This window comes from Passer domesticus, chromosome 1 (assembly GCF_036417665.1).
Source record: "Passer domesticus isolate bPasDom1 chromosome 1, bPasDom1.hap1, whole genome shotgun sequence".
Taxonomy (NCBI): Eukaryota; Metazoa; Chordata; class Aves; order Passeriformes; family Passeridae; genus Passer; species Passer domesticus.
The window spans coordinates 93,734,027-93,806,115 of record NC_087474.1 but is presented as its reverse complement, the minus strand read 5'-3'; the positions used below and the strand labels follow the sequence as shown (position 1 = coordinate 93,806,115).

Sequence of the window (72,089 nt, the reverse complement as noted above, 5' to 3'; positions counted from 1 at the left end):
TTACTCAGCCTTGACCATAAGAAGAGTATCAGCTTTCTGAGAATCAGATGTCAGGTACCAATTGGAGTACACCTTCCCTTCCTCAAACTGAACAGTCCCACCATCTACTTTTAACTCAGACCAATTCTACCAGCTGTAATTGATTGAATTTCTGTCCATTTCCCTGGACTCAGTACACACAACTTTTGAGATCTACAAGAACTTGACTCAATGAAGGAGATCTCTTGGAGTCAGGCATTGGGAAATGGCACGACTTATTTCTGCAGACTAGAACTTTAATCTTTGCAAAATTTCAAGTAAGATATACGAGAACATAAAATTTAGCTAAATACTAATATACAACCATTTTATTTGGACTTGAGCAGTACTATGCTAACGTGAAATACAGTACAAATTAATAAAATACCAAGGGAAGAATAAGGAATTATGCAGAGTGGGTGGGGATATGAACCAAATAACATGTTAGAAGTAGCTGAGGGGTGTCTAAGGGTCATAGGAATTAACATGTATGATTTTAAGAGAATGTTTGAATAACTGATAGGAATAGATGGTTACTGCTTGTTAGCAGAGACAGGAGGGAGAGGATGACACTGCAGAGGTGCTTTCAGGATGTGCATGTAGATGTTTTAGGGGCACCTTGAGATAGCTGGGGGAAGTCCAGTCATAAATATTTGAGGGTGACGACTTTGTCCTAGACGAGTAATATGTAGTGGAAATAATGGGAATGACGGGGGAATGCCTTAGTGTAAGGAAAAGATAAAATGTCCTTGGCAGGCTCCAGCAGTCCTTGTCAGGCTCCAGTACTATAGCTGGGAAAGAGTCAGAGCTGAGTGGACAGCTGGGGCAAATGTACCCTGTGGTCAGCAGAGGACACACGCAGGTAGGAGTGACCAGTGGAAGAAGCTGACCAGTTTACTGTGCAGAGAAGCCTGGGCTGATATGAAGCATTTCTCAACTTCTGTCCCATCTATATCTGCATACACCTTCCAGATGATTTTTGTCTGTCAAAATCAAAAGGGAAATAGCAAGATCTGAGCTCTCTGGCATTTTGGGGATGTCAGGAGTGAAAATGCAGGCCAGCAGCATGCCTGTCATTCCATGCTAAAAGTCATAAAGGCAGATCAGCCTGTATGTGTGAATATCCTGTGATGTGTCTGAGAACTGGAAATTTAGTTGTTTTCTTACTTCATAGCTTTGTAACTGCTACACTGTCAGTTTGAAGTGATTTTGAAAATGTCACTATTGTATTTAGGAAGTAAAATGGGTTTTTATTTAGTTTTGGTATTTCCTCGTTGTTCATGAAAACATATATCAAGCATCTCTAACTTGTTAATTTCAGAAACTTGTGATCTTTTGTATGCACATGGATGCAAGGAAAATATGGGGACATAAATGTTGCCTTTTTATTTTTTTAAGGGGAAAAAAATCTATTTAAGTATTAAATACCAGAATACTAGCACAGTATTAGGACTGAATCAGCTATATTATCAAACAATGGAAACTAGGATAACTTATAAAAAATGGAAAGGCTCCATGAGAAACTTGGTAGTATACTATTCCTAATGATAAAACTGAAAAGGTAAAGAAATCTTTGAAGAGCAAATAAAACCCCTCAAAACAAACCCCAATGTTTAGTAAAGCGTTATGCCTGTGTTTTCACAGAGGGCCCTTAGATATGTAGGCAGAGTATAAATGCTGGTCCTTCATTCCTTTAGGGGATGAAGAAGAACAAAGCTCCCAAGTCACCAGGGCCAACTATAGCTTGTGAGTCACAACCATGCAATGGAGTTGTCCATTACAAATTGATGATTATTCTCTTCTTAGCTTAATCAAATTATTAATAAATGATGCTGAACAAATGGCATTCTATAAGCTGAGAAGAGTATGATATCCAAGCCTTTGATGGGCTTCCAGGCAGATCGGAAGCCCATATATTTCTTCATATATTGCCTAGGTCTTGAAAGCACAAAGTTGTCAGGCTCAAATGATGAAATGTTTTTATCCAGCTCCACTGTCCTTCTCTGCTGTTAAATTGTTCATTAGCAACTTAGGAGCATGTAGCTTTGAAGTTGATATAAGGCAATATTTTTTAAAATCTTGATTTACTATCATGTCTGAACATGATAAGCCATTCATTTTTATAAAAGGGCAAGGATGTATCATCATAAATCTCTATATTTTTGTTCTGAAAATATAATTTGTCATATTTTTCAACACATATAAGTCAGTAAAGCTTTAAAATATTTTTTGTTCTGCCAGTGAGCATTAGCTGAAAATCTATTCCACTTTTAACTGGAATAAAATAAAATGCATGGAAAAAACCTGAGTTCTATACACTATATTGTCTGTTTGAAATGTCTGAGAAAATAAAATAATGAAACAATATGTTCTGGGCATTGAGAAACCACAGCTACTACACAACAGGGTAGTATCAGGTCCATTTTTATAACACTGGGTTGAATTTTTCAGCAGATATATACCAATGATATTAACCTCAAATGAAGTTGTGTTTGATTTCTCAAGCTTTTCAGTTTTTATAACTTTTTTGCAGCTAAACCAAATAGATGCTTTCGAGTACATCTTCTGTTTCTCTTTTACTTCCATATCTCTCAATCACCCAAACTATACATTATTTGGTGGTAGAAATATTAGTAGAATTTAGGTCATGAGTAATTCTGAGTAAATTAGTAAAAAGTCTATGAAAAGGCCAGATAATAGATTGTGTTTCTTGTCTTTATTTGCACACAGAGTTGAATATGTCTTTGCTGTGATTGTACATTTTTAGAATAAAAACAACAGAACTACCAGATGGAATAAAATACAACTGACTCAGCCAGCACCAAATAATAAGCATATTGATTTTCAAAGCTGCATGTTTTAAACAATCTAAGATTGTGGTGGTTTTTATGTTTGAGCTGATTTTTAAATATGAATCAATTAGAAAAAGCTAGATCTTTCCTACATTGAGGTATTTAAGTGAGAGGTAAGATTTCTGTGACTTAGGTTACTGCCTCTGTTACACCTATTCACCCTGAACTCTTTCCATGGTTGGTGACCATCAATCTCGTTAACAAAATACAAGTTATGAGTTGCCTTACCCCAAAGTAGACTTCTGAAACAGACCTGATGAGCCATTTATTAAACAAGGCTGTTTGTCTTGTGTGTCTCTAAGGAAAACACATCTTGAATAAATTAGTTGTAAACATTTACCTCAAGTGTTTAAATTAATCAGAGGTGCGGAGTATATGGTTCTGTCAGTGGGGTGACAAATGTCCTTATGTAGATACATGTTTCTTCTATCCCTAAACAGAGGCATTTTTGATAATCAGTTTTGTAAACCAGGTTAGGTACTGAAATTCTGCATGACTGAAGCTACAAAGATCCTTCTTCCATGCACTCACTTTTTGTAAAAAAAGCACACTATATGAAAAATGCAAACACTTTGCACCAAGGTGAATATCATGTCATTGTTACACAGTATTTTTTGCCCAAATTTTGTGAAAAGTATAACCACAGAACTATTTTTATCCCATTTTGGCAACCATGAGACCACAGCAAGTGGAAAGAACTTATTGAAAAGATGTTTCTAGATCTCTCTTCTTACCATTATTTCATGTTGTACTAATACCAGTTATTGCATGGAAAAAAAAAATTAAGGTTATAGTTGAAGTAGAGAGAATGATTCCCTTTGATTTCAATGAGCTTTGGGTCAGATATAGTTCTAATTTGTATGAAAATAAATGCAAATTTACAGATATTGTTTGCATATCTCTTAAAGAAGGAATTTCAACATCACTTCAGAAGTATTATTAAAATTAAATTATATTTTTATTGAAGACCCTCAAAGGGATCCTGATTAGATATCATTTACCCTATACAAATTAAAAGAAGCTCATTGAAGGTCCATCTGAAAAGTCAGTCTTCTGCAGAATTATCTTTTAAGTGAATGTTTAGTAAACACAATTAAATTGTATTGTGTTTCAGAATAGAAACTCAGAAATATTAATACGGTAGCACACCTTTAGGTTATGACTTCACTGATATTGTAAATCTCAAGTGACAGTATAGTTTTCAGCAGAGACTTTCATTAGAGTAAGAGGGATTTGGGATACCCTTGAAAAATGACACCACATGGAAATTGCTTATCAGGCTTAATTTAAATATTAGCTGGCAAGTCTGCAGTCTAAGAGATGCAATATATCAACCAAAAAAAGGAGTAGCTAAAGGGCTGAATTTCTGAACAGCATCCATGTAAACCATGCTTTTGCTTTCCAGATTGCACAGCAAGAAGGAAAAAAAAAAAAAAAAAAACAGCTAATGAGAAAAATACTGCTGGGAAAAAAAACCAAAACAAACAAACCAAAAAAACCCAACCAAAACCAAACCAAACCAAACCAAAAAACCAAACCGAAACAAAAAAAAAAAAAAACAACCCACAACCCACCCAAAAAACACAAGAAAACAAGAAAGGAGAAAAAAAAAAATCAACTTTTCTGAGCTTCCTAGATGTCTTTTAAAGATGGGGAGGGGCACGGAGCTAAGCAGGGACTCTTGATTTCAGGTAGAAAGTAAGTAATTATGGATTATACGTACTTTCATAGCCTCTTTTAAACTCCCCAGACACCTTTCTTCTTTTTTATTTTTTTAATCAAGTCACTCAGAATTCTGTATTGAACTTATTTATATATCACAGCAGAAATTTGTTTGAAGTTTTTTTGTAGGCTTTTCTTTTTATTGATGTTGTTGTTACCAAGAAAAACTTTATTTTGTTCAATTTTTAATGAAATGAGCACTCCCAAACCAACTTAAGCATTGTCTTTTTTTCTTTTCTAGTAACCTTCAAGGTTTTCCCTGTCTGCCTAGGCTTAATGTAACTTGCAAGCATCTTGCTTATGTCAGAAGTATATTTCGTCTTACTGTTATGCACAAGCATACAAAGCGACAGTTACCTAACTTGACCAGCACCTAATTCTGGCACTTGAATGATGTTGCATGTACCATTTTTTATTTTTCTGTTTATAAATCAAGGTTTCTTCAGTTTCCTGATGAAAAAAATCCCATTCTGTATGAATATTTAGCTTGATCAGAGTTTTTCCTCAATTCACATGTCATCTGTGGTTTTGAAAATTTAGACACAACTTTATCTTGCCTTAATTTTAGTAAATGTTTCTACTATTTACTTTGTTTTGTCATGCAAGAAGGTATGCATAAAGAAAGATTGTTTTGGCATTGTGATGACCTATAAGTGTATATATTAGCCTTGTTAGCTGAATTTTTTATGTACGTGGCCTGAGATGCTGTCCTTTTCATGGCTGTTGAAGAATAAAAACATTGGGCAGCAGGAAATCAGTAACCCTTAAAACTCCCCAGTTGTATGACCTGCAGCAGCTATTTTCAGTGTCACCAGTAACACTGCTTAGGATTGCAAAATATAATTTTGAAATGTAATGCTGAGAAACTCTGTGTCCCCTAAGCTGAACCTGCACAACTATGACAGATGTTCACCAGCTGGGGGACATGATTTTGACACGTGTGTGTTGAAAGAAATAAGAAAGTGAAGTTTTTCCTAGTGTGATATTAATGAACATGGAGAGCTGAAGCAGTTACACAGAAATACTAAAAAATCTGTGTCTTGTTTTGAGACTTTTTTCCAGTTTCAAGCTGATTAAATATGATCATTCAGACATTAATATTTTTCAGTACAATACATATACACTTAATATTTACCAGTTTGGAGAATTTGACAGTATTAAGAATAGTTTTTATTGATATTATATAGTGTTTAAGGAAATTAAGCAACATTTGACCCAGATTCTTAATACATTAATAACAATTTCCCATTGATTACTAGTGTAGAAAGGCTTTTCAGCACTTTTGTTTTTGTAAAGTGTCTCTTCTCTCTACAAGTCCTTTACATCAGACAGTCCTCTACAACTCTTGAAGAAAGCAGAGTAACTCACTTCCAAAGAGAAACCCCAAGACTTGAAAAGCAATTTCTTCCTGCAAGGAGTTTGATACTTCAGAAACAATTTGCATTGTTCAGTTTGTTGAATTTAACAGACCTTGTTCAGAGTTTGACCACTACTAAGAGATACTCCTCTCTCTCTCTCTTAATATTGAGTCTAACCTGTGCTATTCCATTTAGTTTATGAACTCAGTATATTTTTTAGCTGGCATTAATTTTCTCTAATTCAAATTCAGTATAATAACTTAAGAAGCCTGGAGCCAAATTCTGCTGCCCTTTGAGCCTCAGTATATGATAGATTATGGTTTAATTCATAATTTAAAGGGGCAACTCTTTTTAAGAAGCCACAGCTGGTCATATAAACACTATAAAATAGCAGTAAGATGATATGTGTCTGTAAATGTGTGAGATGGAGGGTTTAAATAAAACCTTTACTGATGAAGTTTAAGCTAGCATGCTTTATCTTGGCAAATGTATGCACAGATAGCTAAAGTGCCTTAAATTTTAAACAATTACTTATTATGCTGCTCTAGCTTGACTGCATTTCATCATCTGTTAATAACTTTCTTCATGCTGAAAGGCACAATGTCAACATTATTTATTACTGAAATGACTGTACTTGCCACAATCACTAATACGAAGAGGCCAAGCACCCCGTATTCTGCTCCAAATTCAGGAGAAATTCCATTTCATCAAGCTTTATCTTTTTATAATTCTTTGGGTTTTTTTCTTCACAGTGTTTTTCACAGTTTTCTTCACAGAATTTGGGAATCTATTGGTCACTTCGTTGAAAGGTAGATATTAATTTGTAGCTGGGCTTATCTATTAGCTTTGTGATAAGGAAAAGCTAAAAAGCACAACCTTTAGTGTACTGCCAGGATAAAGAGATTCAATGTGATTTTGTTTCATGCACAATATTTTGATCTCTTTTGCTATTTTATTCCCTTACAAACTTTTGTCTTTCATAAGCTAAAGGTACATATGAACTGTAATGACTGAAGAAGGTAAAATATATATACTTTGTACTCTTTGTACATATTGAATCTGCCATTTTTCAATAACCTGTCTTAATGAAAAAAAAAAACCAGAAAAAAGGTCAAAATGTTCTGTGAACACTAGGAAATGATGGCTGTTCTCAACACCAGGCATTTCAATGCCAGTTTATCTACCTCATTTGGATGGCTCTCTGGGATTCCAAATAACCAACAGGACTTTTTTTCTGTGCTAGGGTTTTATCTTCCAAAAGTGGACACAATCAAAATTTACTAAACTTACTTGCCCAAATGGTGTTTAAAAGAATTAATCACTTTAATCCCTAGAAATCTCTTTTCTATCAAGAATGGTTGTCAAATGCAAGGATTTCATTTTGCCCTGCTTGCTGCCTCAAAACATAAAATATAAAGCCTAGAAGGAATTGTGAAATGCAAATCTGATTTGCATTTTACTGTTCAGAGAATCATAGTACAAGTCACAGTAAATATTCATTTTGGCCAATATGCTGTCTCTGGTGGTGTCTACTAGCAGGTGTAGGTGTATCCCTGGTGCACAAACTTCCCTTGGGATACTTTTTAAGGTTTTGACAGGCAATGATTTATCTTGGAGATTCTCTGGGTTACTGTACTCAACACTCCCAGTGTATATGTCCTCTGGCATTTGATTGATGTATTTTGAATCTGTTTGTAAATTTAGTCCTCACTACTCCTGCAACAACTTCCTCTGTTAAAACATGTGCGCCATATAAGCACACAGCTGATATATTCCAGTGTTACCCTGAAAATGTTTATAACTGTGAACAGTTACTTCAGTAAATGTTTGTTACTTTGTTTTTTTGCCTTTCAACACTTTAGCATGATGAAGTCTACAGTCTTTTATAAAATTTATATAGCCACAGACAATTTCTACTTTCTGAGATCTTTTTCAAATATTTTCTTCTATTTTTTAACTAGTATGGATTTTTGAGGTGCACTTTTTTTTTTTTTACAGATGACCTATATATGTACAAGCTCTCTCTATATTTTTCTAGGCATTTAAAATTTAGTGGTGCTAAAGTGAACACAGGTAAAATGTTCTGAAGGATCAGTGGTTCACTGGCAGTGAAAAATAGAAGAGGGTAAAAAAATGCTTATGTTAACATATGCTTATGTTAACTCAGTCTTGAACATAAAGATAAGTATTTTATTGAATTTGCATGTAGTTCACTGTGCTGTTGAAAACCCTTTATTTCTAAAGAAATATCCTTTATAGAGCAAAAGTGTGGTATCTCTGAGAGAGATGAAGTAAAGAATGAAGGGAAGAGAAGAAAAGAGCCTTATTCTCAGTCTTATCAGCCAGCTCTTCAGAAGTGACTAATGATTTGAAGGAACCTTGGTGATTTTTAGGAGGTCTGTTGCTCAGTATTACTAGAAACTATACATTCTTGGACATGTACATGACCAAACTGCAGCAACTTAACAAAGCTTGTCCTTTAAGTATTCCCTACAGAATAGGTGTAGACTAGGTTTGAGGAACAGGAAAGATCTTCAACACACAATTGAATATGGAAGTTTTCCAAACTGCCCATCCTATGATCATGCAGCAGGTCTGTGGACTTATGTGAAGCTGGGCAGCCACACAGTTTCAGACAAGGCAGAGGACTAAGTGTGCATTACTGCACAGCACTCACCAGGTGTGAAGAGTGCCTCACCCCTACTAGGGAAATGCCCCTTCCTTTAAGAAACAGCCTGCTTAGCCTCAAGGGCACAGGAGTACAGTCCAAGGATAAAGACAAGCTTTCTTGAGTGCTGTGCCTCCAATTAGTTTTGAAAGACTTCTAACAGTTTAACTGAAATATGACATGAAATGTCTTAGAAATGAAGCCACAATACGCAAAGTTTCAGTGACCTCTCAGCTGGGACTTGCTGATGGGGTAAATACTATACCATCCAGTGTGGCACATGCTTTGCACTTAGATGCACTAGATGAAGTGTTGAAGCCCACCACATCCCTTTTGGTGGGACTATGATTATGTTTGGCCCTGTTCACCCTCATCAGCAGACCCACAGTTTTCGCATATGAGGTAAAAAATAAAACTTTTCACTTTTAAGTACAAACTAGTTTCTCTAATAAGAAAATTTCAAACTGGGGAGTCTGATTTTTTCCCTCATTACTCCAATCTCACTCTGGGGTAGACTCTTTGAGTTCTGAAGAGCTATTATTGATTCACATACTGGCATACATGAAGAAAAGCTAGGCCCAGAGATTGTTCTTTGCCAATGTCAGATAACATTTGAGCGCTGTCACCAACTAATAATATGTGCTCACAAAAAGGTTCAGGCTGCTGGAATAATAGATAATTACAGCCACAATTGTACAAGCAAAGAAATATCCAAATCTCCTGTAGAAAACCATTAATACATTGGGACCTATGAGTACAAAATTAAATGCCTGGCTTCAATAAATATGGAAAGAAAACTTCTTAAAAGTTTAGAATGTCATTAGTGTGGGATCTTTTGAAGGATTTTTTTCCTTCTACTTTCTCCAAAGCACATCTATTTAAGGCTCAGAACAATCCAGGGGACTACTGCTGCAGTGTGTGGGTAGAGTTCAAAATGCAAAAGCTCTCTTAATTTCACAATGAAAGTGGAAAATAGAATTTCTGACGATTTTTCAAACATAGTACATTCTTTAGGACAATGTCTAAAGGTGAAAATATTACTTCAGCAGCTTTCTATTTTTTAAAAACTTTTCAATTAACCATGAAAAAGAATAATAATGGCTTCTACTTTCAAGGTGAATTGCATATAATCTTTTTGTTTTGTACTATAGTTCAAATAGATCTGTTCATTATTTTAGTTTTTCCTCAGGGTTCCTGAAGTGATGCTTAATGTCATCAAAAGAATAGCAAAAAGAGGGACAAAAATGTAAAAAAAAAGAGGTATAGAATCATAGAATAGAGTCACAGAAGATTCTGTGTCAAAAGGGACCTACGAAGATCATCAAGTCCAACTCCTGACTTCACTAAGGGCAACCTAAAAGTTAAACCATGTGTCTTACACCATTGTCCAAATGCTTCATGAACAGCTTGAAGCCATTACCATTTCCCTGGAAAGCCCATTCTGGGGCAGGCTCCTGGAAGGAAACTTTGGAACCATGGAATGGGGAGCCCAAGCTAGAGCAGTTTTTCTGGCAGGGCTTGTGATCCTTGGGGTGACCCACATGGAAACAGGCTGTTTTTGAAAGACTGCATCCTGTGGAAAGGGATTAGAACAGCTCATGAAGAACTGAAGCCTATGGGAAGGACTCATGCTGAAAAAGTTCATGGAGAACTGTCTCCTGTCAGAGGGACCCAACACTGGAGAAGGGACCCAACACTGGAGAACACTTCTCTCCCTGAGCAGCAACATAAACAACCTGTGATGGACTGACCATAGACCCTATTCATGGCCCTGTGCTCCCCGTGGGAAGGACATAGACACCAAGGAGGGTGGGGGGAAGGTGTTTTTAATATTTGGTTCACTTCTCATTATCATGCTCTGATTTGATTGGTGATAAATTCAATTATTTTCCCCAAGTTCAGTGTGTTTTGCCCATGACAATCCTTTCCCCTTAATCAATGAAATATCTCTCCTTGTCTTAATTACAGCTCATGAATCTTTCATTATATTTTCTCTCCCCATCCAGTTGCAGGGGGAGTGATAGAGTAGTTGTGGTGGGTATCTGGCATCCAACCAGGGCCAACCCATCACACAGTTACTGCTCTACCATTTTCCCACTAGGACTATCTCCTCCTCAAAGCATGGCTCATGTTAGTCCCAGTCCAATTTGTCTTTGGTGAAGCTGTGTTGGCTAGTCACTGATGTCACCTTGTTCTTTGTGTGCTTCCAAGCCATCTTCTGGCAGATGAGAAAGGCAAGAGCTTATTCCTGGAAACCTGCCAGAAGTCTGCAGTTCAGGAGCTGCTTTTGATTCTTCCAACAAAATATGAGAAATCTTCCTTGGAATGGGGAAGAAATAGACCAATAAAGTGATGAGAAGCTTTGCTCTTCATAAGAACAAACAGAACAAGGGTGCATCTCAGACTGAACCACCACCATCTCCACAATCCAAAGCCATCTCTTCATGGCCTCCAACAAGGTCCTTGCAAAAGAATGCAACAGCCTCCCAAAGGATGTCAGACCCTCCCCTTCTGTCTGTGCAGAAGGAAAGGGCTCTTCTCCACATTCCAGGGACAGGAGACAGGGAAGAAAAGCCTTTGTAACATTTAACAATAGGCAGTTCCTTTATGGAGTGCAGGCAGAGACCTTGTGCAGGCTGACTGAGCCTCCTTTTCCTGCTTTGACCCCCATCAGCCAGTGCTGAGTGCCAGGTAAGAGGGAAGGATCACTTAGGACCCCAGCCCTCCTGGAACGTTGTTACTACCATCTTGTCTCGGGCACAGGATATGGAGAAGGCTAATGGGTTCGTGAAGGGAGGTGGAGCACGGTCCCTGTGCACAGGGGCAATGGGAGAAGTTCCTGGGAGAAGCACAAAGAAGAAAGACACTTCCCACAAAGAGAAAGTGGAATCAGAGGAGGTGGAACATCAGAGGAGGTGGACCACCACTCAGAATCGCATGATAATATTTGTGGCTTTTCATGGGACCAATGGTGTGCAGTAAATGGAAGCGGCTCTACTGGACAGCTGCATGGGGCCCAGATGTGTTGGTGTGCCAAAGGATTGATGGAGGAGAAGCACCATCCATGTGAATGATTGCCATGTGACTGATGGTGTGGAGTCCATAATATGGATCCACCAAGGAACAGTGAGGGGCTCTGGCGTGTCAAACCATCAGAGAGCTGCGTGAGGCCCATGCATATTACCCATCAAAGAATGGCAAGTCCATGAGTGCCAATCTGACACAAAAGGACATGGAGCCCACAGTGGGGGGACCCACCTTACGGTGAAGAACTGAGGGATGTGGGCCAACCTGTGACAGGGCTGATGTTCATGATCCTAGCACACCTGGGCTGCTATCCATAAGATCACATGAATGGCTGTCAGAGCAGTGCCCAGCCACTTCCCAGAGAGCAGAACAGCCTCTGCAACCAACATTAGCTGAGAGAGGAGAAATTGTTGACATCCCACAAGCTCACCCTCAAGATCTCTGAGCAGTAAACTGAAAATTTTATTAATTTCAAGGGTTGTGTGGATACTTCTTTCTCATCTCCATCACCCTCTGTGTGAAATTTGTTTACTTTTACTGCACTTAATGCACCTTAGGATTTGGTTGGCCACTTTGAACACCAGGTGATGTTGTTGATTCATACTGAGCTTAAAATCAATCACCTTTGTGTGAAGTTGCACTCCAGCTTCTTGTTCTCAGTCTATAAATATATCCAGCATTACACTGTCCCCCAAGCGCAGAATCTTGTTAATCTTGTTAAATTTCATATGGTTAGTGATTGTCCACTTTGGGTGGCTTTTCCCCTCCTTACCTAGAGACTCACAACCATCCCCAGCTGCATGTTTTATATAGTCTAGCCCCTCCTCTATGAACAACAGTTCCTTTCCACCTCATCTTTCCCGCCTATTTCTTCTCAAGAGCTTATAACCATCCACCATAGTACTGCAGCCACAGGATTTTTCCCATGAAATCTCCCTTAATGTGCACTTTTCCACCCTGCCCCCTTAAGCCTTAGTCAGACTCTGGTCCAGACCAAAACAGCAGCGTCCAGCTGCATGGCCTGACTCAAATGGCTGACTGACCTCTTGGTAAGCCCCAAAATAGAGTTAGCTGACCATGGGGGTCCTGTGGGACACATTAAAGAGCAGGCGTCACCCACGCTGTGGAGAAGCCTCAGTGGACCAGAGCAGATAAAAGAACAGTGACACCTCTAGAGTGGTGTGCTCATCTACCCTGGATTTAAAAGCGTCTGAGACCACGCTGGGTCCTAGGGTGGTGACTATATACCTTTTTGTCTTCTTTTCCTTTCTCTTTTTCTCTCTCCCAACTACTTCTTCACAAAATATGTTGTAAGCCAGAGTAAAAAACTTCCAGTCAATGCCTTAGTAAGGGCCTTGTATCTGAATAAGTTAAAGATTGCTGTGTTAAAATATGTGAAGTGCCTTACATTGTCTGGAAGTTGTTTTTAAATTTTCCAAGTAGCTTACACTACCTTAATGCTCTGAAGCTTGCGAGTAAAACTTTTTTGTTGGACCTCCTGAGAATTTTGTTCTTTCACAACACACTGCCCAGAATACATCGAATTACTGTCCCCTAAACCCACCAAGCAGGCCAGGGCATTACAGTAACTATAATGAAAAATCTCTTCAGGGGGATAAATGATCCTCTTTTTCTGAAAATATTTATGTCTTTATCAGGTATGTGTGAAATCTACTGTTTTTACATGTCTATTACTATTGTTACATGGTCCTGAGTCTGGTTTCTGATTTTCTGTTAAGAGATTGATACACTAACATCTTCAGATTTTTTCTGTGGCTATGGAAATATGTAGGGATGGAGGTTTAATACTTAAAATACCGTGCCTGTCCAGGGGTTGTCTAGAGTTCTGTGATTAATGTGTAATTTGAAACTGAACCAAAATCTTCTGACTTGGTAACATTGTTTCAGCTCAGTTCTAACTTGCTTATAAATCACTTTTGGAAGTGACAATCTAAGTGGTAAAGACTTATCTGAATTTTTTTTTAATGTAATTTTTCAAATATTTTCAAGTAAATTTTAAAGGAATATGTAAAACTATTACCAGAAAAAAAGTACTTCATTTCAAAGCAATCATTTTCTTAAAAGTTACTTAAATTAGTTATCAATATTTATTAAAGCTGAAAGAGATTTTTTGACATAGTAACATATTTCCTACAAGGAACACATATCAAAAGTAACTGACAGAAAGTAATTGAGTTAATGTAGAGATAAAGATTCATTTTCTGCAAAAATATATTGCAGAATTACATGCAGAAAAATAATGAGCCTAAAGTTACTTTCAAGTGCATGGCATTTCTACATTGGTTGGAGATTTGTTTGTTTGTTTATTTTGTGTTGGGTTGGGTTTTTTTGCACAATTTATTTTTATTGCTATGTAGAATGAAAAGATTATGCTAGATTGTTTTAGAGACAGCTATTCTTGCAATGACTGGTTGAAATTGTATGACATCACTCTGATATCTGCAGAATATCTTTGCTGAATGCTTGCTGGTGAGGAGGCAGGTGGATCCCTGAGTGGGAGCTGGTTGCACAGAGACTGTCAAGATTTTTTTCCATCTGAAGGTATTAGCTGTATGTATGTGCAGCTACAGATTTTATTGCTCTGTGATCTTCTGTAACTAGTTTATGTAAGAAAATAAAACTTCTTTACTATCTTGCCAGAATTGTTTTTAATTTTGAAATCAGGCTTTCAAGAAACATTAGAAAAAAAATTCTGTATTTGAAGGTGATTAGGAAATACGTAGTGTGGTTTATTAATTTCTTTTGTATATAACAAAAAATTAAGAATTCTACACTAGTTCAGAATGATTTTTCTCCTCCACAATTTTCATTAAAACAAAACACTTAGGAAATGCTCAGAGAATTTGAGCTGAGATCTTTCATTCAATGGTGCACAACACTGTTAGAATCAGGTAAATGGTTTATGGCTTTTGACAATGCCTTTGTTATTTATTTTAGATACCTTTGCTTGTTTAGATTCTGTTCTGAAAATTGATATTTCTAGATGAAGTGAACAGAGTTACTAAGAGGCTGATGCTCATTCTTTTAGGTTAAGAGAATTCATTTTCAGATGTCCATTTTTTCCATCATTTTTAGAGAAAATAGGCAGTCTTATACTTACTCCCAGTATGCTTTTGTCTTCTTACACAGCTGCCCATTGATCAAGTAGTGTATATACTCAGTTTCAGTAAATGAGATTTTCCATATGTTGACCTACTTTTACACTGCCATCTTTCTAGTTACATGCTGTGGCATGAGAAAAATTGAATAGGACACAGATGGAAGAACTGATATTAGCACTTGTAAAAATCGCTTCCCTTCAATTTTACCTTGTCAAATTTCGTTTTGAAGTTGTCTGAAAAAAAACCATTTCTCTTGAGCGTGTTCACTCAGACACCATTGCAATAAAATAGCAAACACCATTAGAATGGGCAATACAGATTTCACATGTGGCTCCCCCAACACTGACAGGAAAGCTGCCAAGGGAAGAGAAGGGTGTTCACAGGACTACACAAAGTAAATAGTACCAGTTTTCTTGTCCTTCCTGCTCCTGAGGAAGGTTTTTCCCAAAAGAAAGCCCCACAGGACATCCTGAAATGCATTCCCAGGTGTAAGGTATTGTTTGTGTTAAAGTATTTGAATTGCTGCAAAGCAGATATAATATTATGATTGATATTATGATATTATTGTTATTATGATTCAATTATGGTTTTGTAGCAGTTTGCACTCAGTTGTGAAGTAATAAATCGGAAAAAGATTAATTTTTCATTGGTGTAGACAAATTGGGGTGTTTTAAGTAATCTCAGCACAGAGATAACTTCTGTGTGTGTGTATGTGTCTACAAAGCCATATACACACATAGTAGTGATTGCTGCATGTCTATATTTCTGCCATTGCTACCTCTTTGTCTTCTGTCTTAAAAATTCAAAGGGAAGAAGTTGTTCTCTCGCTTTTGTAGAGAATGCTCCTCTCATTCTCCTTAAAGGTATGAAAGAATGACTGAGAAAAATATTATTAGTTCATAGAGGAAAAGATTTGATAAAGAAAACAGGAAACAAGTATCCAGCTCCAAGAGGATCACCATGAAAAAGGTGCAAAGGGCAGGCAGAAAAAGACTGAAGAGTCCTCCAGTGCACTCAAAGAAGATGACAAGAAAGAAGGGGTTTGGATTATTTCCTCCTGTCCCACCAAGTGTGTAATAAGTTGACCTTTTCCAGCCTTGTCAGGGCTGGAGGAGGGATTTGTTGTTTAGGCTCTTACATGACATATGTGTCAAAAGCCTGAAGCTTTTGGGAAAAAAACAACATCCTGAAAGTGCAAGGAAGAGGCTGACATCTGAAACTCTGTTCAAGGATGCCTGTGCCAGTTCTGACAGGAACGGCTTCGTAAGTTCAGGGTGGAAGAAAAGATGGATTCATTAAGTCAAGGAAGTAAGTTCAGCAACTTCCCCTGGGGTTCAGATTTGCCTTTTGCCTCTTTTTTCCCCTCATTTATTCAACAGTCAAGAGACTTGGATCTAATTCCTTCTCACCATGCTAGCATCTCTTGTTATAAAATAAAAAGTTCTTTGAAAAATAAGCTTAATTGATAAAAAATACAGAGAAAAGAGGAAGATATCTACCTGCCTTCCTTTCAAATCACTAATCTCAGGTCACAAACCACCAAGATCTACAAGAATGTCAAGTATGAAGCAGATACTTTGCAGATTCTTTGTGCAAGAAGGAGATTCCAAAAGAAGACATTTCTAATCATAAAACAGGAAAGGAATTTCTTGATTGGGAATAAGCTCAGTATTTTAAAAGTTATTCTACTAAACTTTGTAATTGCTTCAGTGTGGGGTACCAATGAATTGAAGAACTTCAGAAGCATGTTCTAAGAATGCTTGGCTGTGTCATACCAAAGCCTGCCATTGTACCTCTAATTCTGGCCAAGAATGAATGCTTATTGGGAAATAGGGCAAGTAGACAGTGATATGTCTCTGGCATATCCTCCAAGTAATTCCAATTCAAACATCAGTGTAAGAGTACTTTGAGAGACAGAATTATGTTTCTGTATTTTATAGCCTTCACAAGGGATTATTTGTCAATGGGTTCATTCTTTCGGTGACTAACCAAAAATATCTGGTATTATACTTGTAAGAAGTATTTTTATTATGGAGAAACAGATCTTGCTGGCATTCTTCTGCTGAATTTTTGTATCCTTATGAAGAAATAGAAAGGTGACTGTGTTAATAAATGTTGTTTCATTTCAGAATATCTTGACTAATTTCTATTTTGCTTTAGGGAAGTTGACCTCAGAAGATATCTTGCTCTCCCAGATGGAATTTGACTCACTGTAGGTTAGCTATATTACTGGTAAACTCAATTTTGACAACGTTATTTTCTGAAAGGATAAACTTTAAAGGAATAGTAAAACCCGCTGTTTGTTAGAAGGGAGCAATACAGACTGCAAAGTGGTTATAGTTGATAACTGAAGGAAATAATGGAAGGTTCCCTTCTGGAAAGATATGTACAGTCATATTTCTACATTACAATATTTTGGGATCAACATATTAAAATATTTCATTTATAGTGTTCTTGGACTTATAACAGGCACAAGCTGAAAGTGGTTTTCTTTCATTACTAATTATACAACTATATTCTCAAAGCTGAGTGGGTTTATTTTATGATGAATGCATTAGGGACTAATAATGCATTGTTTCATTGTAGCTGGACAGTTTTTAGGCCTTATTTTCTAAGGGAGTAAGCCCTTTGCTGCAATATAATTTTTATGTCCCCAAACCTGAGCTGGAATTTTATTTGTAGATGTAGCATATCCTGTGAATGCATTTCATAAAATATTTATCTTCATTCCTTTGAAAATACTCTGACATAGATTTGATGATACCTGTGTTTATTCAGCAGTTTGGACTGCTACTTGTGTTTTCAGAAGTTTCTTCTTGAAGGAACTCAGTTTTATAGATTTGTGATTCCTGTTGGGTAGATTAACACAGGATTCCCATGAATTTGATATCACATCAAAATACAGTTGCACAAATGTAATTCATATCATTAGCTGTGCCCTGCAAGCTGTTTGTGTGACTGCAAGTGGTTTGTGGGAACTGCATATTTTTACACTGCACATCTGAGCAATAAATCTATGATAAAAGACTCAGGAAATTTTAGACATCTATGACGCATCTGGACACAAAGATCTGAAGTTTCATTTTTATCTTCCTGGCCTTCCCACCTGCTGGAGCTTGCTCACAAACAGTGCAGGTACCACAGCATGAGGCATGAATCTTGGGCTCAGAGATGGAACACTTATGTCATTATTTCATTTTCATCTACTCCTTATGAAACAAGAGTTAAATAAATGGATTGTCAGCATCAGATGAGTTGACAGATAATAATGAAGGACCCTAACTGCACATACATAGCAAAAAAATGAAACTCTTAGTTTAGACTCCTTAAAATAAGTTGGGGTTTGGGTTATGAGACAGAACTAAGCAGAGTTAGATTCAGACAAAACAGACGAAATGGTTCTTCATACAGTGGATGGTACAGCTGTAAAGCTCATTGCCCGAGAGTGTTATAGATAGTGAAAGGATACCTAGATGCAGAAATTACTGGACCAAAACATGATCGATAAAGCCACTTAAAGATATTAAATATTAATTAATACAATATATTTCATAGAAGTACATCCTACTGTGTAAGTGCATCATATGGAAAATATTTGTCAGCACATACAGGTAAATGGGAAAAGTACTTCACTGGTTCTGGTTCTTTTCTGTTTTAACCATCTCCTTGTGACCAGGGTTTGAGACAGAATACCAAGTCAGCTAGATCTCTGTCTGGTATAGTACATATTATGTTCTTTTGATGTGAACACACCAAATTTAGCTGTTTACTTTGGTAAACAATAAAGATCTGTGGCTGGGCATATAAAGGTCTATGGCTGTCTGCAGTATTTTGAGGTGCACAGAGGTATAAGGAGGTATAAGACTTTTGTTTGTTGTAGTGAATGAGGAGGATCCAAAGTCCTTGTATTTATGGATTAACTTGCAAGTTTTCAATATATTTTTCTCTTTTTTTTCTTTTTTTTTTCAGAGGGTTTTGGTGTTGAAGGCTGAGGTATTGGGTAACAGAATGATGTTATTGGTAACTTGGGTATTTATTTTATTTTTACTATAAAATTGTATAGCAATGAAAGAAGATACTCATTAAACATTCAGAAAATCACTGTCTGGTGGAGTTAAATTTCTGTTGAGGAATTTACATTTGTATGTTCAATTTGGGAAAGTAGTATTACCATGACTTCAGAGATGTGCATGCTATTTCAATAGGCATGACTGGCAGAAAGGCCTGCAGTATTGTTGGTTGTCTGTAAAGCAAGTGGAAGCATCTCAAGTATGTATAAATAGAAGTAGAAAGTATTGACAGGGTATATTAGTTAAGAGTTCTTGGCTGGGATGAGTAAACACCAAGAGCATGTGTGCTTTCTGTCCTGATCCATGAAATTTACTCAGGAATGGAAGGCAAGGGAAATAAAATATAGAGCATCTTATCAGTATGAAAGGTAATGATTATGATGCAGCAAAAATATATTTTCAGAAACCAGGAGACTGAATGACTCAGAGAATAACTAGAGATGGCGAAAAACAGCCACTTTTGCAGACTCTTTGCAGATGTGCTTATGTCTGTAAGATTACTGCTAACATTAGGACAGAATACTATCAGAAAATCAGATGAGGACATAAGGTAGATATGTGTGTGATTTTGAATCCTTACCAGTGTGAACAGAGCTGTGAAAGCCAGCCTCCCACAAATAGCTATATTGCAGTCTTTGCTGGTGAACCTCCTGGATGCAAACGTTGCACTTCATAAAGAAATGCATATATTCTTTTTAATTACAAACCCTGACTCCATGTAAAAATCACACCAAAAAATTTTATCCTAATCCTTAGGATGACTGGAATTAAGCAAATTATGTCCTGTCTGTGAAATACTGATTTTTTTTCTCTTCTTTCCCCATTCCAAGCAGTGTTCAGCTTTTGTCCATTAATTAGACTAAAAATCTCAGTATTTAAGTAGAAAAACCTCCCACAGACCAATTTTTTTTAAAGTATTATCACAACTAATGAAGTACAGCCTTAGCAATGCTACAGAGGTTCTGTGTTAAAGATCATCTCTAAGGGCAGATATTTCAAGGTACAGTATTGTAGTAGAATTACTAGAATTATGTATTTTATTGCAAATTATTACCCTGAACACTTGAATTTATGAATTAATATGTTTACGTATCTCTGTCAAAAAGACAGAACCCTAGCAATTAGCAATATATTAAATGGTTATTATTTTATATTCCTATCTCCTCAGCTTTAAGACACATATCAGTGAATTCCTTTTAATGTCTTGTTTAAAATGCTACTGATGAATACAGCAAGGAGATTGATTTTGAATCAGTGTAAGAAAAAACAGAGACTATCTAATTGCATTTTGATCCACTAAATCAATGTAAATTATTTTTCTATTTGCAATTTTAGGGTGTAAATTCTGTTCCTCTTCTCCATGGCTGTATTTTTTTCACTATACTATATAGTACTTACAAAAAAATGAAGATTTAACAGAGCATAACACATCACAGAACCTGCACACAGTCTTTTTTGTTCTAGTGCACTTGTATTAATGCAATGAACTGATACAACTGATATCAGCTAATAAATTATAAGTGATTTCTGAGGATTTTTGTGCCCAATAGTATTGTGTTATCTGTCATACATATGGCTCAAAGATGAAACATGTACTTGTTTTCTTAAAGATTATATAATTAAGTGATAATTATTCTCTTTTCATCCACAGTTCTAAGCAGTCTTTGCAAACATTAAACAGCTTGTGAAAGTAATTAAACATTGTCTCTCCAATCCCTAATCTTGTCAAGTTGTGTGGTAAGAGATGTGGAAGGCTCATTAACAAAAGAGACAATAATCCCTTATTTTATTAGAAATTTTAAACACCAAAATTGTTTACAAAAACAAAGCTTCAAAGTCACCTGTAAGTTTATAGAGTACTAAGTGTTGGCTTACAAAAGCAGTGCATTCACCTGAGCTGAAAGACTTCTAAATTAATTCTTGTTATTTTTATGTTGACCATTTCTAGTCAACAGCAAATAGAAAGATTCCTTTGAGGTTTTTTTCTTTTTTTCTTTTTTACAGCATACATTGTCAAGCTCTAGCACAGACATTCTGTTCTTGACAGAGGGTCTTAGTTTTCTTTTTCCAGCTATAGGAAAAATGTTATCTCTTTTCTCATATTTTGCTCTCTTTATGTCTCCAACTCAGGGTAGTTATGTTTATGTTACTGGGAAAAAAAATAAAACCAGATAAAAAGACTCCACCACAGTTAACTTTGCAGTAGTGTGGGCACATTTTATATCATACCTCTCTATTTAATATATTTAAAAGCCTTTTATAATGAGAGTTTTTAAGATGATCTCTGGTCATTTGATCAACGATGAGAAAGATATGGCCTGGACAGCAAAGCAAGTGTACAGTCACTTAAAGGCATTTGGTAACATTCCTGAGAAGAGTACCTGCAGCAATATATTTGGCTCCCATGTGCCTTTAAGCAATAAAGCTATATGAAGAATGAACAGCAGAGCCATAAGTATATGTTACAGTGCCACATCTCAACTGCATTCACCACTGCATTTAGTTTGCTAGGGCATGATCTGAAAGCAGGAATATCATTTAACTAAACTACAAGTATGATTACATAACAGGGTGTACTTGACTCTAAGGTTATTCTACATTTACATTGGTTTTAAGAGTGAAATAATACAAATTTCTAAGTCTCCTAAGTCTTTGTTCTTATCCAAAAAGCACAGTTTATTCAAATTTCTCAAGTCACTGGATGGCTGAATTTGCTGTCTTTAGGGACATAAATTTTTGAAGTTAAGGATCCACTTGATGCCTTGGAGGGGCTACCTAGAACAGAGACTTGACAAGATTAAGAGAATAACAAGTAGGTATTTATTGAAGGACTTAAACAGATAAACCTTGGGCAGTCAAAGATACATCTTGGGCAGTCAAAAGCCTCTGAGAGGGGCTACACCCAAAGTGGACAATGGTCACGATTTTTTAAGACAATTATAAGTTAGGTCCATTTATATATTGAGGGTTAGTCCTCCAGTTACACCTTCAGGTAATGAAGTCATATACCACCAGTTTGCTCCCCTCCCTACTTTTCGGGGTGAGGCAGTAGAGTGTCCTTAAGTTTCAGGTCTAGAGACATTGTTTTGTCAGACCAAAAATGTGAAGACAGTAAACTAACACTCTATATGGAGTTTAGAGTTATACACTAATGCAGTACGGGACTTGAAAAATATAAAAGCTAAAATCCTAAAGCATCACCCTGCACTGCCAGTCAGAGCAAAAATTTAGACTTACTTGTAGAGCTTGATGAGGAAAGATCATAGCTGTCTTTCTTTGCCTCTGGAGAAGATAGAGACAGAGGAAGCTCAGCACCTTGGCTGATGATAGAACTCCTCTCTCAGCCTGGGAGTTTCATGTCTGCACCTTGGGTTCTTTTGTAATGAGGGGGAATTGATTTCCTCAAGAACTTTTTAATGTTCAGATGAGTAGGCAGAACAGGGGAATTTTGAACATAGGTATTTTGATAGGCTGTAGCAGGAACGAGACCCAGGTTAGTTCTGGTGCCTAGTTTGGTGCCTACCTGCAGGTAGCTAAAGTCTGAGTGAAGAACTACATGCACCCCCTGTTAATCCTCTATGCATGTTTCCTCAGTCTGTCTTTAAAGAACTGTAATTTACTGGAAAATATATTCCTGAATATCACTGTAATAAGCCCCTTGAGTCTCTTATATCACTGGGCACAATCGAAAGGGCAGACCTTGAGCTACTGTAAATCATGCTGGCTCCATTGATTTCAGTAGAGCTCTATTGATTTACTGCTGCAGAGAATCTGGTCTGAAATATTTCTGTGGTATTGTATGCATTTAGAGTTAGAAGATTTACATGCTCTATAATAAAGCTAAGAAGCCTCAGCATAACCATTCTCAATGGCTGATGTATTTCTTTGTCTCAGTGTATAAACAATTAACACCACCAGTACGAGTAGTGTAACACAGGAAAATGAATACTTGGGATAGTGCATCGATACTAGCTGCTAGGAAACTTCTTAATCAATGCTAATAGGAAAACATTTCTTCATATGTATGCCTTTTATTGACATAATAATACAGTCATACTGCAAATGTCTGAGTCTCAGAATTGGAAGGAAAAGACACACTGGACTGACATACCTTCTAATCAGCTGTATAGCATTTTACACTTCAGAGTAAATGCTTTTAATGATAATTAGCAAAGTTATTTGTACAAAAAGAAATGCTAGATGTGGTGAGAGAAATGAAACTTGAAGTGTTGATAACTGGTTCACTAACGATTTTCAAAGGTCATTTCAAGTGCCATAATGCATTCTGCCTAAAAGCTTGTTTCAATGTATTCCTTTCTCCTTTTCTACAGATGGAAAGAATAATAATCTTTGTTGTAGGGAACAGCAGTGCACCAGACTGTTTTATCAGTACTTTAAACAACTGCAGTGCAGATGAGAAAGTGTTAGTTAGTCACAGCTACCTAAAGCCACAGGTGCAAGTGATTTACATACATCAAATGGTTACAATTTCATTGTCTTTGTTTGGATAAGACCTAAATAACTTTTATATGCAGGGTGTTGAGACAAGGAAAGCTTAACCAGTGTAAAAACTTTCCTGCACAAGTAGAACTGCCCTAACGCCTGCTCTTCCCTTACCAACCCTGACCAAATAGTCTTCTTGCCTTGTAATTTTTTTCTTTAGAGCTCCTTTATGCTTCTGAAGTACTTAATATGTATGCCAGTTTATCTCACTAAGCTGACAGTGGGTGGGAGGAAGAGAGCAAATAATTTTCTTTAGGCTTACTTGAGGCATCAGAAGCCAAAGTAGTAAAAATGTGTGGGAAAAAATGACAAAGCTGGGAAAAAGGACAAGACTCCACATCTATAAAATAAACTAGCTGCCAAACAAGCTCAGTTATTTAATCTAAAAAAAACATCCTTATGAAGTATATCCTAAACATCCTAGGCTGAAACTGAGAAAGCACTAGGGTCGCTGGGTATGTACACATTTCAATACTCAACAATGTTTCGGTAGTTGCAGAAATATATTTAAAATATCTGGCACTAGAAAGAAAGATTGTCAGAACTGGAACTCATGCTGTGTTTCATAGGACCATAGGAAACATCTGTAGGTAGGCATGTGATATCATCATAAGCAAGGATGGCCTTGCTAGCTGTGGTAATACAGGTGTCCAAAGAGCAGGAAATCAGGGTTTTTTTCTTATGTTCATAGAAATTTGGAGATCAAACAGTTCACTTTAACTTCAGCATTGCCAGTTTGAAAGAAAAAAAGTATTGTTTTATCACCTGAAATGATCTCTGCTGATCCCACTTGCTCATTAGAATTCAATTACCTTTGTCCTGAAATTTAACTACCCTGGATTGTCCTACTGTACAAAGCATGTCAGTGAAGACCTGTTGAAGGGAGGATAAAGAAGAAAATGCAAAAAGTAATCTGAATGTAAGGAGGAAAAGGAAAATTTTCTAGAGGGTCATAAGGTAATCCTTTTCAAAATATAAAATAAAATTTCAAAATTACCATATGTGATCTCAGAGCATTATACCTCCGAACAGATGAACTACATAAATGGCTGTGACAGAAAAGCTTCCATCAAACTAGAAAAAAGTAACTATAGCTTCCAGGATTTCGAGTCTATTGCTTGTGTCATTATGCAGTATACTCTCATTTTGACTGTAGTATGGGTATGGGTGAGAACTCAGATGCAGCACTTTGTTGGCTTGTTTTGTTTATTAGAACAATAGATGTCTAGTTGTTAATAACTTGAATTATAATGTCCTTAGGAAATGTGAATAGCAGTGAGTACATTTCTGGGGGAAATTTTTGTAAAAAGCATATTTAAATATCATAGAATCTATAGAATGATTTGGGTTGGGAGGGGCATGAAAGATCATCTGATCTACTTCTGATCCCTCGTCCCTGGGTAGGAACACTTTCCACTACACCAGGGTGCTCAAAGCCCCATTCAACCTGGCCTTGAACACTTCCAGGGACAGGGCATCCACAGTGCCTGTGGGCAACCTCTTCCCGTGCCTTATATCCCTCACAGTAAAGAATTGCTTCCTAATACCAAATCTAAATTGACTCTCACATTAAAGCCATTCCCTTTGCCCTATTACTTCAAACTCTTGTAAAAAGTCCCTCTCTATCCTTCTTCTTGCCATTTCAGGTGCTGAGAGGCTGCAATAACCGCTTTCCAGAACCTTTTTTTCAGTCTGAACAGCCTAACTCCAGATGTGCTTCAGCCCTCTGATCATTTTTGTTTCCTCCTCTGGACTCATTCAGGAGGAATGACTGGACTCAGGTCCATGTCTCTCCTGTACAGAGCACCCCAGAGCTGGATACAGTGATCCAGGTGAGGTCTCACCAGGGTGGAACAGAGGGGCAGAATCCCTTCCCTCTCCCTGATGGCCACACTGCTTTGGATGAAGTCCGGGACATTATTTGCCTTCTGGGCTGCGAGTGCACATTGCTGGGTCATGTTGAGCTTCTAGTAAACCGACAGAGTTTACTAGAAGTAAACTCTGTCGGTTTACTAGAGTAATTTTCCTCAGGCCTTTCTTCAGATTATGGATTTGGGTTGACAGTATGATACTTTGCATCCTGAGAATGGAATTTTAGTTCCATATATGCTTAGACAATGTGTAATAAGGAAGACAAGGACAATGAATGAGTTATTGTTGATCACAAAGGCACAAAACAATACAGTAAGATAATGATTTAGAACAGAGCAGAACTGGGTTTTCTGTTTTTTGAAAAATGCTACCGTTTCAGATCTAATTTATACTTCTAAAACACAACAAAAATAAAACAAAACAGGAAAAATGTCTGAATTGATTTGAGCTAATAGTAACAAATGTGGTAGAAATAAGATCTATTCTCATGTAGCTTTTTTCATTTTTTCTTTATATTTATATTTATATATATAAATATATATTTAAGTGTGCATGTATATTGAAAAATGCCTATTTTCTTAAAATGTCTCATAACTTCAGAAACTAAAATTATTCTTTCTGGAAGGTAACTAATCAATATGAATGAAATATGTCAATAGTATTGAAAACAATTTGGAAAATCAGTTAATGATTCAAGGTTTTCCAAAATATGTTAGCAAAAAATAGAACTCTTGAGTGTTTTTAATAATGGTAAATTGAAAAAAATGCGCTCATCATGGAAAAGGCTTTCTCCTATTCTTCCCCTCTTGCTGACCTCCTAAATATAGAATCATAGAATATTCTGAGTTGGAAGGGACCCTCAAAGGTTCTTGAGTTCAGCTCCTGGCCTGCACAGGCTGTCCCAAGAGTCACACCCTGTGCCTGAGAGTATTGTCCAGACCCTTCTTGAGCTCTGCCAGGCTGGTGCTGTGACCACTCCCCTGGGAAGCCTGTTCCAGTGCCCAACCACTCTCTGGTTGAAGAATATCCAATATTTCTAATATCCAACCAAACCTCCCCTTACACATATGTATCATATATCTGGTAATACAATCTGGTATAAAGATGATAACATGCAGAAACTTGAAAGATAGCACATTAAGCTGAAGAACTGTGTTGTACTTGTTACCTGAGTTACAGATTCATCTGAAGCAAGTAAATATCATCAGTTTTATTTTTTTGTGGTTCTTTCATAGAGCATTTTTGAGTCAAATAGTGCTCCATGGAAGGCGCAACCCATGCAATTCCATGGATCCACCAAGTATGCAAGACCTCATCTTTTTTACTACAGCATGGTTTGGACATTCTTCAACTAATTCCTTGTTTGTACAGATACCCCTCTGCTCTAAACTACTTTTCTTTGAGAGATTCATTTGTCCATAGCACTGCAATTTTGTTGTGAGAAAGTGTTGGGACAGCTGTTTGTGCTATAAAACATTCTTTGTGAAGAGTGTGCATCAAATTTAGGAAGGTGTTGGGTTTTTTTACTCGCCCCCAAAGAAAAAGTGTAAATATACATAACTTTGCAGAAATTTCTTGCTGTGTTGTTGTTTTAGTCATGTCTTTCAACAAATAAATAACTTCCAGAACTGCAAAATGCATTTTCTGAAGCTAGAGAAAAAGAGATTTTTACCTTAAATACGAAAGTAATCCATTCTGACTATTTTCCATGTACTGATAACTTTCACTAGCTCCTTGCATGTGAATTAAGACTGCCAATGTGTTCTGGTCCTAATCCTACACTGCCGAAGAAAGCAGATCTTAACTGAGTCTTAAAGGAATTTGAAAAAAAAACTTTTCTGAAGTTGCCATCAATATTATCCTCATCTTTGTTTTTTTAATTATAATATTAGCCTTCAATATTATAATTCAAAATGGGCTTTTCTCCTGACTTCTAAATTCTGTTCAACCTAGTAATTCCCAAACTTTCATGCTTGTGATTCATATTGCCATGGAAAGTGGTTTAGCTGGCTTATGAAGTTTAAAAGGAAAATCTGCAAACTGCCAGTGTCAGTGCAAGCGTTGATCTAAAAAGAAGGATGGGTGTTTGAAAATCATTCTGTGGCTGGAAAATAGAGAGCTACTAGATTAAAAGTCAGGAATTAAAAAAAAAAAAAAAAAAAAAAAAAGCTTAGAAAAACAGGCTAAAAATTTCAATACATCAAGCAAACATTTCATTCCTTACCAGACACAATGGTACAAGGATCTCTCAGGTGCCTGTAATAACATTCATGATGGCACTGCTGAATATCTTCAGAAGAAAAATCATTGATTTCTTTTTTGGGAAGGAAGGAAGCTGGGAGGACAGGCAAAGGGGATAACTGGTGTATAATTTAACAATATTTTTCCTAGCTCAGTGTAATTTTTGCTTTCTCTGTGCATCTGAGAGCTGCTATCTTATCATTTCATCATGGCACACTGTTCCACTATGTAATGTGGTTATGCAATGAAATGTCAGTTTCACCTAAAAATGGAAAGTTGTGCCACACGCCCATTTTCAGCTAATAAGACTTCCCTTAGTTCATGTAACAGCTTTCCAAGGCAATAGGAAGAGATGAGCTTAGCTGAGTACTCTTATATATTATTCACATATCTAAAAATATAGAATGTTTACCTCATAAGTTTTGAATTCCACATTTTCTAGAGTAAAAATGTACTTAATCTATTAAAAATATTTAATCTTTATTTAGAATAAATGAGGGTTTTTCTCCATGGCTCTATATTCCACAGCCTAGAAAACAGGAGTGTGCCTTGCTACTTAATATATTTACCAACATTGACTAATCAATGTAGAAGGTGACATTGCATGATTATGTCTCATCAAATTCTGTCTCATCCAGTCCTGTGCTTGATGGAGGTAAAATCTGAAAATGAAAAATTCTTTCCCTGACAGCCTCCTTCATCCTTTCTCCTTTTTCCATTCCTTAGGGCTGAGCTGTGTGAGGGTGCATAAGGAATTGGGTCAGCCCCAATTGTTTCTCACTAAAATGTTCAGAGTCAAAAATGAAATAAACCTGTGGCAGTTTTGCTAAAAGGGGGTGTGTAATGTATGCATTTTTCATCTGTACTTCTTCATTTTCTAAACCATTTCTAAACTCATCCAAGGAAGAGTATGACTAATAAAGCTGTACCTTTCCTCCCAGTTTTTATTAGACTTAGTGTAAAGAATGTGTCAGTTTTGTGGATCCGGTTTGATCTAGGTTTTTGAATAAACTGTAGGTTTATTCAATGCCTAGGAAAATTATTGTGTAACTTTCTTGTAAATATTCATTGCTAGTATGGGTTATGAGTACTGAAATAATTAAACCAATTCCAGAATCTCCAAGAAACCATATTTCAGTGTTGTAGTAGAGGGAGCAGGAAGAGCGACTGTAGATTTTAACACAGCTCAAACATGGATAAAGCTATGGATAAAGTTATAGATCATCCTCTCTGCAGGTTCATGGAAGCCTTGCATTTTCTCCTGTCCTTTGTGAGTAACTTTCATGATCTTTCTTTTCTTTAAGTAGTGTCTTTATTGCATTGAAGGCATTAATTAATTTCTTTAAGATGGTAGGACTGAATTGAAGTAGGATGGCTTAGTGCATCGAAGTCCTTATAGCTATAAGTCTCTTGGGTTTCACTTGTTGCCAGTAAAAATCATTTCAGGTTCTTCCACAAACTGTGACTACTGCTTTTTCTGGGTGGCAGAAGCAGGAGGAGGTTCAGGAAGAAAGAACAGAAGACATACTGCTTGCATGGGGTGTTTCTTACTTCTCAAGAATGTCATGCTGCAGAAACACAAAACTTCTATTATATTCTAGTCTACATTCCATTCTACTTCTTTTTTTTTTTTTTTAACCACAGAAGGAGACATGCATTATGCAATGTTACATACATACACTTACCAGTAAGGTTGGATATCTTCACTGTTGTAGAGGGAAACCCTGCCAGGTCAATCAGTAGAATTGTCACCTTATGGTGAGAGTTGTTTTCAAAATCATAGAAATAATGTGTGTATATAAAGTCAAATAAATAATGTGTATATCTACATATATATATACAGAGACCACTGAAAGCTGGTTTTGCATGCCTTTGATATACAGGTGAGATTCTGAAGACTCAATTTGAAGAAAGGCTTCCTACACAAAGTTACTCAGGACCCCCTTTTGTACTGCAATCTATTTCAGGTTTAATATGAGATCTTTGGAGCTTTAATTTTATTCCCTTTTTTTTTTCTTTTCTTTGAAGCAGGAGAGTACACACAAGTTTTTCATTATTGTTTATCATGTGTTTTGCACACTGCCTCCCCATAAAGAGGTGAAGAATATGGACCTTCAAAAATAATTTTCTTACTTCTATTTCAGCCTAGTTTTATTTAATTCCAAATAAGGTCTGACTGAACATTGCATGGACTAGAATATTACTGAAAATGGAAAAGCACTCCAGTCTGTTTCTGTGCTGTTTAGTCTTCAGTTAGAGCTGGTGAAACAGGGAATTGCCCTTTTATAGACAACCCTGAGTTGTGGAGTCTTTGGTTTGTTTTACATTGGAAGTAAATATCAGCAGTTTGGAATCACTGGCAAAGGTTAACAGTCCATTTTGGCCCCTCTCTCTGTTGGAGATCCCAAACACCAGATGGGTGTCTGTGCATCTGGGGAGCTGGAGAGCTGGCTCAACCCTTTGAACCAGCCAGCCGGACACACAGAGCCCAGAGCTGTGGCAAATCGAGCAGCCAGCAAGAGGATAAAGCATTTGGCCAGCAGAGAATGGTGGAAGCTGTCAGGAAGTCAGGAGCTGGGCAGCAGGCAAGCTGGGCAGGAGCCAGCTGTGCTCTTGGCCAGCTGGCCAGAATCTCTACTTGACGGCTTCCTATGTCACCAGATGATTGCTTGTCATCCTGCTGAAAGTCATAAAGCCATTTTGCAGTTTAGAAAAAAATGGGGAAAAAAAGATTTATTTTGTGTTATTTTATTTCTCATGAAAGGCTAAACTTTCCAGCTTTTCCTCAATACTAGAAAATTTATAGAGATTTGCTAGCATTTTAAAAATGGCAATTAAGAATGTAATACAGGCCCAGATCCACAGCTTTGAGGAATCATCTGTCTTTAACACTTGTAGAACTGGGAAGATGTAAATAAATTTTTGATACATTAGTTCATATTGCAGACTTACCTGCAAAATAGCTTGCAAATATAGCCACATATAATAGCTCAAAATCATCTGCCTAGATACTTTCTGCTTGCAAATTCTGTATGTGAGCTGAATGTAAATTTGAAGAGTCATGATACCAGAAAAATGAAAGGTTGCTTGAAAATTGATACAATAGTTTAATATATATATTATTTTTCTTTCTGTGGACAAGTCTGATTTCTGTAAATATTTACATAAAATCACTGATTGGGCAAAATTGTAAATGGTAGCTTTTTTAATTAGACCTAATATACAGAGTGAGGAAAAAATGGTTCTTAAGTCCTTTTTGAGGTCTAAATTAGAATCAGTGAGCTTCAAAGATGAATACAATTTTAAATCCATTATCCAGCATGATTCGTGACAAGCATTTATTGACTAGTCAGCACTCCATATTCAGCTGCTTGAACATTTGTAAGAACACACTGCAAACCTGCAAACTCAGCTAAAGCAAAGTCACATACACTTCCTATGTGCAAAATAGTTGTGGTAGTACTTGGCAAATTACATTAAAGTATTTTCTTATAGTATTAGGTTTAAACTCAGCTTTGTGCCTGGAGACTGCAGCTACAAGTCTACCCAGATCATTCTGTATGCATGGGAAAGGTTAGAATGAGACGGAGATTTCTTTGGAGTATAGGGCCCAAATCTAAGGGAGCTGTGGCAAGTTTGATTAATCACTTAGCATCCTACTTCATAACTATTACTTATGGTTTAAGAATAACTGCTTTCCTTTGTCCCTGCTGCAGACTGGAATATAGAGATATGTGGTGCATGCTGCACATGCAGGGACAGTTTCTGTTTTAATCTTTCTCATTTACCTGCAGATTCTCTTTAATATGAGACAAACTGAAGAGGCTGATTCCAGACACTGAAGCTTTTTTTCTCAGTGATAGTGTGAGCTTATAAGGTTAGTATTATTGTTGTATTTTGCTTTATAATGTTGTTCAATTTTATTATTATAGTGATGTTTAAATTTAGTAATGGGTTCATTTGAAAATAATTTATGACACCTGTTTTTGGTTTTTTTTAAATATTCTTCATATGAAACAGGTAAAAAGGAACTCTAACCCAGTTTAAATCTGGAGTCCAGTTATGTAGGTCAGTCATATGCAGCTGGTGATTCAATACAAGTCCACAGCTCCAGTGTTAGCAATGATAATCTTTTTGTCCACTTTGGTAGATAATAATAGTCTGACTAGAGCCATCTGTCAGAATGACTGACATGAGCAGGTTCTTAGGGTAGCAAAAGAGACTCATTTGTTTTTTCTGCCACAGCCTTGGATAGTTACCTGTCTCGTTGAGAGATCTGGGAGCAGTAGATATTGTCTGACCAACAAGGGGAAACATACCCCAGACATGGTTCTGTATTCAGGACCAGCAGGCAGGAACAGGTCTGGTTTTCTATGACTCACATTCTTCCTCCTCCTCCTTTTTCCACTGTGTTCTTGTCTTTGGGATGGCTGTGTTCTGCTTTGCCTCTTTTGTGAGGTTGTGATATGGCTTTGATTTCAAGTTTAGGTTTTGCCCATATGTTTCCATTAAGACAGAAGTGACTCCCACCAATTTTTACCTGTTAGATTGCTAATGGCAGTCTTGTAGTAGCTGAGAAATTGCTGTTTGATTTCTTCATCTTATGTATGTTTCAGACTAGTGTAGTAAGAAACAGTTTGCATTATTGCAAGTAGAAGGGTAGCCTGAATAAATGTTAAGTCTTTGAGAACATCGGACACATCTTCCTAATAAAAAAACAAAAGCGTATTCACTGAACTGGAAGCAGGATATAACCTATTTGACTAAAGAATTCAGTCATTAATGGGCAAATAAAATATATTAGCCTTCTTTTTGCTATTTGCATAAATGGTTTTATTTACAAAGATTACGGTTTTATTTACAAAGCACAGAAATGCTGGAAAGTTTGCACGAAATTTTAAATAATGTGTTTTAAAGTAAATTGCAGCATATAGAAATGTGACTAAGGATAAGCATGGTTCAGAGTTCAGACAACAGACAAGTATCTGACATCCCAAAGTGAAAGTTTATGGTTTATTTTTATTCTAATCTACGCTTGTGAAAACTCATTGGTAGTGGCATACAAGGCATGAAAAAAATCTAATTAAAAATTAGCCCAGTATTTTGTGTTATCTTCCTAACTATGTTTTATGGGGTTTTTTGAGCTTTTTTTTTAAACTTGTAGTGGTATATGTTGTTTAAACAAAAACCTGATGCAATCAGATATATTAAAAGTGAAATTCAGAGCAATCCAGGTATGATTTTCAAAGCTGCATTCAAATCTTTGGAGAGGCTTATTCAGTTTGTGCAGAAACTTCAAACTGCAGCCTCCTACTAATTCAGCATCAGGTGGGTTATGTATAAGAATTCAATATTTGGTATCTATTTTAAGTTCTGCAATTTAAAACCAACAGCAATTAAATATACATTAATATACGTTACTCTGGGGTAGAACTTGTTATTCATAAATTATGTGAAATTAACTTTTGCATATTTGATTAATTAAAGGTTAACTTAGAAGAAGTTATTATAGCTATTGATGAAGTTGATGATTGTCATGTTTAGCCCTATTGCCTTTGCATTAGCCTGGTTAGTTTTCTACAAATTCTAGTTATATGTTTAATACTCCTTTTAAGTGACCTTTTCTACAAGTTCTAGTTGTGTATTTGATACCTCTTTAAGTACACCATTTCCCAGAGGCAGAGACAGCATATCTTCACGAGCTACCTTCTAGGAGTTATTTTGGCCCCTGACCATCAGTCTACAACTGAGCACCTTGGCAACAAGAATTTTAATGAGGAATTTTTCTCACCTTTAAAACCATGACATCACTCCAGTAATCTGTCACCTAGCAACAAGCCAACCATTGGCCAGAGAACATGACATCAGGAGCACTTTTACCAATCCTACTATGCCTTGGAGGCTGAACTGTAGGCAGCCATGGGAGGAGCCAAAGGAGATAAAAGCCCAGACACAAACCCAGAGGGTGCTTTTTGCTCTTGGTCTAGCAAGTCCTACACTGGAATTATAAGACCAAATCTCTAATTAGAGATTTTATAGAAACAAAAGCAGTGTAGTGGGATCTCTGCTCTAGGGCACGTAGCCTACTTGGCTTTTAGAGTCTGTAATTCCCTGAATTCCCAGGTTAGTAATTTTTCTTGAAAATTAATTAACTTTTTTTAAATTATCTTTTTATAATAAATTACATTTTTATTTAAATCCAAGAGTTGTCTCCATTCCTAACAGAACCAAACAACAATAACAACTACAACAACAAAACAAACAAAAAACAAAACAACAACAACAACAACAAACCAACAACAAAAAAAACCCCAACCCCAAAAAACCTCTATTACACCCTCAGGAAGCCAAATACAAAAGATAACTTCCTGTTGCTTGTGTGAATTTTTGAAATAAAACTGACAAGTCACAAAAAAAAAAAAAATAAAGCACCAGTTGCTTTCATATCGAATCATTTCCTTTTTATACTTGTATCTGTTATCTTTCAATACTTGTTTTAATGAACACTTGCTTCTAACTATTACGTACTGAGCAGGTGTCAGTTTTTTTTGGATGTCAGTAAGAAAAACACTATCACTCTAAACTAGTAAACTGAGTTATGGAGTAAATTATGCTAACTATAGAAATAGCAATCTTATATCTCATATTTAAGAAACATTTTTGCTGGAAACCACAGTGTCCTTGGTCCAGAGGAGGCACTCCAATAATCATCACCACTCTGCCATAGCTGGTTAATAGGTGCTCATAGAGTATTCAGTGTGAAATCTATGTAGCTGAGAAGGAATGAAGCACATGGATAGCAAACTCTTCATTCTGTGGTCTTCTGGGTGTACCACTGTGTGGGTGTCTTGGGAATTTTAGGTTGTTTGGTGTTGTGTAAAGAAAGGAATTGCAAATCTAAAGGATGCAAAGAAAATGATATGGCAGAAGTGCCCTTCCTGGTATGATGTAGATAATTTTATGGTATGTGTGTTTTCCTGCAATACAAAGGTGGCTGTCCTGATGCATAAACAATCATATGAGACTTAGAAGTAATTCAGTGTCTTAAATTCACACTGTTTAAGCAAACAAATGACAATTTTGTTTGCACCACTCATGACAATAATGAAAGACAAAACTTACTAGGTTTGAATCTTTCTCAAGATGAAGTTCTTTAACATGCCTTAACTACTATACATTGCATTAGAAAGCATTACTGTGTTGTGAGAGATCAAAGGCATAACCTCTGTATTGTAATACAGCTATAAAATATATTTATTATATTATTATGGCCAAACTGATAATTTTTTTGTTTGTTTTCTTTAGTCTACTGTTTTAATGTAAAGAATACTCTCCATTCTGGAAAAAAAAGAAGATAACAGGACAAGCAGCATGTAAAGCTAAAGTCACCAAAACTCTGCAAAGTCTGTGATTATTAACTGGTAAAGCTTTCTAATATAGTGATTACTTAAGACATATTCCATAAGTGGAGTAGTTGAATTTATTTCACATGATCAGTTTTAAGCATGTGTTTTTAAGATGTGTTCTTTATGCTCTAAGTAGAGTCAAATGATTTGATTGTGGTGAAACAAGCAGCATTTTGAAGAAAACATTTTTATTGACTTTTTCCCATTCATCTGTGAACCCATTCTAGTATAGTTTGATAATCAGGGACAACTAGAGTCATTTTACAGTGAACTGATTAGTTCATCAAGGATAGCAGTCCATAATGGACCCCTAATAGAGCATTGACAACCCAGTTCTGTGCAGCAGATGAGCAACTTGCATTTGATTTGAGCAAAAGCCATGAACTTGAAATATTCATCATTTCACAATCTCTCATCTTTAGGGAACATAACATGATCTCCCCTTACACAGCATTTTTTGATGTTAGTTCATTTAAACAGAATATATTGTGTAGAAAAATGTAAATTACAGACCTCTCCTCTTCCCCAATGAAGTCCATGTGATGGAAACATAACTGTATGGTAGATTATATAATGGGGTGTTACATACAGCTGTGGTATAACAGCTTCTCAGGGGTTTCCTGAACCTGCAAAAGTGGGAAGCCAGCCTAGCACAAGAAGACATGTTGCAGTGGTAGTAGAAAGTGTGTCACAGCACAAGGCTCAGAAAGGAAAAAGTTTTGGAGCAGGGAGAACAATTCATTTAGTGGTTTTTCCTGCTAAGGAAAGTATGAAATTCATATAAAGTCAAGTGCATTATACGCTTGTGGATTTTGTGTTGCAAGATTATTTTAATCTACCAATTATCGGTTCTAGTTAAACGGGGGCAAAAACCCACACTGGAGATGCATTTTATACTTGCAGAGAGTGCAGTACGCTAGGCATAAGTATGAGTGACACGTATTCCTTTAAGTTTTTTTTGTATATTGAAAAACGTACAAAAAGAGCATAAATTCTAAGCTGGAATTTGGCCAGGAATACAAGCCAATGACACTTCTGAAGTGGGATGAATTTTTGCTGTCATTTAGCTTTAGTGCAGATGTAGTACTGTCTGCAGTATTTCTAAACTTCAGATTAAGCTCCTTTTTCAGCTGAAGTATAGTATTTCTAAAAAGAGCTACTAGATTTAATCATGTTAATTAAAGTAAGATTCAGAACTATAACTCTGAGATTTATTATGAAAATTCTTCAACTTTTTTACATGTTTGGTTTTATGATGCAATTACACTTTGGCTGTGAAGTTTATTTTCATCCCATGTAATGTTTTTGTCCTTTTACAACAAGCTTATAATTAATGAGAGAAGTAAAGACATGTGACGTATATGAGCAAAAAGGCAACATAGTACCTATAAATCCAAAGGTGTTTACCATCTGCAAACATATCTGTATGAATTCTTTAGCTAGATGTATATTACATGAGGGGTTTTTAGGATATATTGAACACAACTAGTCATTGAAATAAAGTACAAAATAGCACAATATCTGTAGATGTTGTGTAGATGAAAACCATGTTTTCAAAGATTTTATTATGGCTAATTTTTTAGTGTAGGTAGCTGCATATTTTTACATCTTAAATAGAAGATATACTTTTTTATATTAATTTAGTATGTAAATAGTTTATAACTGGAAGAACTTAAAAGCCACGTTTAGTCTTTCTATTTTACATGAATTCTCTGTATTGTCAAATAATTTTTTGTTTGGCTTAAGCTTCAACTTATTATTTTTTTTTCTTTTGGGGCATCTGCTACCTGTTTTTAATTTCTTTTGTTCTTCCCTTGATGGTAACAAGGACTTTTAAAGGTTTGTCCTGATATCAAACATTGCCATGGATTGACCCAGGCCAGATACCAGGCACCCACCAAACCCACTCACTCACTCACTCCCCTCTGTGACTGAACAAAGGGGAGAAAATATAAGAAAGAATTCATGTGTTGAGATAAGGAACAGGGGAGGTTGCTTATCAAATGCCATCATGGGCAAAACAGATTCAGCTTGGAGATGTGAATTTATTACTAAGCAAATCAGAGCAGGATAATGGGAAGTAAAATAAGCCCTTTAAAACACTTTCCCCCCACCCCTCCCTCCTTCCCAGCTCTACCTTCTTCTCCAGCGGTACAGGGAGACAGGGAGACATAGAGGTTTTGGTAAATTTATCACTCAAGACTTCTCCAGCTGCTCCGGGAGAAGATGACCAGCAGCACATCCATCTTTGGAACCAGGAAGATTTGGCTCTGCTGGACATGAAAGAAGCTTCTAGCAGCTTGGAGCCAGGCCTGTAGCTTCCCCCTACCTCCCCTCCCCCAAAAAAAAGAAAACCTGAGGCCATGCAAAACCAATAAAAATATAAAAATTGGCCAACAAAATCAAAAGTTAAGGGAGAAATGTATGACAGAGTTACAGTCATTATGAATACCTAAGCTTTAATTATGTTTGCACCACTGTGTAGCAGAGACAGTAATGGTAGCTTTCACATTTCTTGAGCTGCCACGTCTAGTCCTCCTTTGCTTGCTTGTCTGCATATATACAGTCTCTCAGTATGACAGTGATTAACATAAGAGAATGCTTTTAGCTCCAGTGAAACTCTTGGGCTTACTATGAGGGCCTGTCTACATACATCTTCCTAGCTTCCTGAAGACCTGTCTTTCCATTCCTCCACGTACCCAATGACTTAAATCTCTCTTTTTTTTTTTTTTTTTTTGTATTGCGTTCACAGATTGCCACCTCACTCAGTTATTGATCTCTCCTGTGCTACAAATTCACTCAACACTGCCATCCCTGCCTTAAAATGATTTCCATGGGGGAATCTTGAATCTATTGCTTTGAACTTAATTGACTTTTAAATTGAATTGAAGGAAGGAATAAAGTTCCATTTCTATTCTGTCTGTTTTGGTTCTTCTGAGCTAAAAGGAGAAAGATAAGTTCTGTCATCAAAAAAAGCAAGCATGATGCTGAATGCACACAGACTATTTTTTCAAGTGTGTAGATTATATTTTAGAATTTCTTAATCCTAAAATTGCTATATCCCTACAAGTTTAAAAGCACAATTTCTATAGGAAATTTTGTAGTTTATTTGTTGAATTCTCAGCTATTGCTTTGTAATTCTGTTGAGAAGGTCATGCCATATGTCTGAGTATGCAGCGTGAATAATTTCTTTCTTGGACACAGAGGAGTTTCTTGGTAAACATACCTTCTACCTTTTTCTAGGCTTTCCTAAAGGTAAAAGTCCAAGCACTGCAAAGGTTAAGTGAGCTGGCCTTTGGGTCACAGCAGGAAGCTTTCTAGTCTGTGTTTGCCTGTTAATTTCTGTCAAAAATACTTCTGCTCACTGTTTTTCTTAGCTTTTCGTTCCTTGAATTTTGAAAGAACAGTTTGTACTTCATGCACAAACACTGTACATGCTAACATAACAGACAAGTATTCTAAGTGACTGTCCAATCAGCTGAGGTAACATTGATAAGCTCTGCCAATAAAAGGAAGTACTAATTTAAGAACCTCACTGTAAGCTGCTAGCCATTTTGGCTATGGCACCATCCGGTGATCTTTTCAGCAGTCGTTCAAGTCAAAGAATTTACTTTTAATAAAAATAACTGCTAACATCTAATCTGTTTTCCAAATTTCTCTCTCTCTCTCTTCTCTCTCTTTCTCTTTTTTTTTTTTTTTTTTTTTTTGAGAAGACATACTGGGAGGGTTGGTGTTGTTCATCGTAGAGAAGAGAAATGCTGGGAAGACATTATGGTACCTTCCAGTACCTGAAGAGGGCTTACAAGAGGGCTGGAAAGGACTTTTCATAAAGGTCTGTAGTGACAGGAACAGCAGTAATGGTTTCAAACTAAAAGAGGATAGATTTAGATATTAGGAAAAAAATTCTTTACTGTGAGAGTTGTGAGGCACTGGAACAGGTTTCTAGCAAGGGAAATTGTGAATGCCCCATCACTGGAAGTGTTCAAGGCCAGTTTGGACAGGGCTTTGAGTGGCTTGGTGGAAGATATCTCTATCAGTGGCAGGGGAATTAGGACTAGAAGATCCTTAAGGTTCCTTTCAATCAACTCATTCCATGGTTAGCACAATTCAGTTCTGGCAAGTAATTATGGTGGCAAAATTCTATGTAAGTAGTGACTACTTTATTGGGTGGCTAAAACACTTCCTTCTTTTTACATTTCTTTTCACTGCCTTCAACACTTCTGTGAATGAGATACCTGAAAATGTATATTCTGGACTGGATATGGAAGTGGCAGTAGCTTCTGTAGCAATGGAAATCTTGTAACAAAATTCCTGGAAGCACCCATTGGTGGTCAGATTTATTGATCTTCTTTGCTACAGTATAAGTCTGAGATTTTCAATCTTTTTTTTGTAATACATGGAAATCTATAGGTCACATTCAAAGCTTTGTATTAAATTTGCAGAATTACATTTCACAATTGTCATGGGAAATATTTAGAGGTCCATAAACTGAAATGACTGAAAATAATTTCTTCACAAATACAGCTTTGTGGTATTTACAGAATCACAGAATAGTCTGAGTTTGAAGGGACCCAGAAGGGACATTGAGCCCAGCTCTTAAATGAATGCCCCATGTGGGGCTCAAACCCATGACCTTGGCATTATTAACACCAGGCTCTCACCAACTGAGCTAATCTCAGATTATTATTATGGGGGGAAGCCAGTCATATTTTGAATAGAGATAATTTTGACTGATCCACAGCTTTTGTACTGACAGAAAATCCTAGAATCATAGAATCATTTAATTTGAAAAATACCCTCAAGATGATCAAGTTGAACCATAAACCCAGCCTTGCCAAGTCCATCACTAAATAGTAGCATGAAGCACCATACTTCTCCAGTGATGATGACTGAGAAGAATTTTTAGGACAAGATAGGTATAAAAACCCAAATGACATAACAATCTATGAATATAACAAAGTCAGAAAAAGAAATTTCTCATGACATGGACAGAAAAAAAAAGGGTAGAAGTAAGAGTGATAGATATAACAGGAGTGACATGAGGTTTTCTTTACTGTAATAAATACAAATTTACATCTAAGGCTTTGATGCTCATGTTTGCAGATACACAACATGGTAGGATTAAGAGGTCTGTAGGACTTTGTTTTCTTTTTATAATCTATCCTGCCCTTCCTATCCCATTTCTTAGTTATTTAGTATTCAGCCTTCTCCTGTGTCCCTCTGTACTCCTGCATCCAAGAGCCTTTCTTTGCTTCAGGAAATTCACTAGGCTCATTAGACATGCATGCACTATTTACTTGCAACCTCAGTATAAGTGCCTGGAAAACCAAAATAAGACAGATAAGAACTGGAAAACTTACTGAAGAGGATTTAGTGTTGAATTTAATCCCTCTGATACAAAATTGAACAAGTCTCTGATTGTTCATGGTCAAAAACCTCTGTAGTTTCTTCAAATCTTATCCATTATTATGGCATCTAAAATCCTGTAGAAAGAGGAATGTTGTAAACATCAGCTCGTACTTTCTTTGCCAGATCTTTTCCTGCCCTTCAACGTGCCTCTCTCCCCATGCCCATCCTCCATCTTAATACGTGGGGAGCAAGGCCAGCTGTTTGATGGTTTTGTGAGGTGCCAGAGTTTCTCTAGGAGGTAGTTGCTGACTCCAGCATTTAAAAGTACTAAGACAAAAATTAAAAGAAAAACAAACAAACAAACAACAGAGCATTTCTTGCTCTTCTTTGTCCTTTTTCTCAGACTTGTTGCAGAAGAATGGTTTCTATCTGAGCTATTACTGCCTCTGTGATTTTTTGTTTTCTAGTCGTAGCTCTGGATCTGCTGATGAACCAAAATCTTCTTAGCTGCTCCCAGTAATGCAATCTGTTGTTTGGATCTAAAATTATTTTAATTGTCTAATTAGCATTTAATCACCTAAACTTTGGTCTTATGTTCTGGGTTTTGATGAGTTGTGTATATTCAGTTTTGCTGTCACTTTCCTTCTGGTCTTTATTTTCCCTTTATGTAGGCTGAGTGAGAAAGTGTTTGAAATGTGCTTAAAACTTCTATTTTCTTCTTTTAAAACAGTTTTGGTATCTTCAGCTTCGAACTGAATGTAAAAATTCTGTAATAATACTTTTCTAGAACAATTCAAAATCAGATCTTTGCAGAAAGTCAGTGTATTACTGCATTAATAATGTGATATTGTTTGTAGTAGTTTGGTCTTAGCAGCTTGGTTATAGTTGCAGAGAAAAGAAAGGAAAAGACTGGGAAGACATATCTTTCTAAAACAAATGAACAAGAACTAACGGGTTTTGGCTGTAGGAGATTGCCTGAGGAAGGGTAGCTTGCCATACAGTATATTTTTCAGTTAAATAGTTCATCCTAATGGTTCTGGTAACATATTGAGGATGCATCCCATTGTGATAAAATTTATTTACATGCTGTTTCTTTCTTGTGGTCAACTAAATATCAGGAAAAGAAAGAAATAGTAAACTCAAACAAATGGTGCTCATTGAAATAATGTATTTTAGGGTTTTTTTGGGTTTTTACTGCTCTTGTTTCAGATTATATATCACAGCAGAAATCAAACTGGTGGGACACAGCAGTTTCCTCACCAATAAATTATGCAGAAATGACTATATGGAAAAGTCAGACTGTGTCTGGAGCCCATGCTGGTATAGGGAATCACTGTCCCTTTGCTCAGGTAACATGCTTAAAGGCCTATATCACCATGCCTTCTCCAGCATGTCCCTGGGTCACACGGGGGACAGATACACAGCGTTCCAGCAACCCAGATAAAAGGGGCTGCAAAAGCTATCACCTGCCTGAACTGAGGAATAGTGCTGCTTGTAATCCTGTACCAACTAACGCTAATGCTACCTGCAGATGGAGTCTGTTCCTCTGCTGTTTCAGTTGAAAATGAGGTAAAATAATATTTGATTTACAGTGATGTGCTCTTTTTTAGACCAAAAGTGCACGGTGAAGGAAGCTCACCTTAGAACAGTTAATGCTGCTCTTGCGAGGAGGCAGTAGCAACAGTTTAGAGCTGAGTCCACAGCCTGTTCCTTCCTCGCTCTCTCCCTTCCTCCTTCTTTCTCTCTCATCTTCTGTCCTACTTTTGTTTGGTCTGGCACTGCAGAGGGAGTACATTACCAGCTTCAAGACCAATCTAATCATTGCACATTGAATTTAGACATCATCATATGCATGTTGCCATGACCATTCTTTGACATGACAAATATTTACTATTATCAAAAATATAACTCGAAGGGCCTAAGAGCATTCATTTTCAGTTAAGTCTAGTGAAATATACTAAAACCTGTCATTAAATGCTTAGGCACACTGTTATTTCACTACTTGTAATAGCAATTGCAGTTTGTAATCATTTTCTCTGCAGAATAAATCACTTGTTACTCAGTATAATTGGCAATCACACATAAACTTTACCATAAACTAGCACTCTAAAGAATTTAGAAAAAAGATATTATTGACAGTTGCTGGTCAAATTAGTATTGAATTCAAAGAACTGATGAAAGTAAAAAAGGAATCATAAAGCATATTTACTAAATGTGGATTAGAAGGGTAGTCGTTAAAGGTTTGTACTATCAAACCTTATAAGATATTCTTTGGGACAGACTCAGTACCACTGGAATGAATAAATTGAAATAAATTGAAGTAAAAAGAGTAACTTTTAATTAAAATCAGAACAAAGATTTGATTCCTCAATGTTTAGCTGTTAATGCTGCCATACCTGGGCCTGTTTGTATATTGTAAGGGATTCCCTTTGCCCACTTTTGTAAGGTGAAATTCTGAAAGGTTGAAAAAATAAAAAAATCTAATTTGTCTTGGAGTTCAGGATTTGTGTAAAATTCTATTGCTTATAATGACTATAGGGAGATGAGATCTCAAAATATATTAATCCCTGTTTTCAATGCATTAGATGAAAAAGAAGAGAAGGACGCACTGCACCATCCTTCATGGACATCTGTATGCAAACCTAGAGCTGCTGCATAGAATAGTGTTTGGTATCAAAATGGTGGCAGGAAGAAAAGTATTACTGTGATTTTAGAGCTGATTGTAGACTGAGAAAGTTCCTTTAATATGGACAAAAGTATTAAAATAAATTCTTAATTCCATTTAGTTTTAATACCGAAACTTGATCTTAACACAATATTTGAAGCTTATTCGTCTCTCATAGATTTGGAGCTCAATAGTAAGGTAAATTTTGTACAGATTTTACGTTTCATTATACATTATTAAAGATAAACTGATTTTTTTTTTCTTTTAATACTGGCAAATATTTCCCTTGCAAGACCCTTCACAATGTTCTGCATTTTTTTCATTTAAGCTGCTTCATAAAGTTACCAGTGTCAGAGCAGAATTCAGGTATCTCTACCCTTCCTTTTAATCTTTAGTTCCACAGTGTTGCCTGTTTCCCAGTACTAGAAATATTGTGATGTGAGCATTTACATCCTTTGACTAATACTTGATCCAAAAGTCTCAGTATCAGATGGGCAGTCCAGGTTTGGTTAATGTCGGCATTTATGTTATGGTTTATGTCTGGGTTTGGTACACAAATTGAAATGTAGACTTTACAAAGGTTTGAAATTCAGCTACCATTTTGGAGCTGGGAGAGAAGAAGAAATGAAATAATAGAATGCCAATAGTTGTATTTCTGCTGAGAAAGAATATCATGCTTGACCACTTTTAGGTCATGAAGACTTCTCAAGCTCTTCTTATTCTACTTAACATTTTTTCCTCCAAGCCTTTCAGACTTGTCAGAAAAGAGAATTATTTTTTTAATGTATGTACCTTGTCTTGTGGTTAACTAATGACAAGTACTATCTTTCCTTTTGAGTCCAAGTTGAGTCCCTTGAGTATTTGTATTCTGATATAATTATTATGATGTCTATGCTCTGTGCTTGGGAAAGTCAAGTTCATCAGATCCCTGAAAAGCAGCAGGAGGAAACTCGTTTTACTCCTCTTGTTACCTTTTTTGCTTCTTCTGGTAAGTGCTGATGAGATACACTCAAATACAGATAGATTTTAACTGAATTCCCAATAGTCTTTTCACCTAGATGTATTTATAAATGTATTTACGCCACTTTCCTCTTACTTTAGTAAAATAAACTTATAAAGAACAGAGTATAGTAACACTACAATTAAAAAAAATAAATTAAAAAATCCCACAGAAAAACCCCAACAGAACCTTATCTAAACCTTATATATTTTAAAAGCATTTAGTGTGCAGTGTAGACTGGAAAGGAAAAGGAAAGTAATGTGTAAAACTCAGCAATACAGTCAAATGTCAATGCATGAGCTGGATAAAGAGAACAGTCCCATGAATATACTTATAAGTAAATTAAAATAAGGACATTGTGCAGTTTTATCCAAAATGGTTATTTTAGTTTCCTAGGATCTGTGAAAATTGCAATGGAAGATAATACTGCTCCAAATTATTTAGTCTTTCATTCAGAATGTGCTGTTAATTATAGGAGCACCTGTTAGACTGTACTCACTTATTGTCAGCATTTCAAATAAACATCCTCAATTGAAATTAATTCTTTCATGGCTGAAATCTACAGACTAATTGCAGTTTTAATGTGCTTTTGACAGAAGCATTTTGGCTACTGCTGTTTGCTGAAACAAAATGCACACTTTCTGCAAACTAATTACATTCAGGGTCAGAAGGACCCCTCAGATCATACAGTCCAGTACTGTGGTCTCTCACCCAGGTATTCCCATGTCTAATCTGTAACTGCTGGTTATATCTCCTGAGAAATATTTTAAAAGGCGTAAGAAATTCATTCAGGGAAAATACTAGAGATTGCTCAGAAATTTTAAAAAAAATTAATTTTAAAAGTTAGTCTTCTTCTGATCTGAATGTGCTTGAGCTTAGCCATTAAACCTTGCAGTTTACTTGCTTACAGGATTGTAGGCTCTGTGTGGTAGGAAAGACACGAGGTTTGTTGATGTGTTAGAAACCATGGGTGTGCCTGAGAATGGTGGGAGTCTGTTATAGACCATCCAATGAGGATGAACAGGCAGATGAAGTCTTTGTTTTCAGGCAGGATTCAAGGTCCAGATGTCTGCTGGAAATGCTATGCAGGCTGCCCAGGGAAGTGGTTGAGCTGCTGTCCTTGGAGGTATTTAAAAGACATGCAGTTGTGGCACCTAAAGACATGATTTAATGGTGCACTTGGAAGTGCTGGATTAAAATTTGGACTCAATAATCTTAAGGGTCTAAATGTTTCTATATAGTTTCATGAATTATCCACTGCAACAGTTTCTGAAAGAACCTCGCCTTTCTGAACAACTATATAAACAACTTTCTTCCTTCTGTTCCACATTCCCTTTTCACGTATCAAAGATTAATTTTGAAAATGATACACAGATTTTGGAAGCTGTTTAATCTTTAGTTATCAGAAAATAAAATTAATTCATTTCTGTTTACGGTGTGAATGCATCAACTGAGCTCTTCTAACTGACAGTATATTTTAAATACTATACCATTAATCCCTAGCAATCCCTGACTTTCTGTGGTGTGTCTACAACATTAATAAAGAAAACATGACATAGTATAGGAATGTATTTTCAGAAAAACTCTTTAAAAAGGAGCTCATTATTCTACAGTGCTGAACAGTCCATAGATGTTGCAAAGCAAGGTGCAAAATGTGGAAAATTTAAATTTTTCATCTATGCTTTGTCTCATATTATTTTTAAATAATATAGTGTGAAACAGTATAAAATGTATTATGCAAATGTTATACTTGTGTGAAGCAAAAATTTTTTTGAGACTTAGGGCTAATTTTAATCTAAATGTAGTTTTTGAAAGTCTTATAAAACTTCTTTTTGAACACAACAGATTATTGTCCAGTATTAGATTGATTTTGTTAGGCACCATAATTAAAGATTGTGTCCCATCTATGTGTTTTGCTGCTGGGAAAATCACTGATCTTCAAAGAAATAAGTCTTCTTTTTTTTCTTCTTTGATTCTATTTGTGAATGGTTTGTCACAGCAATACACATTTTTCTTATTTTTTCAAAGATGAATTTGCAAGGACTCATGCATGACATGCATAAGAAAACAACTAAATTAGCAAAGTGGGACTTTTCCTTGTTATTGTCTATTTAGTTTTGTTAGGGCCCTGGTTCTGGCCAGGACAGCATTAATTTTTTTCAGTAGCCAAAACAGGGCATGGCAGGACTCAGAGGTTATTCTGTACCACCTCACATCATTTTCTGGGGGAGGGGGAAAGGCTCCCTTCTGGGTGATGTAATGTGGCAGAAACAAAAGAGTTCCTCTTTCTGCTAGGTGGTGTATAAACACAAAGAGGCAGTTTTCCCCAAAGAGCTTACCCTTAATGGACCATTATTTTAAGATATTTAGGAGGATTCAATGGCCATTAATAGTAAGCATATTATTTTGATCTACAAAGATTAGTGACATACTAATGCATTAATTTTCCACACATTTAGACTGTATCACTTATCAAATGAACAAAGCATCTCCTAAACAAAATGTATAACACTTTGTGTCTGTGACACTAAGGAAACACCCAAAATCCTATATTATCCTCATGTTCCTAAATAAGAAAGATCTGTTTGTATATATACATATATATATATATATATATATATATATATATATATATATATATACCCAGCTTATATATTATCTATATGCTATCTTTCCTCCCTTAGTGTAAGTTCAAAAGCACAACCCTGAAATTTGTAGATTGTTCAACATTTCCTGTCACTTTGTTAGAAAGCTGAGAGAAGTGCTGGTGCTATAATTTCCATCTTAGACATTATGCAGATTGGTATTTTCATATTTCCTGTATCTAACCAAGGAGAAATTCACTCTAGTTAAATTGTTATAAATATCTAAATTATTATTGTCTGTGATAATAAATATGCAAAAAAAAAGTGTGCTGAAATAAAAGATTGGTTAAATCAATATGGCTTTTTGAACTGAACTGACAAATTGAAAGGGTTTTCAAGTTGAGGGTAACTTTAATCTGTGCCCAGTACACTTACAGTTCCTTAGACTTAACTACAGTGCCAAGACTTAACTTCACAGAAGCACAGAATATACTGAGTTGGAAGGGACCTAAAGGATCATCAAGTCCAGCTACAGCCCTTGCACAGCACCATCTCCAAGAGTCACACCATGTGCCTCAGAGAAGTGTCCAAACACTTCTTGAACTCTGTCAGGCTTGATGCTGTGACCATTTGCCAAGCCACCCACAGGGTAAAGACTCTTTCTCCTACATCTGACGCAAACCTCCCCTGACACAGCTTCAGGACATTCCCTTGGGTTGCATTCTTGTCCCCCCAGAGACTAAATCAGTGTCTGCCCCTCTTCACTCATGAGGATGTTGAAGACTGTGATGAGGTCTCCCCTCAGTCTCCTCCTCTCAGGCTGAACAGACCAAGTGACCTCAGCTCCTCCTAATACAGTTTCCCTTCAAGGCCTTCCACCATCTTTGTTGCCCTCCTTTGGATACTCTCAGATATTTTAATGTCTTTTTTATATTGTGGCGGCCAACGATGCACACAGGATTCAAGGTGAGGCCTCCTCAGTGCAGAGAAGTTGTGGTGTGATGTCATGGCTTGCCTCAGTTATCCTGGTCCTTCTCCAGGTGTCAACCACCTCTCCTTTCCCCCACTCTGCCTCTTGCTGGAAACTATCTATCAACCCAGAAATTCCAGAGGAGCATCGAATGATTAGCAGATTCAAAAGATGCTCTCCATCCCTGAGGGCCATTGGCCCATCCAGGTGTCCCTTTCCCCTGAGGACTCCCCACCCTGTACCTGGATTGGTGGTCCCTGTGTTCCCCCCACCCCTGCCCCTTGCGCCTGGGTAAAAGGGCAAGCACAGCACGTGGTTGGAGTCCTGGTGGAGCTGTTGCTAAATTTAGGGGCCATGCGGCCCAGAATGAAAACTCTGGATTAAAACCCTCCATCAGGACTGATTTCTTCCTTCACCATTCACCTTAAAGCTTCTCCATCAGGGAACCCTGGCGAGCGGAACCTCTGCGAGAGGAAGTTCTATCCCACCGCCACCAGAGCTTGGGCATGCCCGGACTTGTCCCCATGTGCTCAGCTGCCACCCACAGCTAGCCAAAGTGTCTCTGGGGTAAAAACACCACAGTTGCTTCTATTTGGCTCAGCAGCAGGGGCCAGACAAGCCAAGGCACGTCCCCTTCAGTAATATTGATACACACCAATACAGAGACCAGCGGGACAATCCCCTCCCTTGCCCAGCTGTGCCTGATGCTCACCAGGACATGCCTGGCTCTCTGGCTGCCAGAGCTAATTCATGGTCAACTTGCCATCAACCAGGACCCCCAGGTCCTTTTCCACAGTGCTACTTTTGAGCATCTCCTTCCCCAGCCTGTGCACGTACCCAGGATTGCCCGATCCGACATGTAGAATCATGTAGTTGAACTCTTCCCTTGTTCAACTTTATATGGTCTGTGATTGCCCAGCCCTCTAATTTGTCAGGGTCTCTCTGCAGGGCGTTCCTACCTTCATGGGAGCCATCAGCCCCTCCCAGCTTTGCACTGTTTACACACTTGATAAATATCCCTTCCAGTCCTGTGTCCAGGTCTTTTATGAAGATGTTGAAGCACACAGGGCCTAAGATGGAGGCCTGCTGGAAACCAGTAGTGATAGGTCACCAGTCTGATGTCACCCCATTCACTATAAACCTTTGAGCCCTGCCTATGAGACAGTTGCTCACCCATCACACAATGTGTTTATCCAGCTGTGAGCTTGACATTTTTTCTAGACATACTCTGTGAGAGACACTAGTAAAAGTTTTAATGAAATCCGAAGATCACATCAACTAGCTTCCCTTGATCAGCCAAGTGGGCTACCTTGTCATAAAAGCAAATTTGGTTTGATAAGCAGAACTTTCCTCTCATGAAGACTGTGATCAATTACTGCATTGTCTTTCAGGTGTTCTTCAATACTTCCCAGAATAAACTGCTTCACCATAATTTTACCAGCCACCGTAGTGAGAGCAGATCTGTAGCTTTTAGGATCCTCCTTCTTGCTATTTTTGCAGTTTACAGCTGATATTGATTATTCTGAATACCAGAAAGATTGAAGAAAAAAAAAATCTTTCAACAATACCTATCTTTTGAGTCAAGTTTGTATTGTCTGAGTATGTAAATATATGGGAGAAGATCGATCCTGTGTTATTGCAGAAAGGAACTTAGAGCAGTATCTGGATCAAAATATATCTAATGTTTCAAGGCACTAATGCATGTTTTTATTTAAACAGAATCTGTAGCTCAGTGTTGTAAGACACAAGTGAAAATACTGAAATGCATTATATAGTAATGAAATTAGGAACACATTACTCTGCATAAATTATTTGTAATACTGCAGTATATTTTTCCACAAGCTAAATTGTAGCATTAAGGTATACTTAGATGAAAAATCATCATTTCTGAACATGGAGGATTTCTCATTCTTTTATATGTAAATCAAAATACTGACTTATGGTACTGGGAAATATTTTAAGGAAGTATACTAAAAACAATCCATATAGAATATCTACATTTTAAGTGAGACACTCTATTGCTGGTTATTCTTAAAACATTACGAGCATTTAGGACACCACTGACAGTGTTTATTTTCAGTGTTCATTAATTTCAAGGGATTGACTTGTACAAATAAGGATTTTTTTTTTTTTTAATCAGTGAAATGAAGTAGCCTTTTTCCAGTCTGTGGATCAGTGATAATCTGGAAGCTGATCACAATGGTCTGTGAAGCATGTGTAGATTTAAAAATTTTACTGAAGACTGTGGTTTATACATACTGATAGTTGCAATTGCAGTTCCATATATAGATGAAGCATAAAAAGGATCAAGATTAACCAGTAACATGACTGCAAACCCTTTAATGGTGAAAAAAACTGCATATACCAAAACCACTAGTAATCAGCAATTTTCTTGACTAGTAGGATTTATATAACCTCAATTTTCTGTGTTGCCATTAAAACACATAAGTATTGCAATGGTAGCTGTAAATCACAGCAAAATACATGTTGATGACTTTCTTTCCTTAAATTTCTGTTAATTACTTCTGTAAGAAATTTCAAATGGTAATGACATACTGCTGAAGCAGAAAGATGTAAAACTGTTTCGCATTCCAGAGAGGATAATGGCAAAGTATCAGAAAGGTCAAGAAGAGTGCTGGCTGTATTAATATAAAAAGGTAGCTGTAATTTAAGCTATTACCCAAGCGTTGTCAGAGTGATGAGAGAATATTCCACTTTGAACAAGGCACAATCTATAGGTCTTCAAAGCGTTGATACAATCATAAAATTCAGGTTTAGAAAGGGCCCCCAGGAGGTAATGTAGTTCTTAACGCTACTCTAAAAAAAACCTATTGGCTTGGAAACCCTCTGCAGAGATGTCAATCTTATCCATTCTTAAAATAGATAGAAAGAAAAGCATAATAATATTCTATTATTGATAGATACTGTGTATAGACAGTAGTAATTGGAATATCCTATTGTTGCTTAGCCTGCTGCTTCTTCCTGTATCTCACAGGAAAAAGACAAGAGGTGCCTACAAGGGCACTATGTTACAGACAGTAATAACCTGAAAAGGAAATGCAAGGTAAGAACTAAATAAGTCTGTCCTAATCTAAGCAATTTCTACTTTTATGAGTAAGAAAAGCCTGGGGAGTAGGGCCAGGGACTCTGTGTTGAATTGTTATTTCATCATACTCTGGTATTTGATTAATTCCTTAATACTTTACTCTGTTTCTTATGTAAAGACCAATTTTCTTTCCTACTCAGAATCTCTTTCATAGTATTTTCCTAGTTCTCATCCCATTCCAGGCTTACTTCTGAAGAATTCCAGTCAAATGTTACTGGGGTTTTGTTCTTTATAAAGCAAATGAGATATGAATAAGTTAGTGGAGACAGTTTTCAGTGTAATCCAGAATTTGAGTTGTTATTTGAACAATCATGAATAGATCATAGTGAACTTTTTTATTCACATTTATGTTTTAATAATTGATGTCTCAATAAATTAGGTTTTCTTTCATATGAGCTGAAGTGAAATCCAATAAATCTGTTATAACCCAAACTGCATAGTCTGTATATTGTGTCTTCGAATTTTGTCATAATGTGACAACACTCATATTGCAAAACCAAGACCAACTCAGAAAGTCTCCTTCTGATCCACAAAATGTATGATATAGTATCATTGCCTGCCTAGTTACAGAAAGATTCTTAAAGATGGTAAATACTGATTTTCTCCCTAAGGAGTCCAGTAAGATGAATAAACTTCACAGTACTACTTAGACTTAAAAAGGATAATAAACTTCTAAATAACTTCTAAACTTGAAATATACCTTTAATGTATTTGTTTCTTACAAGAATTGTTTGTTTTCATAACATGTTATTCTTTTCACAATAAATTATTCTTTTATGGAAAGTGATTAGTTGCCCTATTTCTAGTGTAAGAAATCTAAAATATATAAACTGAATCATAACATTTCTCCCAAAGAGACATGCTCTTTCCCTGGTGGCTCATTTAGAAGTAATTAATGTGCTGTAATGTCACTGTGTTTCAAATAATAATTCAAAGGGATTGATAATAGAGTATATGATTTTCTTAAACAGTTTCTGCTTTATAGTTTTCTCTTACTTACAGGCAATCAACCATGCTTTAGTTACTATATTTAAAAAAAAAAAGTAAAAGAACAAAGATGTATTTATTGACACTTAAAGATGTATTAATTTCTTTTAATGTTAAAAAAAAAAACATACCAAAAAAACCCCCAAAAATCCTGACCCAAATCCAAAACAAAACAAAAATCCCCCAAAAACCAAATAAAACAAAGCAAAAACCCCCAAAACAAACCAGAAAACCAACAAGCAAACAGAAAAATCCCTCAGAAAAGTACGTTTCCTTTTGGAAAGATTGATAAAACAGGAACTAGTTAAATCACTGTTACAGAGCATGATCAAGGGCATCTATTTAGAAGGAAATATGTGCCTTTTCTATGAGAGAAGTATGAGTTCATGCTAATTTCCCAAAGAGTTGAAACTCCTCCCACTTCAAATCTACAGTGTAACCTGAAAGCCAAGCCTCTGTTAGTCTTCCTTAGACAGGTAATACTACTCATATTTAATTGCCATCTTAATTTTCAAGTTTAGTATTCACATTATTCCACCATTTCTTAGATCTTCTTTTGAATTATAACAGTATGAATGTCAGTAGATTCAGGAGTTGAGTTTTTCCTAGGGTTTGTTAAATACTTGATTTTCTCATGTCTTCTTCAGGAGGGGAACAGATGGCTTCAGAAATTCCCCTGTACCAGAGTCAACAAGTTGTGAATAGTACTGTGATCTTACTAAGAATTACTTCTCTGCTTAGAGGCACTCAGCTCAATGTGACAGCTGATGTGTTTGAAATCAAGCAGGTGGACAAGTGGTAAACTCTTATACCAGGACACAATGCTGAAACCCAGGAGAATGCAGAACCAGGTTTGTATTCTTGTTTTATTTCAAGAAGGAAAATAATCAATCATCTCTTCTACAGATTAATAACTGTAAAAAGAACAATTCCACTATTGGTTCCCTGTGTTTCTTTGTATGGTGTACCTTCATCATTACCATGTTACATACTAATAAATCATGGAAATTACTTATTCCTATGATGTATACAGCTTTGTGAACTCATTTTAGAATAACAGTTCACACAAAAAAAATCTTAGTGCTATTTGTTTGGAATGGCTGCTGAATGCTTGGGAGACTTCTATAACCATAAAACTTTGCAATGATACTCACTAGGGAGGGTTTATGAAAGGTGATCATGTAAGATAATTTTTATACTGGGAAATACTGAAATAAGTTCCTAAAATAAGTTTCTAAAAGAAACAGACCACAATATGTAATTCTCTTAAGCAATAATAAATTGCCCATATAGAATTAATGATCTCCTGACATTTCTTTCAAAAGACTTGAAAAGAACTAATTAATGTAGCACATTTCAAGCTAAGCAAATTGCAGTGATAAATGGGATTACTGGAAGCTATAAATGCAATTCGTAACTGAAGAAAAAGTGCAAAACATCACTCAGAACATTAAGGAATGCAATTAAGCAAAACATTTGGAAGTACTTAATTACATCTGCAGAGCATAGTTAAGTGAAATCTGGTGCCTTGCATTAGTAGCAGTGTCAAACCTTCAGAAGATTGCTTAAGCAAAAAGTAGACCATTTGGTGTCAAGATAGTATCTGATTTGACATGCAAGAAAAATATTTCTTCATTGATAAATTATACAAATGTCTGAAAATAAAAGTAGGTTCCTAGCAATGGCAAATTTTGAATTATAGGCAGAAAAACTAGGTAGTTACTAAGTGGACACTTTCTTGTTGATCCAAATGTCTTTTGGTATAATTAATGTATACCAAAGTGAAAAATTTGCAAGAAAATAGGGTGGACTGTAAATCAGCTAGGGTTTAATTCAGCAAATTGCAAAGCTATATGGCCATAATTAAGCAAAGCCCTGACAAACTTATGTGCTTTCATTGATTGTACATCCTTTGTTATAACATTCTTCACTAGAGCTTGAACTTAGGAAATTGATTTAATAGATGAAACTCCTAAAGACAGGTGATAAATCTTGCACCTCTCTTTCATAGAAAGGTAAAAGCTGTCTTTGTGAAGGCACCAGGGAGTGAACAAGCCTCAGGGGTGGCTGGCATGGAATGGCTTATATTCATGCTATTCAGGACAAACCTCCCCTGGAGCAGAAAGACCGTGTTGAGTGCACATACCCACGTAGAGAGGCCAGTGATTTCTGCATCTCTGCTGCTTGAAAGGAGGAGGCATTGAAGAAATCCATCAGTTCAACCATGCCTGTGTTTCCTCCTGTATGAAGATCTCTCAATACAGGAGCTCAGGAATAGAGATAATCTGAAGAAAAGCAAGTTCACTATCCAGCTAGATTCTCCTTGCCTTCACTTTTTTCCTAGATAATAGTCTAGCGATAGCACCTTGTTCCCTGCTCCACTTTTCCTCTTGACCTGTTTCCTAGCAGCTGTTATGATTTCAGCAATGAGATGCTTCTAGCTGAATGTTGGTGCTTAAAAATGTAATGGCTGAATTATTGCCAGACATCTACAGAATCCCAAGTCTAGACACACTGCTTAGTAACTGGAATGTCAAATAAAAGAGCCAAAAAATTTGTGTTCTGTTCCTTCAACTTTCTAAAATAATAAAGCTTCACTTAAAAATTATGCATATTTGAAACTTAGCTGATGCTTTTTGAGTATCAAATGTTTGTGTTTGTGTAGTCTATAGCTATCTTTTTGTTATGAAGTATATGGTGGAATATCATTGGATGACAAATAAAAATCACCAATAAGGGGTTTTGTTCCCTTTCCTTACACTCAAGGATTCATCTCCAGTTGTTTTTATTGCTTGAACAAGCAAGTTGGGCAGTTGCCAGTGAGTGTTTTAATATTCCCAGAATTTTCAGTGCACAATTGTTTTAATATATTTTGGTGTATATCTAAGATAACTGCTTTTATGGGTCTATTCTATTGATCACATGGATAACATTACCATTTTTATTGCTGTTGTTATGACAAAGCACTGCTGAATAAGCAATGAAGTATTTTTTTAATGTAATATATTATTGTTTCTATTTAATTTTATTTCTTTTTCATGGACATTGTTGTGACCTGTACTCATTCTGCATTTTATATTCTGCAGCAAATTCTAAAATTAAATAAGGAAATGTAAACTAATTGAAAAATAAGAATTTCTGAGAAGTACAGCTGATGAAATAGGACTGTAAAACTAAGGAGTTTATAAAAAGACTAGTAAGTATTATGGGAAAAAATATCAAAGATTACATGAATAGGGGAAATTTTTAAGTTGTGAATATTAAGGTTTTATTAAACAAAAGTACTGCAGTGCTGGTTGTAGTAGGTCTTATGGGCTAAGGTTGGAAAGAAAAATAGATTTTGTACTGAAACCTCCTCTGCCTAAATTCTATTAAGTTGAAACATTCTTCCTGCCACAAACCTGCTGACTGGCTTAATTGCAGCATTCCTCAGGTTTTTTGAAAGGTGACAGATTTAGAAAGCAGTAAAGACAAAGGCTGTCAAAATTGTAATCTGTTTACTATTTGGACTTCCACATCTTAGAAGCTCTATCCTAGGATCAGTCTTAGGAAAAAAAAAAAAAAAAAGAGTAATCTGTCCTTTTTCCCACATTTTCTTTTTTGAAAATCTGTTTATGATTTCTATACATGAGTAACATTTCCTGTTTTCTAGCACATACTTCTTCAGATATGACTTGAAGGTTGCATAAAAAGCTGAGCATGCAAAGGTTTGGCCACTTCCGGGGATATTTAGCTGAAGAAACTGGTAAGATCTAGAACTATGGGGGGGCAAAAACAAAGGAATTCAACTGTGTCAAGATGATCAAAACAAGACAAATGGCTGCGTCTTTAAAAACTTGAAAAAGTTTTAAAAGTATTGTAAATCCTCAGATTTTTTGCACATTAAAGAACACTTGATTTTGAAAGGGGTTGTGTATGTAGTACATGGGGTCAAACTCAGGATTATTGTTTGTAAAGTAGCACTAGTTAGTGTGAGTGACCGTGACACAACCCAGACCAGCAGGGAATCTGAATTGCTTATTCACATGAAATGGTTTTATACACTTTTTCAAGGCACAGTGTTTCTTTATAAAATAATTTTCACTACGTGACCTATCCCACATTGCCACGTCAGAAACACTGTTTTAATGTCCTTCTGTGGGTGATTGCACACTGTTCACTCATCTGTCAGCTTCTGGCAAATTCCTCTCCTGTGGGGCTGTGCCACTGGCACCTCCCTCTGCCAAGGTCAGGCAGAGACAATCTCTCTGTGCCATCATGCTTCTCTGTGCTGCCTGCCATGGCATTCTGCAGGTACGTCCCACAGCCTGCAATTTAGTTTTATTCTATCTCTTCCCACAAGTTAGGTAATCCTTGACTTAATTAAGAGAAGGTGGAATGTTTTGAGACATATGTAACTCAGCTATTGAGCATAAAATATCCACATTTGTTAGCCCTGACTCAAAATGACGTTACTTTTACTCTTCTCTATTGACTTAGCTTTTGTTTAGCCTTCATACTCTGAAGAATTGACACATTTGCCCACTTTTTTCACTTTTTAAAAAGATTTATGGAAAAATGTTGTCTAAATTTTCAAGGACTTTTGACAAAAGCTGCAAAGCCCAGATAATCAAGGCTGTTCCTGAGGCTATACTCGTAGGTTAAGTTCAAAATGCTACTATATGGCTACTGCTACAGCAGATATTACAGTAATTAAAACACTTGAATGAGTACTGCTGTGAATGCATTTCATAGGGCCCACAAAGTGCTAAATGCACACTACTAAATATTTATAAAAACTATGCGTTTGTTTTTTGTGTGACTCAGTATAGGACTCTCTGGGCTTATTTGGAACCCGAGAAAAATGGATGGAAGAGTTGCTCTTTTTCTTTCCATCTATGCAGTGCAAGCAGATGGGAGTCAAGTCAATGATTCATTTTAATGATTTAGTTGGCTAATTTGTCCCAGATTTGCTCATTTTGTTCACAGTTTGAAGAAGCTGCAAGTATTTTTCCCTTGTGCAATAAAGAGTACAGTAAATGCTAGCTGGGTCAACCTGGTAGTTCTCGAAATTTTATCTTTACTACCAGCAGAGAATACATTCTCTCCTGTAGTCACATTTATAGAAATGGAGTTTAGCTGTCCGCTTTGTCTAATTGACATTATAATTCAAAGTCTGCCAACATACTAATGTTTCAGTTTCCTATTTAAAATCATGACAAAACACAATAGCTATAATGGGCTGAAAGTTTTATGTTTCAACAATTATATTTTGTAATATGTAACCAGTAATGATTATTCTCTCAAAAGAGATCATTTACATGGGAAGAATTTGCCAGTATGAAGTTGGATATTTTCCCATAAGGGAAAGAGGTCTTTGAAATTCATCCTTTCATCCAAAGTTTTAAACTTGTATTCTTTCTGGCTCTCCATTGTGGCCACTCCTTTTTTTTCCTTAGAGTTTGTTTTCTTCCAGTCCATTGATTCTGTCAAAGACTAGCTGTTAGTACACCTTTTCTTCTGCTTTCCCTCCTGTTGCCCCTTTCTGCTGTCTTTATCCTTCACCATCTAGTCCAAACTCCTGCTTCACTATCAATCAGACTATATGTAACTCTGCACTGGTCTCTCTATCTACTTTGATAGATACTCTGCTAGTCTTGCTTTCTAATTATACCTGTTTCTCTCTTTCTTCATTGGATATAAGATCTAGTTTTCCTTGAGCAGGTAATATGCTGGTGTACTTGAGTCCAGTTGGATTTTGAAGAAAGTGCTTCTGTTTAGACTGCTTTCTTAACACCGCATCCACTTGCAGGGCTCTAGCAATGAATGTGTATCTAACTAAACGTGAGACTTTATTTTCAAAGGTTGTAAACAGGAGGTAAACTATAAAGGTATAAAGGTTTCAAGATTCAGTGTGCCTCATCATTAACAGAATGCTAATGTGTGCAGATAAACCATTTTGAATTTGACTATGCACTTATATTTCCATTCAAAGTCCAACACAAGGAAACTTGTCAAGCTGAAATGTGCAATATGAAAAAAAAGGCAAAAACTAATATGAGGTTTTTTATAATACTATTCAACCCTTATGAAATGTATCAGCTTGACAGATGGAAAGGGAAATTTTCTATCTACATCTTTGATCTGACACAAGCGGTGATTCGTTCTTCTTTGGCAAGAAGAAATGAGAGCTACTAGACCTCTATTCCCTGTGCTAAGAGGGCTAATATTTTAAGTGGTGGTCTGCCCACTCAGTAGGAAATCTGCAAGGCAGTTTCAGCCACATCATCACCAGTTAAATCAATAAACAGTTTTGCTTTTAAATAGGAAGGAACTTCCATGTGCTCAATGAACAAGCTGTAACAAAGTAGCAATAAATATATTTTCAGTATAACTTGTCTACTACCAATTTTTCTTGATACCCAGTGATATATTCAGGGTGTCAACATCTCTGCTTGGTGCTGTCAAGAAGAGAATGAAATTTATTTCTATATGTTGTGAGAGGATGCTTTTCAGTTTTTCAAGTTAGTGTCTTCTCAAAAATGAATCAGAATGAAATGGGAAACAAAAAAGACTAAGCAAAGAGCAAGAGGCAGATATTAATTACATTTTGTAACACTTTATACAGAAGATCTTTTGCCTCATTTGAATAAGAAGAATTTCTGCAATTTTTGTTTTAGAATCTTCTTGAAACAAAAGCATTTATTGAAAGTTAAAGCATTTTATAGGGATGTTATTAGTACAACTGATTATCACAATGTTTTTCTCTTTAAGTGCTATGAGTGAGATATTTCCCAGTGTTGCCCTTTTGTTAACCTAAAATAATGAACAAAGCTTTTTTTCTCTGAACTGTGTAAGTGTATATGTGTCATTGGAATATGCTGCAAACCAGATTGATTTTGGTAAATAATCCTTTTTACTTTTAAAAAAACTTCATTGAATTGCTTAAATATCTTTTGTTAATTATTTATTTATTTTTATTCCTTCCTTTCTTCTTACAATTTTTTTTTACCAAGAAAAAAGAAGAAGAAAAAATATTCTGTTGAGTCACTTGGTTATTTTTGTTTTTCTGGTGGTCTGTTTTTGCTCTGATTAAAGCAATTGGAAAAGCATAAATTAATTTCAGATACCCAGGATGTGAAGTAGATGCTGCACTTGTCCTGAAATTTGTCTGACTCTTCATCTGCTACTACCAGGGCTGAGTATAACTAAAAATTCCAGGATCTCATTTGATTGCTGGCTCGTGGTCTTTTGTGTTGGTGTCTTACAAGTCTGGTGTGGAGGAATGAAAGGCACCTCATACAAAAGAGAGATGCAGCAATAAGTTTTACTGAGGTAATACTTTGACAGAGTTCAATATAATCAATGGAATTTAACAAAGATTAACAGTGATTTACCATGGTTCATAAAGTTAGATAGCAAAGTTCACCTTATTAATTACTGCATGAAAGAAACACAAAAGAACATTGAGTTAGAATGTGCAGTGAGGGGTAAAGTGTATGTATCACACTCCCTCGTGACTAGAGTCAACTTACTTCATGTCAATAGAGTCCTGATGTTTTCACCTCTTGCCTTTATGTTATAAACGTTTGATATATCCTGTTGACACACCTGAGGATCCATGGTAAGAAAACAGCTTGTAGTGTAAAATATTACCATAAATTTTATGTTTTTTGGTTTTTTTTACATTATTGGGTGATTTCATATGATGAATGCATTGTATTTGCTTTGTTCAGTACCAAAGCTTTGCATGGAAAGATTATAAGTAAAAAGCACCGTATTGTTAGAGCTAACAAAATCAAAATGGGATGAAGGCCCAGAATCAAATTTCCTGTTGCTGATAGTGAACATATGCATAAGTTATCCCATCAATTTTTTTTCCATCATTGGCAGTCTTCAGGACATAACATATTTATTTTTCTTCATAGTGAGCAGTAATACATATTCTTTGTCCATTTTCCTGAACTTCTTTTTCTGCAGTGAGTAGAGATCATCATGCTGTAATAGCTTTCTTAACAATGGAAGATTCATTCCAATAGAGTTAGGTTGTAAATCTTGATAGAATGTAGAGTTGGATTGTAATAATTGATGAGAAGTGTCAGGAGCTGAATAGTTAAAGTCACAGCCGATAATGTCAGTAAAATTAAATCTAAAAACATTTTAGTGATTGCTTCTATCTACAGTGATATTGCCTAGAAATATAAAATCAGATGGTTCTCATAACAAACACATCCATTTCTAATACACACAAATACAGTTTCAGAGGTTGTGTCAGGATATATCTCAAAATGGCAAATACTTGTTCAGTGTCAAAACAAATGTCTTGGGCTTTAATAGCATTGCCTTCACATATCCTTGTTCTCACTCAACACGTATGTCAACATCAATAGTCTGCTACTTGTTTCCCTTTTGTTGAGCCCATACACTGTATTGTATTGTACAGAGTGCAGTTCCATTATGATTTCATTTCAGCCCAATGATGTGGGATGTAGTATATACCAAAGCATTGGATATTTATACTAAAACTTCTCGATTTACTGTCAGTAGAGTCATAGGTAAAATTGACTAGACAACATCAGGATTTGAATTGCCTTTTAAACTTAGTTGCATTGTCCCAGATTACCTCTTACTGTGTGTAAGGTACCCTCTTCATTTTTTCCTACAATTGCTGCCACAATAGATTGTACCACAGCTGAGCCTGAAAACAATGGAGAGTGAGACAGACATTAATTTGTGTTGCATGTAGTGCATTTGCAATTAGTTGGTAGTCCCTTTCCTTCTTTCCCATTGAGAAAATACATCAGATAAGAGCTATTGGTTAGTTTCCAATGAGATAACAAGGATTGTTATGGATGTTCTAACTTGTGTAAATTACTTGCTGCAGAGCTTATTTCTTGGCTAAAACTTCAGCATTCATGCTGTTTAATGTTCCTAATCCTACCCCTTTGATATCAGTCACATATCTTCTTGATTTTTTTGGAGAGGTGAGGGTTGATCCACACAACCACTCCAACCATCCTGCATGGAACATACTTAAGAATAGTGAAGAAGTAGGTTTATTGCCTAGATATTAGTAGTTTCATTCATTTGAGGGAGTGTGATGAATTAAACACACACTGTTGACCTGTATAGTTAATTAAATAAGGTCTGATTTCAGTAATTTGTGAGGAGAAGGTTTGGTTCATTCTGGGATTAATATTGTAGGAACTACATTGATAGGCAATAACTGTGGTTGTTATTGTAAGAGATTGTGGAAATAAAAGAAATGTTAAACTTTCCAGTGCTCACTGTGTTACCTGAACCATGATCTTGACAGTAAATTGGCACAAAAACTCCCATAATGAATCCAAATGTCTACTTTCCTCTTGGGCATTGCCATCCCGTGTTGGGTTTACCTTGGTCTTTTTACCTGTGTGCAGTTGGAAAAAGGACAAGTTGAGCAGGTCCTTCAGCAGTATCATGGTCGTACTGTAGGGCAGTTTCTCCATCTGTAATGCAAATATGTCTCTGACCCATGTCCAGATTTCTGGATACAGACTATAAACACATAGGCAAAGTGTAAGGTTGATTTTTGTGATCAGATTTATGTCTTCATTCTTGCTGTCTACTGGTTGATTTTGGTATGTTTGGCTTCACTTTACATGTTAAGGCAGAGGTTACCATGTCCTGTGGGTTTGTTTGATTACTGCATTCTGTACTGCACCTCCTGACCCCAGAGTATTCTGTGATTCTGTGATCTCTGCTACCACAAAAGTGGCTGATCTCTTGATGGATGATTGAGACAGGTGGGTTTTAATGGGGAAGCAAGTAGGTTAAAATAGACTGGTCTCAGGTTTTCTGGACAGGCTAGAAAGAAAGAAAAAAAAGTCTGCCATGCATTTATTCTATGTTTTGTACCTCTGCTATCAGTAGCTTTCTTGACAAATAGACCACAAGGTTTAGTTATCATTAATAGCTGCTGTACTGATTTGTTGTAAATTTGCCATGACAGGTCTTCCCGATTGTAATGCTATCAGATGTTTTCTTTGATCAAAAGATGGAGTATCAAGCTCCATTTTTTGCGAAGAATGTTCAGCTCACAGGGCTTCCTGTGGGCCTGTATCAATTACTCAATTGATGTAGTACTTTGGAAAATCGAGTATCCCACTGGGCCTTGGTGGCTTAAAACTCTTGTTCAATAAGCCATTAGCATTTTATGCCATCCCATTTGATTGAGGATAATACAAGGTATGAAATACTCATTGAATTTCTTCTTCAACCAAAATGATAGCCTTCATTCTGAAATACGTCCTTTGGCCTTTTGGCACTTAGTCATCATAAACAAGACAGAGACTACTTCATGTTCTGTGAGGATATGTTGATATCTCACAGAGTGAAAGAGTCACTGGCCTAATGTAATCAATTTGTCATGTGGACCACAAATTTTTTTTCTTGATTGATATGTAGGAGTGGTGCTTTAGCAGGATGATCTGTTTGCAATTTTATTCTACATGGAGGACATGACTTCACTAGTTTTTCTATTTAGGTGGCAACCTTTGGTCTATTCAGGAAAATTAAGTGCTCCTTTATTTGTGTAACCTAATTTTTGATGTAGCCATGCTGCAAAGAGATGCCATTTGGAATTTAAAGAGTTCATGCTTTTTATTTTTCTAATTTTAGTCAATACATTTTCTTTTTGGCTCCACTGTGCAGCTGATTTGTTACTCTCAGCATGAATTTTCATCTATCTTATGTTGAATGGTGTTTATCTGGCTGTATTTAGTAATGGTTGTCAATCTTGAGTTGTCCAAACTGGAGATCTGCTTACTTCCCTGTTCAGAGTTTTGCATTGACAGAGACACTCTGTTTAAACAGCCCACACAGTATGGGAGAGTATATATATGATTTTTGCTCCTTTTTTGCTAAAATAACTTCTCTTTGTTCTCCCACTTTTATGCTGCCTTTGTTTTCTTTCTGCCATTGCCAATGACAATCTCCAATGCAGCAGCCTCATTTAACCTTTTTGCAGAAGTCCCAGTGAATCAAATGTCTTCTGTTGGTGTTACCAGTTCTCACTGAAGTTGCTAAGATGAGGTTTCCCTCATTGAATTGGAAATTGGTGATATTTCAAAGTTTTTGTAGTGGTAATGGATCTGCATTTTAGAGTATCTTTAGTTTGGAAACTGTAGTATATCCCTTGACTACTTTTATTCCTCTCAAATTCCTGTAAAATAAGCCCACTATTTTCTGCCTGTGAGTTTTGGTGAAACTCCTTCTGAAGGAGCAGTACCCTCTAGGACTGCTTCTAGCAAGTTAAATGGTTCTTTGCTTTGTACAGGCTATCTTTGGTGTATTTTCTCAACTTGTCTCACTATTTTGACTAAAGACAAAAGCCCCTTTTCCTATTCAGAGTGTCCAAGTCTATCTATTTAAGCACAGTTAAGCTGAATAGCAAAAACCTCTTTGGTCTGTCAGGACCAGTTTGAAATAGGCAAGTGCCATATTCAGTAAAACCCTATTCGGTTCTTATAAGGTTATGAGGGTGTACTGATCCAAATGACTAACATGTTTTTAATTCTTCAGTCAGAGGTTTTATTGCCTCCTTATATTCTAATTTCCACTGCCAGGGTTTGCCCTTATTTAAAACTTAATATAATGGATGAACAATGTTAACAAATACAGGTTTAATAACATGCCTTCTCAAATATTCTAAACTTACTATCAACTGTTGTAGCTCTTTCTTAGATTGGGGTATTCACAGCTGTTTCAATTTCCTTCAGATATCTAGAGGAAACAGTGCAGTGCCCACTGTTCCCCAGGTACTTAAATACTTGACTTTCTACTTGGTTCCTGATATTTATCAGATGGGATCACAACTTCCACTTTATGCAATTCTTGTCATGTTGATGCTATGCTTCCCTCACATTTCCAGGGAAAGATCCTCTGACTAGAATATCATCTATAGGTTGGTGAAGTTTCAAATCTTGAGGGGGGAGACTGTAAAAGTTCAGCAAGTGCAGCATGGGCACTTGTAGGTGAATGTTCATATCCTTGGAGTCTGTTAAAGGTGTATTTCTTCCAAAGTATAAGCAAATTCTTCTTTACCTTCTTCTTGTAAACAGACCATAAAGAACAGATCTTTCACATCTAGCACAGCTATCCATGAGTGTGGGGCTGTGTGTAGTGTGGCTGCTGAAATTGCAATTCTGAGTACTGAAGTCATTAACGGAACTCTTGGCATTTAAGCACTGATAATCAGTTGTTAAATTCTTCCTCCTCTCTGGTTTTTAGACTGGACAAACTAGTGAATTGTACAGGGTATGAGTTCTGGAAATAATGTGCAGTTTTTCCAAGATCACTATTACCTCAGAAATCCTTATTTGTGTTGCAGCAAAAATCTGGTATTGTGGTACATAAGTAATCTTTCCATCAGGTAGTGCAGGGGCTGGATGTCACATCTAGACCCTCAAGATCTAAGCCCCTCAAGATTTGAGGAAAACTTTACAATTATGTTTTAGTTGTTAATCCCTAGCTGTGGCTGGGCAGTTACAATTAAGAAATGGCACTTTTAATGTTTTATGTGTAGTTCACCTTTTGTTTTAAGGAAAAGGGAAGAAAATACCGAGATGGATGACTGTCTGGATGATAGCCAATAGGAGTCAGCAGAACTGAACAGTAACTTAGGCAGAGTTAATTCCAGCAGTGGGAGGTCACAAACTCCAATTCATTTGACCACCTGCTCAGGGTCTTGGGTCTGTTTTTCAGTTGATGGATTGTCTCGTCCTATTTCATAAGCATGGTTTGCAACGCCATGCATTCGTTCTGCCTAGATATGGAGCTGTTTGTGGGGATCATTAACACTTAATCCCGCATTCTCTTTTGAGTCTCTTTTAATTTCATGCCATTTTACAAATAAATAGTTTAAGAACTGCTAGGACTCCTCTAAGTAGTAGTTTTAGCATCACATATCGAGTTGCAGCAGATAATGGAATATCATTGGATTCTTGTTTATGTATCTCTTGTATGCAGGCAAATTTTATGATGGCTGTAAGAGAACTCATTATGACACCTTATGGGTTCAACTTACTCCATTGCATCTATTTTCTAGCTCAGTAGGCTACCCTGCTGGTGATACAATGGCATCCCATGTCCTGGACCCCAAATCTTGTTTGCTTCATGTCTACTCAGCATTATTCAGCAGGTGCTTTTAAGCAACCTTGCCACAAATGCTATGGTTCAATTTCACCTTTTTGCCATATTTTTTCTAGTAAATTTGCTGATGGTAATAGATCCTGGAGTGATTCACACAGTGTATCACAGAGCACTACCCTGAGGCCTGTCAGACTGTTCTGTTTTAATGATGGATCTGGATTTGGACAACAAAGAATGATCTTCCCCTTGGCTGCTGTCGTTGATGTCACACTATATGCTTCCATCCCACAATTCAGGGGATACTATTAATTTCCTAATCTGCACAGTCTCAGATTGATAAGGAGCCTCCATAAGAATAATCTTGACCTTTTCTTCTAACTTTTATTCTTTCTACATTTCTTCCTGTAACTATTTCAGCAGCTGTTCAATTTTCAAATACAGCAGTAACACAGCTGCCTATTTGTCTTCTATTTCCTTTTTTTAGGTCTTGCTCCTTTTTATTATTATTCTTCTTATTCTGATAAGCAGTTTCTTAGCAGGTACCTAGCATTTTAAAAATAATTCCTTTCCTTTTTCTGTTCATTATTTGCCCACTGTCCACTTTTGACTGTTCTTCCACAGCTTCCCAATCATGCCAGTTATCACAAGTACATTTTTCGGAAAAGTTGAGATTCAGGTTTCTTTCATGACTCCATAAATAATCTGTGATATTACTTGTCATACTTTTGACAATCCCAATTTGTTGCAGATGAATGAAAGTCTCATCACCCAAAAGAGCAAAGTAGCAATATGTTGTATTGAGGTAAAATAATAATTTGACAAGACTTCAGTACATCTGACAGAGTTCAATATATTCAATGGGATTTAAGAAAGTTTATTAATGTTTTACCAAGGTTCAATTAAGTTTCACAGTGAGGTCCACCTTATTAATTACTGCATGGAGGAAACACACAAGGGCACATTGAGTTAGAATCGAGTTTCACACAGAGACCAGAGATGCAAAGGATAAAGAAAACCATTCCTTTGAGTCATGAGGCTCGAAATGGATCCCATTGCTTTCTCAACTCCTTAAACAGCGTAGGTGCGACTAAGTCCAATTTTAGTAGTAGCTTTCTACAATGGTTTATATATCTGTACAAAGTTTATGCTAATTATTATTGAGTAGATACATGGATTATTAATGTTTCATTAGTATTATTTCAGTGTCATCAGGCACTTACAAAGATCTGTTGTGAGTAAAGGTATTTCTTTCTTGGACAAGGAAGAACTCTTAATTTCAGGTAAGGTAACTTAAACATTGTGAGTGATCCCTGCTCAAGGGGAAAGTAATTGGAGTGCTGCATTTCAGGGAGAGCTCAAAACTGTGCTCATCTGGGTGGGAATATGCATAGAGTGAAGTAGTTGGCTGCTAGGCACCAATATAGACACATTAGATGTCTTTATTTTAGCTCTATACTCTAGTTTTGTACTTTGGTTATGTTTAATTTTTAGGGCTTCAAAGCCAGGTTACAAAATATTTTTCCAAGGCACCTTGACTCCTACATGAGACAGGAGCTTTCCAGCTCACAGGTTCACCACAGGCATGAGGTTTATTGCTCCTTAGTCAGCCTGAACAAAAATACAGCAAGGGGTCAAGTGCATCTGTCACAAGCTCATGGACTAAAAGAGTTGCACTGCTTAATTGCTGGAGTGACTGGGCATCCTGTGGGTCATACCACTGTTCAAATAATGATAAATATCAACAGGAAAAATGAAAGACAAGAAAAGAGTGGCTAACTGAGCAACAGAAAACCAACAGGAGCCTGTCTGCCTCGTTGGTTCTTCAGTGGTTTCTGAGAGATCTGCTCTGAAATTATTAGCCTCAAGTAGGAATAATGTTTCTCTGGTGTGTGCAATTGCTGCACTGACTTCTCAGAAACTTTTTTAGAGGAAGTGAGACAAAGTCTCCTTTCTCAGCATTCTGAGACTTACTTCTTCTTTGTACATGGTATTAAGTTAGAAAATGTATTCTTCATTTTTATAACTTATATAATCTGATCTACTTTCTGTTTGGTAAATGCTGCTATTTCTCTGCAGGACATATCAGACCACCAGGACTTCCAAGTTCACAATGAACATGATGCTCATATTTCTGTTGGCATTTTAGAGTTGAGTTAATTAACATTTTTATAGGAGCAATAATTAACATTTTATGAGCTGGATTCCCTCATCCCTTGAACCTACTTTGGCTTCACTTCATACTGGAACATATAAGAGGGTAATGTTGCAAAATGCTAATGTTCAATTTGGGTTTAAGGGCAAAATGCACTTCATAAATGATGCTGAATTGCAGTAATAGCAAGAGCTCCATTTGAAGGAAAAGAAATGGCAGGAAGCCCTTAGCACCAGTCCAAAATGCTAAGTTAACACTGAATAATAATTATTCTATAAATGTTCTTCTGTTTGCTGTCATGTTGGCTAATATTGTCTTAGTGATATGACAGTCCCTCAACTATCTTAATCAGTGTTATTTTATATTTAGATTGTAAGCAAATAGGGGCAGGCCTCTGTGGTCTCCTGACACTTCCAGCAAAATGGAGTTTTGAGAAAAGTGCCAGAGTGCTCTGCCAGGTCAAAATTTTAATCATAATAATTGATCTGTCAGAATATTTGAGGAGATGTCTAGGAAAGCAGCAAGTTTAATGCCATACCTAGGTAAGTTTCTCTCAGTAGCAGTTCAGATTTTTTCCTTTCAGTCTGCAATAGCATTGTTGACAACTGCAGACAAAGAGATTCAGATTTCAAGAAATAATAGCAGCAGGAACATTAGTGCCTTTTCAGACATAGTTACTTACATTGTAGAGAAAATGTAATTTTATTGGGTATCTGCTGTATTTGCTTCAGTTTCTGCAGTACAGGTGGATTTCTGTGTAAGGTGTCCCACTAATTTAAAAAGAGCAATTATTGTTATTATTTCTATTATTAAAGAATGTAACTCAGGTGAAATACTATATTATCCAAGCCCAGACATGCTGTGTTCTTGTCCTAGTTTTGGCTAGGACGGAGTTAATTTTGTCACAGTTGCTATGAGGAGGCGTCGAGCCTGGATCCATGTCGGCATGTCTAGGTTATTTGTTCTATATCATGCATGTCATCACTGGGGAGCATGACTTCTGGTGGAAGAAAAAGGGAACATGATGTGAAACCACCATCATTTTTGTTCCTTTCTTATCTGGGGAGCAAAGTTGAGTACAGAGTGGTGGGATGACCTCATGAAGATGATCCAACTTGGAGGGTTTGTCCATCACAGTTTTATCTTGATTCAGGCTTGGGGGAGAAGTGTGAGTACAAATGATTTTTCTGACATTTTTCTTCACTGTCTTGAGGGAATAAAACTGTGGCTATGGCAACAGCCACCATTTTCTCCTTTGTCTTGGGAACCCACGTGTTGCTGGCTGCAGTAGCATTGGGTCACTTGGAATCACATGAGCATTTTTTCATTAAATCCCCTGTTTTAAACACTGTTGTTATTAGTATTGTTACTGTTAGTGTTTGTTTTCTTATCTCATTGCTGTTTTTCTAGTAAATCATTATCCCAACCCATAATCTCTCCCTTTTTTTTCCCTTTCTCATTGGAGGGACAGGGGGAGGCAAGTGGTCACTTGGAGCTTATTTCTAGCTGGTTTTAAAAAACAACTGTTCTTAATGTTTTTGTGTACCAAATAACATATTTTATTAAGATTTCATTTCACTGAGATGTGTACTTATAACTATGCTCCATCAAATATACTTCTTTATAAAACAGTATTCCATTGCCAATCCTTTTAGCTCCTTGGATCTCGGTTTATTTGTGATGAGTGATCTGATCTATGTGTTGTTCAATGTTCGTTGCTGCATGAGAGAAGTATCTTATTAAGGAAAAATCTTATTTTTTCAACTTTGAGATTTTAAAAATAATTTAAAATAAACTCATGAGAATTTAACCAGTTAAAGATTTATCTACTGAAGATTTAAGTCCTTGCTCTTACGTTTTGCAGAAAACCTAGAGTAGTACTGGATGCTTGCTCAGCTACATTGAGTTTTGCATCAGATGTCTCTTGCAATCTGTTTTATCTGTCTCCTGATACTGTTTGAAGTAGTAGGAAGACTGTGAGCGTAGAAAAATGTGCAGACTGTGCCATAGTGGAAAACAAGTGTTGTCTGTATTATGTGCTGGAGAGATCACATAGAATGGAGCATTATGTCATTTAATGTGCATGGTTTACGACACTTTCTTGGCTCCAGCTGGCTAGGACAAATGTTCTCTTTCAAAATCCCCTTTACCTAAGAAACCCCAAGGGTGCTAGATGGGACAGAAAATAAAATCAAATGTACTATATGTCCTTATTTCTAGTCAAAATGTTGTGGAATGAAAATCAATGTAGTTTCTGCAGCATTACTTCAAGTGCAAACATTGGATAATTTGTCAGCTGAAAAATAAAATAGTTAGGTAACAGGTGTGATTGCTGATGACACTGAGGCAAATTACTGACTCACAAACATTGACAACTAATTGAATATTTCAAAAGTCAAGCTCTTTAATATTCACCCAAGTTGTAATGCTATCTTAAGAGGCAAATTTTTAATGCCACACCTTTGATGGACATTATAGTATCAGAAGCAACTGCAAGAATGCTGATAAAAGAGAAAAGCATCCATTTTGAAAAGCAAGTTAAACTGTTTTGCACAGTAGAGAAAATATACTACAAGTCACAAATAATTTTTAAAAAGTTCAAGGAGAAAAATGTTGCTCTTTTCTAATGGTCTGATGAGGTCTAATGAATTCTTTATCTGTCTTTTTGCAGTTTCAGATAATAAACTTAATGATGTGCCAGTAAGTAATGACAAAAATGGAAATATAGTAGTTTTTCTGCAGATTCTTATGATAGAAAAGAGAAGTAAAGCTATGTTTATGTAGGTTGAAGGTATCTAAACACACCTATTTTAAAATATTGAACTGTAAAATCCAGGAGAAATTAAAAAGATGTGCCTTATGTAGTTTCTGGTTCTGAGTTAATATTTTAGCACTGTTGCAATACCTAGCACAAACAAAATAAATTTGCTTATCATTAAAATCTTGATAGACTTCCTCCGGGAAGGTAACTATTCTTTCAGGAGAGTAAACACTAATACCAGAACTGGCCTAAATGCCCAGCTGTTTGCAGTCTGATATTTATAATGGTTCTAGAAAGTATTTTGTCTCCTGCAACTTGCCTAACAGATTACAGAAGTTATGATGTAGAAAATACTTAAGAATTTTGGCTGGGCAAATAGTTTTGTCCTCTTCCATCTCCAGTTATGATTCCATTTTGAGCATTTGCTGCATATATAGTGGTTGTTGAGAGATCAGCCCTTCCTCAGGTGGTTATGTACCAATTTTATGGCACAAGAGGCTGGCTAGTACAAGAGGGCAACCAGTTGCTATTTTGACTGCTATCCAAGTTGGCCAAATTTAAATGGATCATAGGATGTAGAGATACTTGGATCTACTAAACATATTTGAAAGTGAATTTCACCCATGTGAAATCAGTTCTGTTGTCATTCACCACAGAGAAGGACTACATCTAGGATACCTGACAATGGAAGAAGACAATCACAAGATATTTTCAAGTGGAATGTTTGGAGTCATGATCCAAGATAAGTATAAATTAGGTACAAAGTCTGTAATGGATATGGGCCTTCATCTCTTATTTCTCCCATTTCAAGTTAGAACTCCTCTTAGCAGTGCAGAACGACAGTCTTGTCATTGTTCTTACTGTACTGTGGATTCATTGCTAATGTCAACATAGCAGGAGCTGAAAATTAATTAACAATGTCCCTTTCAATCAACAGAAGAATGAAGTCTCCTGCAAGTGTAAAACCTGACAAACTTATTCCTATGTTTTGACTCTTTTTAAATGGATCAAAAATATGGTCATCACACAGTTTCCAGACAACCATAAAAGGATCCTTGGAAGTCATCTAGTCAAAACTCCTTTCCAGCTTTCCAATATTAGATTAGTTCAGCTGTGGCTACATGCCTCCAAGTCTTGGAAATCTGCAAGATGGCCATTCTTCATCACTGAACCTTGCTCAATGCTATATTATGCTGCTAGTAAGGAAACTTTTACCTGTGTTCTACCTAAACATACCAGTGTGCTGTTTCTGGCCATTGCTACTTGCAGACTGATTTTCCATAGACTGTGGTGTGTTAACTGCCATCTGAGAGTCTTTGTCCTAGGTCAGGAGGGATGCTGTGCTGAGCTGAACAGAAACTCAAGTTGCAGCATCCAATTTTGTTCATCAAAAATGTGGTAAAGTCTGGAGAAGCTCACCAGGCATACAAACTGACTGGTCAGCAGTGGATGTCTTCACAAGATGTCCTGTTGGCTCCAGTGGTGTTTCTGATGCAATGTAAAGATCAGACAGGAATGTGATTTTCTCTCTAACCAAAGAATATATCGTGAGTTTTCTTCACACCATATTTTCATATCTTTAATGCACCTATTTGTAAACTGAGAGGAGGAGTGCAAAGTACAAATACCATATTGACACATAGCAGGGACATAGTGAAAGTCAGATTACACCTTTGCACAGACAGATTTAGATTTTATGTTGATGGGGATCAGTTTGAAGTGTCCTGTAGAACACCTGTGTTATTTTTTGTAGGACTTATGCTTAAGACATTCTTAGAATCAATGGTGAAAATATTGTCTTTGTTCATAATTGCCATAAACTTATTTTATGCAGTAGAATTTAGTTTAACTGGTATTGTAAGGCTATACTAACTTTGAAAAAAGAAACTGCATTTTGTAGGTATAAAAATACATGCACATATGGGTATGCTCATTGTCAGCAGTTTTCATTGCCAAACTTCATTTTCTAGATTTATTGTACATCTTGGTGTTTACATAGGAAATATATATATGTGTGTGCGTATTTGTAATATGTTGCTTTGCCTATGAATCTGACCATCTGTCTGTCATTTCACTGTAGTATTCTGTCTTTTGCAAAGATTAACTGGTAATAGCTGAGTCTTTTTAGTTCTACCCCTTGGTAAATCTATAAACAGAATGCCCTTTAATCTAAAAATTACTTGTAAAATTTAGGTGAGAAACCACATATCCTTGCTTTTATAGTTGTATTTTTGAATCTGTCCAGGACTTAGTATTCTTCTAAATGGAGTGTGTATTCAGCAAGTGCATGTTTATTATGTAGTTGGCTGTTGCCTTGGCAGCTAAGAAAGCTTTCTCTTTTGTCTCTTTATGGGTGCTAGACCAATACCAGAAGCACTTTTTCTCACTTCATTAAATCTAGATAGACCTTAATGGTTTTTAAAGCCATGCCCCTAGTATAGTAATAATATTGCATTGCATTTTTTACCTTATTGCCAGTTAACTGTAGAATAAACTGACTGCTCTTACCTCTATGTAAAATTATGCTTTTTAATTTGAATGTAGT

The 72,089-nt window shown here is 36.4% G+C and overlaps 3 long non-coding RNA genes across 6 annotated transcripts in view; 2 read left to right on the top strand and 1 right to left on the bottom strand.

The window, feature by feature from the left end:
• The window catches only part of LOC135288829 (uncharacterized), a 17,997-nt gene extending 12,999 nt beyond the window's left edge, over positions 1-4,998 (top strand). Inside the window, exon 3 of the long non-coding RNA XR_010351734.1 lies at positions 4,834-4,998. This is a non-coding gene — a long non-coding RNA (uncharacterized LOC135288829). The remainder of the gene's footprint in view (positions 1-4,833) is intronic.
• A 20,261-nt stretch (positions 4,999-25,259) lies between these two features.
• LOC135306118 (uncharacterized) lies at positions 25,260-48,542 on the bottom strand. Of its 4 annotated transcripts, XR_010366970.1 has the most exons (6): positions 48,388-48,542; positions 41,848-41,986; positions 40,220-40,342; positions 36,997-37,129; positions 31,994-32,159; positions 25,260-29,021 (listed from the first exon to the last, which is right to left on the bottom strand). It is a non-coding gene; the product is annotated as an uncharacterized LOC135306118 (long non-coding RNA). The 4 variants fall into 4 exon arrangements; XR_010366977.1 differs by lacking the exon at positions 31,994-32,159 and having other exon boundaries at positions 36,997-37,132; XR_010366968.1 differs by lacking the exon at positions 31,994-32,159.
• On the top strand, positions 31,264-55,565 carry LOC135306128 (uncharacterized). The gene is made up of 6 exons (XR_010366980.1): positions 31,264-31,330; positions 34,759-34,874; positions 50,424-50,492; positions 52,169-52,372; positions 54,608-54,717; positions 55,174-55,565. It is a non-coding gene; the product is annotated as an uncharacterized LOC135306128 (long non-coding RNA).
• The last annotated feature ends 16,524 nt before the right edge of the window (positions 55,566-72,089 follow it).